The sequence below is a fragment of the Symsagittifera roscoffensis genome, chromosome 10 (genome assembly GCF_963678635.1).
Source record: "Symsagittifera roscoffensis chromosome 10, txSymRosc1.1, whole genome shotgun sequence".
Lineage (NCBI taxonomy): Eukaryota > Metazoa > Xenacoelomorpha > Acoela > Convolutidae > Symsagittifera > Symsagittifera roscoffensis.
Window position 1 is genome coordinate 22,461,444 of NC_087071.1, and position 72,089 is coordinate 22,533,532.

The window sequence follows — 72,089 nt, forward strand, 5'->3', positions numbered from 1 at the left end:
AAAAATTACTTGTAAGTTTTTTTTGTAAAATTATGAGGCTTGAAAATATCTTGTTTGGCCACATTGGGTTGATAACGCGCAAAATATTGCGTCCTATGAGACGTGTGAGCGCCGGCGGATTAATGCGCTCGAAATTGATTAAACGCATTCAAAGCATTTTTAGTTCACCTTAGAGTGCAGTCGCCTTTATATACGAGTAGTCTTTTTATCACTATCCTGAACCCATGAAAAAACCCGTTGATAAATGTTGACATATCTACGTATGTTTATATATTCATTTTTGAACATTTGGAGGGAAAATAATTTTAATTTTGAGAAATGATTTTTGTGTGTGAGTTTCAAAGAAATGCGGCTTCCTAATGCTTGGGAAGGTTTTTTATTCAGTCAAACTTCGTTGATCAAAAATAATCATTTTTCACAAAAATTTTTGATACACCATCAAAAATATTGTTTTTCTGAGTTCAAACATAAAAGAATAATGTACCTTAGCTAACTTTTTGTAAGGCTCTAGAGGCTTGAAAATAGCCGATTCGGCCTTGCTCTGGACCACTCTATGCGCGCTGTAAAGATCTTACTTATGATGCTAAACAATGCAAAACATTCAGTCATGGAGAAATATTCCACACCATAAAACTGATCCAAACTGAACTGAGGCAAGCTTGTTGGTTGTTTTATTTCGTATTATTTTATCGATAGGCTACTTTATCATCAGTCAAATTTTCACACTTTCTTTTGATGTTTTCCAGGATTTGAGATTTTAAAATATTTTTTACGGACAACTATTCGATTTCGAGTATGGGTCACTGTGTTCTCTCTGTAGTAGCATAAAAAAGTTAGATCCGTCGTCATTATTATTTTATGTAAGCATAACTTTTAGTTTAACTCTCCTTATCAAGAAAAAAGTGGCTAACATCTTCTCGATTCAGAGTTTTGTATAGCTAAATCATAGACGAGAAAAAATCTCACAGTTAAGTATACCTATCAAGTTTTTGTTTTTTGGCTGTTTTTTTTTGCTTATGGAAGCTTATCAATTTTTCCCTCGACAGGAAACAAAACTTGCAGCTAAAGTTGTAACAAAAATGTTGCTTTCGAGCATTTGTAATTTTTGACGAAGTTATGATCATGAATTTAACCTTCTGAAAGATAGATTGGATCACTTGTAGGTTTCAGGCGATGAAGAGACAACAATAGCAACAGCGACATACATCTACAAAACAACAACAAACAAAGATATCACGACTATAGAGCCAGCTTCTACTGAAAACATTACCCTAATGATCAACTCGACTTCCCAAAATGCTTCAGAAATTTCCACGCCAAGTTTGGGAGACACTGATGATATTCTATCAACTGACATTTTATCAACTGAAAAATCGCAGAGTTCGATGAAAAAATTCGAAACGTCTACAAAAAATTCTGAAAAGTCAAAAGATATTACTAAAACTTTTAGAAGTACGAAATCGCCAACTACCACGAAGACTGAAATCTCGTCCCAATCCCCACCAGGAAGCAAAACGTCTTCAGAAACAAGAAAAATAACATCATCGTCAACAACATTAACAGCTAAATTGATGATAACCACAATTTCCCCGTTAGAAATCTCCAATAAAAAACCAACCGTTAGAGCAACATCGCAACCGGATAAGACAAAAGCTTCAAATGCTGTTGAAAAAACTACAGTTTTGCCATTAGATCAACAATCATCTCACGCAACTGAAAGTAATGGTGAAACAAGCGACAAAAATAGTCAGACAAAAAGCAAGTCCAGCAGTAGTTTCGAACCGACAACAAGTTTGCAAACAACAACAACTGTTGCAACACCAAATAATGATATAACACATCTAGAAAAACCTGACAATTTTGACCAAATGCCTTCATCGGATAGTAGTTCTCAACTCACAACGGAAATAAGTTCAACTTCGAGTGTAATTATAACTGAAAATCAATTGACGACAGATATTTTGGAATCATCTAGTTCCGCCCAATCAAACTTAGAAAACCCGACTACAAAAAGCATTACAATGAATTTTGAATCTACGACTGAAACTGGTACAAATAATATGTCAAATTCTAATTCGACGACGGAAAATGACACTTTGTCGAATAACTCGTCAAACTCATTCGAAGACTTAACTGATCAAAACACAACCTCGTTTGCTCAAAATGACGCTGAAAATTCTTCAAGTAGTGTTAGTTCGACACAACCGTCACAAATCAGCGGACCAACTAGTTTGACAGCCGATTCTCAGAACAGTGATGACGAATCTGCTAAAAGTTGGTTTTGAAGTATTTAACCGGCTAACCAGTTAACCCAATAAGATTTTCGCAACCGAGCAACTGATTCTCAAAATATAGCATAATGGAATGATCTATGACGTGTAACACATCTCGAGATGTGTAAAAAGCGGGACACATTATTTCTTTTTGATTGTTTTCGGCAATTTGCAAAAAAAAACAAATTGAGTTGGCAGTAAAATAAAAATTGTTCGTTCAAGAAAATCAAATCGACTCTATTTTTCGTCCATCTCAATGCGGAGGTCCCCCCCCCCCCCCGCCACGCTGTTGAGAAAGGGGGAGGGCGTAAATAGTAGATTAAGTTAATTGAAATTTTTACCAATCGGAATACATTAAATATCGGATTATAAATGGAACGCTCTAATACTTTTACTTATAGGGGCGGCAATTCTTTAGTATAGAGACATAGCGGGGGGATTGTTAAGTAGATCCCAAAGTTTGAATGACGTTGCTCATAATTGTGTCCAGCATTAAGAAAGCTGTTCTGACATTCTTCGTTTCTGACAATCAATAAATATATATGGTAATCAGGGGCGGATTTAGGGGGGGTGGGGGGTGGCGGACGTTTCTTTTTCTCAGATATTCGACCCCCTGCCGACACAAAGGTACTTTTAAGAAATCCAGTTTTGCCCGACCAACCTTAATTTTTTTCCAAAGGCGCCTTCGGCGCCAATATATACTAATTTTGAGGGGGAGCGCGAGGGGGGGAGCGCGAGGGGGGAGCGCGAGGGGGGGGGGGGGGGGAGCGCGAGGGGGGGAGCGCGCCAATATATACTAATTTTTCGTTCAAAATTTTCCAAAAAATGCCTAAAAACGCCTTTTTGGCCTATTTTTTCAAAATTTTGCCTGCGGTGCAGAAAATTTGGCCAAAATAGGGACAAAACAGTGCTTTGTCGAAACATCAGTTTGGTCGACTACCAAATAAAAAAAAGGTCGACAAAATTTTCGAAAATTTTTTGAAAATCCGACCCTCCTCGAGAAAATCCTAAATCCGCCCCTGATGGTAATACTGTTTGTTTTTCCATATTCTATTTTTTACAGCGTACCTTCGGTTAACTGGTTATTTTTACCGCTTCCACTTTTAGCTAAGGTTGAATCGACCGATACTTTGCTAACGACTATGAAATCTTCAACAGTATCAACTCAAACTGAGACCCAAAACGATCAGAAGATTTTGGATGTAAATGGAACCGCACAACCTGTAGCAACAGATAGTTCACCAACAAAGACATCGGAAACCAAAGCAAAAGCAACAACAGCAGCAGCGACACCGAATTTTCCAAAATCAACCACCTTGCTTTCAAAATTGACTCCGAAAACAAAAATAACAGCAAAAACAACATCAACCACAGCTAAACCGATAGTTGCTACAACCGTTACCACAACAAAAATGACACCAACTATAACAACGACATTAGTGCCATGCACAACTGCGGCCAAAAAAGCAAGAAAGGGCTGGGGCGGAATTTTCGTTGACACAATTGTCGAGTTGCATGACGGAACTCCTGAAAACACTTGCTAATAAAAACAAGAACCGAGGATAGAAAACTAAGATAAGTCCTGAACAAAAGAAAATTTCACGAGCGGAAGTTGAAAAATCACACCAAAATAAATGAGAGAAAGAATCAAAATATGAGAATCACTGAGTTTGATTGTTTTCACATCTGAACTTAACAAAAATTCCAAAACGGTCCATAAAATTTTCAAAATTAAGTTCAAATGTAATGAATTCCAATGCTCAAAGTGTCCTGCCGCTCAGCTACATTGAAGAATTTTTGGTCTTAATACTGAAAGAACCTCATGTAATATCAAAAATTATACAAACATCCGGTTGAAGCGTCCAAAAAAAGTAAATCTGATTATTATCAACAGCTGCGAAATCAATCAAAGAAAGTCGAATACAATGTACTAAGACCGATATTTTTGATTCCACTAGCCTCAATTTCAGTCACAAGATACTGACATCTTTTTTTCAATTAATGGTGCAATATAAAACAATTTAATTTGTGTCATGTGGAAATTTAATTCTTAAGAAAATTATTAGATGGATTTTAATGTTACTTAAGGTCGGTGAATAGAATATTTTGATAAACTATCATTTAAAAACATACCAAAATCAACTATTGCGAGATTTTGATACCCCGAGTAAAATGCTTAGAGTTAGACATCGCTGAAGTTGTTTTCATTGCACGGAGAACTCCTTTTAGCGGAACATCACTTAACAAGACTGTTCGTATCGGGGTGAAGCTCAAAATACTCCAACAGTTTTTAGAGTGTCCAAATTGAACTTAAATTGATCCATCTACACTTAATAAAAAGCAAAAAATCAAATATTCCGCGTGTATCCTCAAATTACTGGAATCAAATAGTTAGCCTCAATTTACTTTGAAAACAATTCTGAGCCAAAAATATTTTGCCGCATTTGCTACACACTTATAGAAAAATGGAATTTGTTCATATAAAAAATCCCCATTTTTTCAAACACAATTAACTTCCCGAAAAATTGTCACAGATGAAATATCTTTTTAAATTTGATCGCAGTTTTGATTTTTTAGCTAGTAATCAGAAGTTTTGTCAGATCGGTTGATTAGAAACTCAAAAATACTCGGAAAAACTAAACCACACCAAGTTTAAAAAGTTCGCCACAATGCTGTAACGAAAAATCTTTAAAGGTAACCGAGCAAGTATTTGATGTTTTCCGTTTTTTTGGCGAATCAGTCGGATATCATGTAAAAAACATAACACATGACTTTCAAATCTTCAAACAGCGTTTTTATTGCTAATAATTTTTTTAATGATTAGCAACATCTGCCCTTTCAATTAAAAGTCTGATTCTGGTGGATTGTTTCTAATTCTAGCTCATTAAAAAGTCAAGACCAAAAAAAATTGATTGCCAAAAAAAATTACAAACTCAGGGACGGGGGTTTGCTCTTGTTCTTGTTTGTAATGACAATTCCTATAGCGTTGTTCAAATCATGAGTAAATTAGTAGTGCCAAAATTTTGATATAATACAATTCAATCGTCAATCCTGAACACAATCATTTAACTTCAAATTGCCCATTTTGTCCTAAATATAGTTTTTTTTCACTTCAACAAAAAAACAGTTAGATCATCATTTGCATTAAAGGACGACACACAAAAACCAAGTTTTCTGGCAACAAAAACTTAAAAATGGAAAACAATATTGAAAAAAAAATCAGAAATCAAAGCAGACAAAAAAACTCGTTTTTTTTTGTTTTTTTTCTGCAACTTTTCAACGTTATTTATATTAGTACTCGTAATTTGAATTTTTTGCTGATATTTCATTTTTACAGAGTACAAACTGAAAACATGATTTGAAAATGTTTCAAATTATCATCTAACTAAAGGGGTCTTTAGGAGCTGATAGTTCGGACTTCTAACCTACAGTTTTGTTTTGAGCTTTAGAAAAATTTAAACAGAAAACTCATTTTTCCATGCCTAGAGAACTGCAAATCAGATTGTTTTGTCGCACGGTTCCACATATAATAAAAAGCATTACCGTTGCAGAAAAAGTGCACTAACAACTTCCATCGATTGTGTTTTGTTTTCTAATTTTGTTTGAAAATTACAATGGGACAAAGTTCTGCAATAACGAACATAAAAGCTCGTACCAGCGCGGCTTGCTTAGTTTTCTGACTGCTTTTTAAAGATTATATTGTAGAGTTCGACTTAAAAAAAGAAAGATTTCAAAAACCAAGTTTGGAAAACCAGCTGAATTAAATAGCCGCTTACGCGTTAAAAGCACAAAACTTATCGTCCGTTAATTATCACAACTTCTAAAATCCTATAAGCCTCATAGTGATGTAAAATTGATCACAAGAGAAATGTTCCATAATTTCAGCTTAGAATTTTAATAGTTTCCAGATGATATCAGTATCCTCTCAAAAGAGTTTGGTTAAAAAGTCGAAATTTGTCTGTAAAAAACCACCCGAGCACAATAACTACGCCACTCTCTTCAAAATTCGGAGCAAGATGAAGAAGTATCAATAATATTTGTACAAATGAATCCAGAAAATTTTTTGCCGAATGTCTATAAAGACTGCGAACACCAATCTTGGGTGTCCACTTTTTTATTATATAAATATTGCAAATATTTTCTTTAAGTAGAATCAATTTTTTTCCAAAATAATAATCCAAAGGTTTTTGATATATAATTTTTTTCATAATTAAGGATTAGATATTCGTATATGCGTTTTAAAAGTCTGAGTTTTTATATGTTATTCTGTACTTTACACGTTTTAAGTTTTCGATCATCTAATTTTTCACATCAACGAAGGCTGTCGTGCTCCATTTCAATTGTTTTGACGCTCAATTTTCGCGTCGTCGCTGAAAAGAGAAAAACCACATCTCTAAGTCAAAATCTGGATTCTTTTTGTTCAAGTCGTCATTCTCGAACTGATCAAATCCGACTCCAGTCTCGTGCCGTCCTTCGCACCCTTTGTCCACTACTTTGACTGGAATCGAAACTGGATCACCCACGGATTTGTTAGTGGCCTTTTCCAGAATCGAGATTACTTTATCAGCTTCGAAGTTGTTCCAGTTATCGATGTAGGGTTGAAAATGTTTCTCCACCTCATGTGCAATAAAACCGCAGTAAGAGCCAATTTTAAGACCGAGAAACATTATATTGCATCGTGACACTGAAACTTCATCTAAAAACAAAAGACCGTATATATTGGAACAAAAACATATGAATGGGAAAGCGTAAACTAACAAAAATTGCTGGCAAAAATTTCAACTCAACCATCCCCCTCCATCGAAACACCCCCTCAAAATATCCCCCTTAAATGCCGCAAAAGAAAAAAAAATGTGAAGAAAGCATAGCTAAGTTTTTGAAAAAGGGAAAAGTGCTTTTATATTCTGAAGATTGGGGTAATTACTAATTTTATGGCAAGTCGAAGGGGGGGGGGGGAGGTTGTGGTGATTGAAATGATAAGCAGTTATTGTCTGAAGAATTCATGACAACGTTGATTTCACACTGAAAGCTAAAAATTGAATGCGACTCCCTGTGCTTAATCTGGAAACTTTGACAGTTGAACTTACCGATGACCCAGTTTTCTGGTTTAACAGACAGCGTGATGTTGAAGCCAAAATTCAGTTGGTTTTGACCATTAGGATTATCGATTTTGGGGTTGATGCCTCTAAAAAACAAAAGCATGTATAATGAAGAAATTATATGTTTTCTTATATATTCATGAATATGATTAGAAAAATCAAACCTTACAGAAAAGCAATCAAATTAGAGTGACATGGCATCCACGCGGAACGACATAGCAATGAAATGAAACTTTTTAATTAGATTGTTACAACTTTAACCTTTCTTTTGAAATTTTTGAATTTTCAAATCATACTTAGCTCGAACGAGTTTACAATTTATTACAGTTTACAAAGAGTTTGCAATTTATTACTTTAAAAAACAATTTTTAGCTGATAGGCCAAAATGAGCAAATTCACTAAAAGTTGAAAACAATTTTTTTCTCAAATTTGGTTAGTTCAGACAAAAAAAGATTGAGCAAGTTTTTTTTTCTGTTTTTTGTCCAAGGTGAAAATTATTATGAGAAAAACATGTTGACATGAATATCTGAAATCATGAGACTTTTTGTTATACTCAATTTTTATGGTTATTCTAAATCAGCACGTTAAGGCAAAGCAATTACCCGATTCGTGCTTCGACTATCATATATCCGCTCGCAATCAAATTGTCAAGTCGAATAGTCTTCATCCCATAATCCAGACATTTATCACTCCAGAAGAGCTTCAGTGCCAGCTGTAACCAGACATCAGACTGAAATGAGGCTTTGCTTTTGATGCACACTTTGAGGAAGTCGTTTGCATCTGGATCGCAGTTAACTGTACCTAAAACGAGTTAGGCAGTCCTTGAAGCATGTGCAATTAAATTACTCAAGTTTAATTTCTTCGACTTTAATTTTCTATGAATTCATGGGCAAATTAGTTTAACAGCCTACAAAACAGCCATTTTAAATGCAACGATTGGAAAACATTATCCAAATGGAGCAAAGGAAGGTTTTTTGCGCAACTTAACATAAATTTCTGACTAAATTTCTGAGAAAAAAGATCAGCAAAAAATAAATAATATAGAGAATAATGGATTAAAGTTTTATTCATCTTGCTGATTACAAGGCAACTGAAAGAGGAAAAAGGTGAAAAAAGGATGAGAAGAGACCGAATTTTGTTAACAAAGTCAGAGATCTCGACAATTTTTCTCAAAATCTTGAATGATGAATTAAGACCGTTTCAAGCGTTTTTACTGTAAGCACTTTTGGTACGACATCAAAAGGCAGTGAGACTGCCAAGGACGCTTCAAGAATAAAGTATTTTATTAATATGTATTTGTATATTAATATATTAGCATATTTTCTGTGCAACGCATGTGTTTACTGGAAAATAGAAACAAAGTAGGTTCAAAAACTTGTTTCAGTGGGTTAATCTTTGAATCCACCTGTTTTCAAATTTCCCCCAAAAAATTAACTTAAGATTCTTGTCGAGTAGTGTGTATGGTTCTCGAAACTGATTTTTTTTTCTTTTTTTTTCGTTGCTATGCTTCAACTGTTCGTTTTCTCTTCTAATATTTTCTGCAAAGCGTGACTCAATTTAGAGCAGCTGACAAAATCGGGGGTAAAATATTTGTATCGTCAGCAAAAACTGTCATACAACTGCTTGAACAAACATTAGGCAGATCATTTATATACAAAACAGCGAATGGTCTGAAACAAGTTCCTGTGAAACCCTCGAAAGTAATTTCTACTGTTTTGATTGGTTATTATGAAATGCCCAATATGTTTGATTTGCGAGGAAAGACTTTGAAGTTTTATGGATCGGATATTTTGAGCCATATGCATGACAGTTTTTGAAAAAAAAATGGATGATCTACCGTATCAAATGCTTTTGAAAGATCTACGAACGTACATGCAACCATCAAGTTGTTTGTGAGTCTATAACTCACATTTTCTGCATCCTCTAATATCGCACTTACTGTTGACCTCTTACTTCAGTAACCAATTGGCGGGGTGTTATTATAACTTCTTTTTTTTTGACAAACTCAGTTATTCTGATACAATTTTTTTCGAAGTCTTCGCTTAGAAGAATTAGCGACGAAATTGGCCTGTAGTTACTACAAACATTTTCGAATACCGCTTTATGTTTTGGGTTCTGTGCATCGGGAAAAAAACCAAAAAATTGTCGATCTAAATCAAATGACTTAGTTTTTGCATACTGCTAGGGTATAATTTAAAAAATATATATTTTCAAAGTGTTGTCGAACGAATTTTGTTTTGCTAAAAACTATTGATCACAAGTTTGTTGTAGGACAAAAAAATGGTGTAGTTTTGATAGATTTCTTATCTAAAGAAGTTTTCATATTTCTTGAGGTTTTTTTTATATCGCATCGAAAATTGAAGGATTGCCCTTTTCGTAATAATTATGGGATTAACTGTAAAACCAGATCAATTTTCTCGGAGTAGGACTGTTCTGGATTCTGAATGCTGCGCCGAACTTCCGCAAGATGTGTCCGTTGTCAAGAGTTACCGTGTGCTTCATTGAGTTGAAAACTTTGCCTTTTAATGGTCTAAAGTGGGACTGTCCATTTCCGATTAACAGTTTTTCTAAATCAATTACCTCCTTTTGAGAACGGACCCGATAGAGTGTTCCTAGTTTAGATGTTTCTCGCCTTGTACGTTGGGTTATTTTGATAGCTTTTCTCTTCGGTGGGATTTCGAAGTCATAACCGCCTTCAATTGCGTCATTTTCCGCACATTGAAGTGCTCTATTGCTTGATATGATCGACTGTTCTTTTTCTAAGTTAAACAAGTATGAGACTAAGATTTTTCAAAAATGTTAGGAAGTCTAAGTTTTCAAATGAACATATCGATTGCTGAGTTTAAGGACAATTTCGGTTTGCTGACTATCATTGCAAGAAGTTTAGCCTTTAAATGCTCGACTACTCCCTTGAATCTATCATTTCGACTATTCGTTCAGTTAAGTTATTGTTTCAACTTACGATACGAAAGTAACGGAATATTTGTGCTCGGGGTGGGTTTTTTTTTCTTCAGACAAATTTTGATTTTTTAACTAGCGGTTTTTGACGGAATTTTTTTATATCATTCGAAAGGTATTGTATTCTTGAGCTCGAATTTGAAAAGATATTTTACCTGTAACCATTTTCTTAAAGTTACGGGGGTTTAAAGATTGCCATTTTGGCCAATTTGGGACAATTAACGCGCGATATATATCGTAATATTAACGCGTAAGCGGAGAGTTAATCTCTCTTAGAACTCGTTCCAAATTGGTTGAAAGAAACTTATACGCCATAAGTGATTTGTTACAAGGAGCAAATTCTATCTTTGTGTACTTAAAATGGCGTGTGGGGGGATGATTTTCAAAGAAATTTTCAAATTTTAGAACAAAAATTTTTTCATTTCATTCTATTTGATTCAATTTTTTTGAAATATTTTTACTGCTCCATAAACCTTGAAAGGCAGTCGGAACCTTCAGGGCTTCGCAGTGATGCGAGCAGTCTTGTTGTTATTCTTCTCGCTAATTTTTTATTTCTTTTTTTTTCAGTTGCTATGTTTCAATTGTTCGTTTTCTCTTCTAATACTTTCTGCAAAGGGTGACTCAATTTTGAGCAGCTGAAAAAATCGGGGGTAAAATATTTGTATTGTCAGCAAAAACTGTCATACAACTGCTTGAACAAACACTAGGCAGATCATTTACATACAAAACAGCGAATGGTCTAAAACAAGTTCCTGTGAAACCCTCGAAAGTAATTTCTACTGTTTTGATTGGTTATTATGAAATGCCCAATATGTTTGATATATGTTTGCGAGGAAAGACTTTAAAGTTTTTAGGATCGGATATTTTGAGCCATCTGCATGACAATTTTTGAAAAAAATGGATGATCTACCGTATCAAATGCTTTTGAAAGATCTACGAACGTACATGCAACAATCAAGTTGTTTGTGAGTCTATAACTCACGTTTTCTGCATCCCCTTATATCACTCCTACGGTTGACCTCTTACTTCAGTAACCAATTGTCGGGGTGTTATTATAACTTTTTTTTTTCGACAAACTCAGTTATTCTGGTACAATTTTTTTTCGAAGTTTTCGCTTAGAAGAATTAGCAACGAAATTGGCCTGTAGTTACTACAAACAGTTTCTAATACCCCTTTATGTTTTGGGTTCTGTGCATCGTGGAAAAAACCAAAATATTGTCGATCTAAAACAAATGGCTTAGTTTTTGCATACTGCTAGGGTATAATTTAAAAAATATATATTTTCAAAGTGTTGTCGAACGAATTTTGTTTTGCTAAAAACTATTGATCACAAGTTTGTTGTAGGACAAAAAAAATGGTGTAGTTTTGATAGATTTCTTATCTAAAGAAGTTTTCATATTTCTTGAGGTTTTTTTATATGGCATCAAAAATTGAAGGATTGCCCTTTTTGTAATACTTATGGGATGAACTGTAAAACCAGATCAATTTTCTCGGAGTAGGACTGTTCTGGATTCTGAATGCTGCGCCGATCTTCCGCAAGATGTGTCCGTTGTCAAGAGTTACCGTGTGCTTCATTGAGTTGAAAACTTTGCCTTTTAATGGTCTAAAGTGGGACTGTCCATTTCCGATTAACAGTTTTTCTAAATCAATTACCTCCTTTTGAGAACGGACCCGATAGAGTGTTCCTAGTTTAGATGTTTCTCGCCTTGTACGTTGGGTTATTTTGATAGCTTTTCTCTTCGGTGGGATTTCGAAGTCATAACCGCCTTCAATTGCGTCATTTTCCGCACATTGAAGTGCTCTATTGCTTGATATGATCGACTGTTCTTTTTCTAAGTTAAACAAGTATGAGACTACGATTTTTCAAAAATGTTAGGAAGTCTAAGTTTTCAAATGAACATATCGATTGCTGAGTTTAAGGACAATTTCGGTTTGCTGATTATCATTGCAAGAAGTTTAGCCTTTAAATGCTCGACTACTCCCTTGAATCTATCATTTCGACTATTCGTTCAGTTAAGTTATTGTTTCAACTTACGATACGAAAGTAACGGAATATTTGTGCTCGGGGTGGGTTTTTTTTTCTTCAGACAAATTTTGATTTTTTAACTAGCGGTTTTTGACGGAATTTTTTTTATCATTCGAAAGGTATTGTTGTCCTGAGCTCGAATTTGAAAAGATATTTTACCTGTGACCATTTTTCATAAAGTTACAGGGGTTTAAAGATTGCCATTTTTGGCCAATTTGGGATAATTAACGCGCGATATATATCGTACTATTAACGCGTAAGCGGAGAGTTAATCTCTCTTAGAACTCATTCCAAATTGGTTGAAAGAAGCTTATTTGCCATAATTGATTTGTTGCTGGTTTTAATAATCGAAGCAGCTTTGTTATGTTTTTGAGATTTATGTATTCGACTTTTTTTATGTATTCGAGTTTTGCAGTATTTTCTTTTTTTTTTGGTACTAATTCGGGAAGTAGCTGGAAATTCAAAAGCTGTCAGTACTGTTCAGGCAGTTCAACAATTTCCGAGAATCCCGACTCATCCGACGTCTTATAGCACTGGGGGTAGCTTCAAAAAGGTCTAAGTAATAGTAAAATTAATTTAAGAGTCCTGGGTTTTCTTTATGTCTGTAAAAGGTAAAGAGTGAGAACAACTTTTTTGTAAAAAATTCAGATACCTATGGCTCATTGATTTAACATTTGAAGCAATGACGGAAAATTTCAGCCGCGTTATAACTTGATCATCAGATAATAGGAGCAATTGATCGGATAGTTCGAAATAAGCCAAATAACCGGCTATGACCCTGATTATACTATTACAAACTCTCTTAGTTGCTTCAGTTTTTTTCCTGGAAAGTTTTTTTCGGCAATATTTTAGCGTTGATTTTTTGATGTTTCAGCGCTGAAAAGTACATTTTCAAATGTGAAGCATCAGAAAAGAACAACGAGAAAAAGGTATGGAATTTGACACAAGCAATGAGCTATTATGGTTTTCTATTATGGTTCGTGTTCAGTTGTATATAATAGTTTTTCGTACGAAATTGAGCGAGAGTAGTGCAGGGAATGTGTGACTAGAGATTTCTACATTGTCGAGTTATATCCCAGTTGAAAGTTTTATATCACTGCCGTCATTTTTAAAACCATCCGACATATATTGATGACTTCAGCTCAGCATTCAATAATTATTTCTCGTGGGACCCTTTTTTGTAATACTATTGAGTTTTGAAAATTGAAAGTTGATAGGTCGTATATTCTGAGATAATAGTTAATGCAATATTCACCTGTTATAATTTGTCGTGTAGCGTATTCGACGAGCAAAATCAGTCCAAACTGAGTTGTTCCGAATTACTTGCTATTACATGAGAAATATGACGTTTTGAACTTGAAATTGCATGTGATGGGAGGACCTGACAACAAAAATTAAAAAACTGAAAAAGATCATTTTTTTATTTTATTAGATTAAAAAAACTTCTGCAGATATTTTAAAGGGAAGTTGGAAGAATTTCAATGACGGCCAGCTAAATTGGATGCAAAGTATACCAAAGAAGGAGCGGTTGGGTGATTTCAAAACGAAAAAAGAACTAACCTTTATAACTTCAAATGAAAAAAAACTAACCTGTTGAAAAAATAGCTGGTTCGAAAGATCCCTGCACCACGCCATCCTCAACAATCACTTCTCTCACTAAGCAATGGCCAGTGTCGATTGCAAAGTCAGGAATGTTAGTCTGCAGGTCGAAATCGCCAGCAGTCACCTGATAATGTTGACTGTGAATATACCGTTTAAACTACATTTTTTTTACCAGCCTCTATGAAATGTCTATGTACCTAATTTTTGGAGTTATTCAAAAAATGTAGAAAAAAGGGATCTTGTTAACTATTCCCACCTTGTTAACTATTGCAATAGGGGAGGGGGACACTTAACAAGGTACAAAACTCGTATACGCTTAACTGTTCAATTCTTTCTTTATAGAGGGGGGGGGGGTTTCGTTACAAGGTGCCATGGGGAGGGGGGATATTTAACAAGATACAAAAAATGTGCGACCATACAAAGCGTCATTCTTTTGAATTGTGTAAATTTAACATACTGAAGGTTCTTATCGACCTTTATAAAACAACGGCAAGTACCTATTTCCAAGTTCCCCGTAACTGAGGAGCTCGCCCCATAAGTTGGGCAATTTATGGAAAATGAGTAGTTTTAATATGAAAACACATTCTGGTAAACTCAGAACAGGAGAAATATGAAAAAAACCGAACACAATCTGAGTTTAAAACCGTAGCTGAAAGTTATGTATTTTTAGTAAAAACTCAGAGAACAATCATCAGAAATTCTTACACAAATTGAAATTTTAATATGGCCACCACTTTGTACTTCGGATTGCTTCAGTACCAACGAAACAACTGAAAACATATTTTACAAAAATTTGTTCAAATATAGTTGGTTCAATTGTTAATATATAATTGTAAAGTTTTTTAAAATTAATTAGATATCGATTTTCGACAAAAAGTAATAAAAATTGGAAGCACCATTTTCAATATCGTTCTGAGTTAACAACCACTCAATGAAATCGGAAAACTGCAAGAATGCAACTGTTAAATTAAACCAAGCTTTACCAGGTTGACTTCAATGCATATAAATACTTATCATGAGTCCATGCAAAAAATTGCTTGTCATACAATTCCCTCCATGAGTTCTTTGACGAAACTGGTAAGCATACGAATTTAATTTATGAAATATGTATGATAATCATTTCACCATAAATTGGGCTTTATAATATGAATTTTTAGACAACAGGGTTTTAAAACAAAACGCAAAAATTATTTACCTAAATCAAACAGTTTTTTTTCACAATTGTTGACTCACTTAACAAACAAGCTTAAGCTTATTATAGCTTAAATTCTTTAAGAGTTTGAGAATAGGATTAGAGTAAAAAAAAAACAGTCATCAAGATAAGAGTCATCATTATGTCATTACTACTTTGTGGAACCTGATCTAAACTACATTTTATGATTGGATAAATTAAATGTTTTACCAATGTAAAGTATTTAATATTAACCAATCATGATCCATCTAACTAACAACCCACTTATTTGTAAGTGCTGAAGTTACTTGTAATTTCAGCACCAGAGAGATTTGAATTTAACTTAGAAATTAGTTGGACTCTCCCGAGCACTTCAGCAGCCGCAATAAACCAGTATACCCTAGATCTATTGAGCCTAGCAGAGACTAGTTAAACAACCTGAGACTAGATAGTATAAGAGTAAGATTAGGATCGGTATTAGACTAAGAAGTTGCACGAATCTATCCGGCCGAAAATAAGATAGCGTGACGAGCAGACGGTGTACCCTATCCGAAATTACTCTATGAGTTACACTTCGGTCCTAACTCATCTGGTGCGACCATAAGTCTCGAACAAGACCTTAATAGCTTAGAATTAACCAAAAATAGATTAGAAATTAGACAAAAACATTTACAAAATGTTATACGACAATAATTTAATTGAAATGTCTCTCCGACTCAATAGATCAGAGCCAATATTCCGAACCATAATAGAACTACCCGGAATTGGAAGAAGACATCGAACCAAAGACGACATACGACAAAGTAGAAACTTGCCGTATAGTTATATGATAGTTCGGCAAAAGCCAGAACAAACTTTTATATTTCGAATACTACTTGCAATGAATTTAGATTTCCATTTGCAAACATAAAACCTTGAAGTTAATCTTCAAAATCATTTCAGGCGCTAAACAAAATTAATATTATACAATAACGATTGATAAAAAGATCTAAGATCGTTTTCCTAAAACTCTGCAGTATTATACAAAACATGTTTGAAAAATATTTATTGGAAAATAAAAATAAAAATTAGTAGCATGACAATAAATGGTTAGTAATCATAAATCATCTTGTTGTTCCAGCTTCATCACCTAAAACATAACAGCAATCATCAACTCACTAATATCATCAAAACACTAAATCTTTCCTTTACACACATCTAAAATTTTATTAAAACTTAAAGTCACTTAATTTTAAAACCAGATCATCAAGGCTTATCCTTGGATCTTAAATCATTTTCTACTTAATTAAATTTCAAATTTGATCATCAAGGCTTATCCTTGGATCAAACAGAACAACTTTGTTCTCCCCCACCCACTTAATTAGTGTCTAACGACCTCAAACGTCGATTCACTACCCAACCCTTCCTAAAGACCCAAGACTAATAGAAATTTTTAAACAAAACTAATCATTCAAATTAGGATAAACAGTGAAGAACTTCGGTTAATCATCCTTCACTTGACCCCCCCTCTTACCAGACCCAGGATAAATCTTAGACTTAGTAAGTTTAAAATAGTATCTAACGAACTACTCGCGTTCTAATTATACCTGAACCTTGTGGATCGATTTACTATTCTCCAACCCTTGAACACAATCACTACCCCTAAGTAAGATTAAGTAAGTTAACACCTTAGCTTATACTAGTCACGAGAAAGTAAAAATCATTCTTCGGAATCGATATACTTTTCTCTCCAACCCTGAACAAATAGACCCAGGTTAAGCTAACCAAAAAATCGTAAGAACTAACAGTTTAGGAAAATAGAAATCATTTAACAACCTTTTGCATCCGTCATCCTAAACCTTATGTCATTTAAAAACCTAGGAAATAAACAAACAATCATTTTACACAATTGTGAAATAGATAATAAAAAATACGACCTTGTAATCACACCTCATACACAAACAGTTGGATACATTCGAACAAAACGACAAACACTAAAGAGAAAAATAATAACTAAACAAAGACAAATAACACGAAAAAGATTTTCAAAAAATCGCAACGCATTTTCAGAATCAGAAACCAACAGTTTAGACGAACTTTACAAACTAAAAGAATCAATAGATAAAAATTACCCACTTCACGATCAATTATATTTCTCTGACTCAGAAACAACTTCAAATTCATCACAAAGAGGAAAAAGAAGAATAAAAAAGCAGTACAAACACAAACCAGTACATTTATACAATTGGAATCAACCAATTCGACACATTAATAATTACATATTAACAGTCATCGAACGGAAAAATGAGTTCAACGCACACCCCAGGTGACGAAACTCCAGATGATGATGAAATCTTTCCTTTTATAGTAGACGCAGATACTGATAGAGGACAACACATATTTTGTCAAAATTTACTCGTAAATTTATTTGAACCCGGAATCAGTCCATGTAAAACAGAGTTCCCCGATGTAAAAATCAAAAGACAAATCATAGATCACTATCTAAAAGATATATGCAACATAACACAACAGTATGGAATCTACTCCATAGAATTCACCTCACCAAACCATAATAATAGAAAATATACAATTCAAACAGACGATCTTGATTTAGAATTTTCAAAAGTTTTTTCAGAATATATAAAAAGCATCCAATACCATAACTCACAAAGAGCAAACTCCATATTCACCAATGAAGTTTTCGCAATAATATATAGTTATATTTCGATATTAGAAAACGAAATCCCATTAACAAATGTCTCACCGACAGAAACATCTAAACATTTAAGAGTACGACATGAAATCACACTACTCTCTAGTTATTTAAACATCATTAAAGAAAATTTCACGAAAGACGACGTTTCACAACATACCAAACACGATTTACAAAAAATTTTGGCATGGTTCATAATAGATTATTTCACACACAATATTGATTTAATTGCACAAGCAAGAAAAAATTTTAGACCCCAAAATTCGAACGATGATACCGCTATCACAGAACAATCAGATTATGTTTGGGACCCCGAATGGTCTCATCCCGCATTTATAAGCTTTCCACAATCAATCTCAAGTCAAGCAATAGGTACAATATCTTACATAAGAGATTACGTAAGAGTAATACCATTAACAATTGATGCAACACCATTAAACTATAATACATTTTTACCCGATACACAAAATAATAGTTTAAACTCTACAGTCATACACAACGAAAACCTCAATGGAACTAGGAATCTTACTCAACAAGATATCCAGACACCATCACACTTCATAAATGAAGAAATTGTACACACAACAACTACACAACAAAGTATTTCACCAATACGCCCAAATTTAACAACACCAAGAAATACAAATCCTTCACAAACACAGGTAACCTTACAATCAACCGTTAAACCTTCGGTTGCTCCAAAATATTCACATATGGATTACCAAACATATAGACCCATGACAATACCATCAAAAACACGCAAAATATTCACTAGAAACAACTTTGCAGACCATAATTATAATTATACACATCCATCAAAAACATATAATCAACCACAAAGAAATTTTAACCAATATACAAGATCTCGAAATTGGGATAACCCAATGACCCAATCTAATTCAATAAATTTCAAAACAAATCCTCCACAGGATCACAGTGAAAATTACCCATTTTTTCAACAAAATAAAAATAAAAAACAGACATCTTATCAAATGGATTATTTATCCTCAGATGATGACTTCTTACAACCAGATATATTTACACAAAATACTCAAGAATATCGTAGACAAGGAATACAGAAAACACGTACAAATCATAGAAATTTTTCTCCACAACCGATAGATGCACAACATCAACAACCAATTCAACAACAAAATCCAATTAATACACAATCTTTTCAACCAATTCAACAACAAAATCCAATGACTGCACACTCGTATCAACCATCACAAATGCAAAATGAAATACCACTCCCATATTATCTTCAACAACATGAAATAACAAGAAACCAACTTTCAAATTTTTCTCAAATGCCAAATGCAGCAGAATCATTACAAATGACAATGAATCCATACCTTATGGGTGGATCATCGATAACATCAAATAAACCTTTAATGGTCTTCACAGGAACAGACCCTGAATACTCTGTAGAAGATTACTTAAATGCAGTAACAGCAAATTTGATTTTAAACATAGGACCTGAACCAATTAACACGCCACTACATCAAAACTGGATACATCGACGCACAGCGTTGATACAAACAACCTTAGATGGCGCAGCCCAAAAATGGTTTTCAGTACTACCTCTAGAAATAAAATCAAACTGGAAAAGATTTACACAAGAATTTTCAAAAATGTTTGACTCCGAAAGAAACAAACAACAACAAAGAGTTTTATGTAATGAAATTCGCAGATTACCAAACGAAACCATCAAGCAAATAGCAGTACGAATCGAAACACTAGTTCGAAAAGCATATTCATTAAATACACATGACTATAAAAACACAAAGATGACAGAAATCTTAATGATGACCTTAACACCAAAAGGAAAATAGCAATAAAAAAGAGAGCATCACATCCTTCTTCAATTCGAGAACCCGATTTAGATTTTCGAAAACTAGTAGACAAATTAGAACAAGCAGAAATCACGATGAAACTAGAAGAAACGGAAAATCTAAAATTACAATACGTTAACAGAATTGAAACGACTCCCACTAATATTAATAATATACAGGAATCAGAGACAGACCTCGTTGAAAAAATCACTGAAATACTCAATATCTACGAAAAGAACCCAAACTTTAAAGGCAAACCATCTTTCAAAAAATGGTGTAATTATTGCCGACGATACGGACATAGTATTTCCGAATGTAGACAAAAACAGCAAGATAATCAAAATAAACCTCAAAAGTATAAAGAACCAAATAAATCATTCTATCAATACATGAAAAAAGATCAAAATCTACCGAACAAAACAGTCCACAGCAACAACAGTTCAGGAAAACCACTCCCGAACAATACAAATTATACAAGAAATCAATCACCATATAACTCAAGTTATAGAGGAAGATCACCAGAACGAAGAAACACGTATACTTCATCACAAAATCACTACAATAGACCAAATAGTCGAAATAACTACTCCAGATCAAATTCAAATACACAACGATTTGTTTCTAGATCTAATTCCCAATCAAGAAATAACTACTATCCAAACAACCAATCACGAAATTCATCATACAATAGGAATAGAAACTACTCCTATAATTGAAATAGAAGTTATTCAAACAACCGAAACCAGAATTACCCGAATAATCGATCAAGGAATAACTCATATAATAGATCGAACTATAACAGACCAAACAATAATTACCAAAACAGATCACGAAATAATTCACAAAATCGACACTCAAGTTATAATAATCGTTATAGAAATTATTCCCAATCACCACATAGGAATAATAATAACTATAATAATTCTAATAATCGTCACAGAAGCAGTACACCTAAACATCAAAGACAAATCAATCAAGTACAAGCTAACCCAGAAACAACATCAGACCCTCCAGGTATTGATGACACAGTAACTGATACGTTACAACTCAATCAAATAAACTGTACATCATCAGATTCAGAAAGTGATACTGAAAACACTCTTGCTATCAATATGATAAAAGTCGAAAATGACTATGAATCTGTCATATATGAACAACCCTTTCCATCACATATATATGAAAATCAATCAGAATTTCTTCAAAATAATTACACTACACCCATAAATTCCACACCAACGACGCAAGAAAAAAACACTACAAATCAAACCAATAAAAATACCAAAACAAAATGCTTGAATACAAACCACATTTATCAAAATATACAAAAAGAACAACCCAAAGAAAAAATTTGGACAATACCATTTCTCTTAGAAAGCCCAAGAAATAAAGAATTTCAACCACCAGACCTTGAAATAGATTTTTTAATTGATTCAGGAGCAGAATCAAACATAATAAACATCCCCACATGGAATGAAATAAAAACTTTACACCCAAAACTAACACCTCTTGAAACCTCCAGTAAGTTAGCAACAGCACAAGGATCAACATTGATAAACTACGGAAAAATCCAATTATTTCTCCTCCCTACCAGAACAATGGAGCAAAGCAAAATTTTAAATAAGCCATTTAAACAAATATTTCATATCACTGATATTAAATATAATATCATTGGAATACCATTTATTTCGAAGTATATACCAACAATTAACATACTAAATAGTAAAATATTAATCAAAGATAAATATACAAAAACAAAAGAAACATCCTTAACATTTTTTCAAAGATTAAATAAACAACCACCATTCTTTTCAAAATTTTATCCGATATTTAACCAACAAAGAAAACACCTGAAACCACTATCAGGAAACATCTATAATTTTTCAATCAAACAAGTTCACCAATATGATAAAGAACAAAACAAACAAAAATTTTATATGTCAGATTTTGAATTCAAACCTATTCATAAATTTTTCAAAATCACAATCTCTTCAATAAAATATTTGAAAAATTCGAATTCCGATATCATTTCCTTACATGTCTATAATAATACACCTTACCAAGTAACATTACCTTTAGGACTTTTAGGATATTGTGAAACCAACGCTACAATATCACCAATACACGAAAAAGCCTATCGCGTAAATAATATACTCCAATTACTAGATATTTGCCAATCTACAATTCTTAATGAAGAATTATCTATAAATAATATAATAAGTAACGAAAACAGAAATACGGATTATTTCACAAAAACTCCATATTTCAAACCTACATTCAACATAAGTAACTACACAGCAGACCAACAGAAATTTTTAACAATGTTTAATTTCCAACATTCACAAATAACACAAGACGAATTCGAAAAATTAGCCAAACAGCTAATTAAATATTCATCAGTCTATGCAACATCAAAATTCGATGTTGGAAAAATCAGTTCATCACTACATCTCCCGTTAAAACCAGACGCAGTTTTCAAAAAACAGAGAGCAAGTAAAGTACCAATTCACTTACATGATAAAGTAAACAGATTACTCGATATTTTAGAACAGTACAATATTATATCACCAGTTAATAAAGAAGAACAACCAAAAGGCAACACATTCATCAACCCCGTTATCATTCTAGCTAAAGGAGAATCATTAAAAATCGTTCTCGACGCTAGATACCTCAATTCACTTATAGATGAATCAAAATGTAATTGGCCCATTGAACCAATACAAGTTATTTTAACAAAAATAAACGGCAAATACTTTACAACCGCCGATATGAATAGTGCATACAATCAAATGCCACTAGATGAACAATCACGACGTTTAACACAATTTGTTATCGGAAACCAACAATATGAATTCAACCGCTTATTCTATGGAATATCCATAGGACCAGCAGCATTTTCAGCTTTTATGAGCAAAATTTTTAGACCACTAATACTCAAGAAAAACGCAATCACCTATCTAGACGATGTTTTTATGCAATCACAAACAAAAGACGAAATGTTCAGTGTTTTAGAAAAATATCACCAAATACTTCAGAACGAAAATCTGAAGGCCGCCCCCGATAAATCACACTTCTTTTTGACAAGAGTTAAATTCTTAGGACATAACATAGAAAGAAAAACAATCACTCCACTGAAATCACGCATTGACGCTATTCAAAAACTTCAACCACCAACAAATAAAAAGAAAATCCAAGAATTCCTTGGAATGTTAAACTTTTTAAGTAAATATGTTTATAAAATGCAATTATATCTACGACCATTTTATAACATCCTTAGACAACAAAATAACTTTGAATGGAATACAGAACATCAAGCACGATTCGAAGAAATAAAGAAACTTTTAACTGAACAAATTTCAAATACAATTCCAGACCCTGATCAACCATTTTATGCAATGTGCGATGCTTCGAACTTTGGCATCGGCGCAGCATTATTACAATCACATAATGGTACAAACAAAATGAACCTTATATCAGCAAACTCCCGATTATTCACTCAAGCAGAGCTACGACTCTCAACCCTAATGAGAGAATGTACAGCCATAATCTATACACTTACAGAATATGAATTTCTGATACTTGGATCAAAACATCCCACAGTTTTATTCACAGACCACAAACCAATCATTTTTCTTTTCACACAAAAATCTAACCCAAACCACCGAGTTTACAGATTTCAATTAATTCTAATGAAGTTTCCAAACTTACATATAGTTTGGACTGCAGGAAAAAATCTTGCATTACCAGACACCTTAAGTCGAAATACACCACCTGAATTACTTACACGAAAAACAACAGTTGAAATACCCAAAAACATAAAATTCTACCTTGCAGAAAACGAAACATCACCTCGATTAGAATGCAAATATGCAGTAAAAACTGATATTGAACAATCACAAATAAATAATTTACAACATTTCCCACTTTATTTAGATTGTCAAAATAATCATTATGAAGTTGATCTACTTGGAACATCAACTTTCAAACCAATCCCATATTCTCAATGGATAAAAAGTAACACCCAACAAAAACGAACAAAACAACACCTACCTAAGAAAGACCATTTTCCACTAATCGAAAAAGAAGATTTAACTGATAAAATAAATTTATCAGGACCACAAACAAATGATTCAAAATACACAATAAATCAAGTTTTTGACCTTCACGACCCACTTGATACAATACCCTTATCTAAATTAGAAATCGAAAACATTTTTCTCCCCCCAACAGATACGATTACAATTTCAACACTGAAACAATATCAAAATCTTGACCCAATAATTCGACAACTGAAATCATGGCACAAATATAAAACTAAACCTATCAAAGCAGATTCAACCATTCTAGGAAACAAAACACTCCTCCGATACTTTCGCAAATTTAACAACACAACAATTAACGAAAAAACAGACCTTTTAGAGTATAACCTAAATGAATCTACAGTTCCCTGTCTCCCTATAAGTATGATTCTTATAGCTTTTAATATTTCACATACACAAAATATTAAAGGACACTCTGGATCAGAAAAAACATATTCAAATTTTATACAAAATTTTTACTTCCCAAATGCACCGATTTGGATAAAAGTACTATGCAATGATTGTATAGTATGTCAACTGAATAAACCTTACCCAAATCAAAAACAAATAGCACAAAAACAAGATTTTAAAGGACAAAGTTTGTACTTTAATCACCGTATCTCATTTGATACTAAAGGCCCAATTTCACCCTCATCAGAAGGAAACTCCTACATTATGGTAATTGTTGACGCATTTACACATTATGTAGCACTTAACCCAGTACCACATTGTAACGCTTATTACGCTTACACAACACTCTATGAACACTGGATAGCAAAATTCGGACTACCAGAAATTTTAGTTACAGACAACGGTACAGAATTCATAAATAATGAAATTATCACACTATGTCATTTATATAACATTAAACACAAACCACGTACATCTCATGCACCTTGGACAAACGGTTTAGTCGAAGGTATGAACCGCTCACTGCAAGAATATCTTAGATGTATCATCAACGGAAATGATACAAAATATACCGAATGGTCAGCAGATGTAAAATTATTTCCCTTAGCATATAATTCACAAATCACGACAACTTTAGGAATGTCACCATATGAAATGGTTTTCAACCAAAAGCCACGCAAACCAATAATGTTTACAGCAAATTCCCATAAAAACGCACAAGGTTATTGTCAACCAACTAAAGACTCAATTTGTTATAACCTACCTTTACATACACACGATGAAGATCATTTTCATCACCCACAAATTCTTAAATTAGCCTCCGGTACACACACCGAATGGATTTTAAATAGAGATAAGAAACACAATGAAATTTACCAAAAAATAACGAAAAAGTTATTACAAAGACAAAACATAAATGAAAAAATCAATTCACGTTTTACACCAGCTTCCGATTTAAAAATTGGAACATTTGTTTTAATACCTAATTTTAATACTCAAAAAGGAATTTCTAAAAAATTACAACCCCTTCGAAAAGGACCATACCAAATAATTGCAAAACCCACTGATGTCACATATAAAATTACCGACTCAAACAAAAAAGAAATCGTTCAACATCGAAACAACCTATTACCTTATTACCCAAAAGAATACGCACTCCGCGAATTAACTCAATTATATTCTTTCACAGGATTAAAAATCATTCAAAATGAACCACATCTGAAAAACACAGAACAAAATGATAACCCCACCGAAAATCAAAACACAAAACCAACCGCCACCAAAAACAATACACAAAACCATAAAGAATCTCCAAAACAAAGAAAAAATAGAAAAATGACAGAACAAATAATACCCCAAGAAGAAATAGACAAATTTGAACATAGAAAAACAACAAGACTCCGAAATCAACCACGTAAAAACTACAAAATGTTCATCCCCCAATCCAAAATATTAAAGAAAGTAGAATTTAAAAAGTAATTTTAAGATTTCATACTTCACAATCTTGAAACCCCCGTAACATTTTTCATTTCAATTTTTCAAAATAACATGCTCACAAGTACGCAATAATTCTAGTTCAAAATAGACCAATAGGATTCATCCAATCCGCCACTTTCTCTAACTCAAACTAAGATCAATTAGACGAATAATCTAGAACTCCAGGCACATCTCTAACTATAACTTTACAACCTCCAGGTCAAAAATAAGCAAATCACTCCAACTTGACAGCTAAAATAAATATCACCATAATACCGTACCCCTCCCTTATCTAATAACCCAAAGATCAACAATATTTCCCCAACTCAGACCACGAATACCCCCAAAACAAATTTGATAACTTCGCCTAAAGTAACAAAATGAAGATTTTAATTAGCCTAAAGTATAAAAATCTCACCATACCCCGGATCATTTGACAAACAAAAATAAAGAAAAAGACGACCTCCCAGTCACCATGAAAATTGCCCCCAACAGTTTTTTACGAAACTCAACCCACTTGTCAAAAAAACTAATAAATAATTCGACCACACTAGAAAATCGCCTCAAACAGCAAAAAATATTCGACCAAGAGATCATTTCTTAAATGCTTTTCTCTCAAACAGTCGCTCAAATACTTATAAATTTTAAACATTTTTTTTCAATACTTGAAGCTTTTATAATATTTCTTTTTGATCTACTTGAATCTTTTCTAATAATCTTAATCATTTTTTGTAACATTTTTTTAATTTTCTACACAATACTCGAACTATTCCTCCAACTTTCCAAAACCCTTGAATATATCCACAGGTACGATTTTAACAACTTGTCTAAATGATACGAACAATTTTCAGTAGAACTGATATTTTTTTATTGTTTGTAATTTTCATAACATTTCTATCATCCCTCATTTTGACCATATGTAAATGCATAAAGAAAGCAATCATCACATTTGCCCTAGCAACAATTTTTTTAATTATTTTTTTGGAAGAATATTATAATAAACATAAACCTTCCCACTAAAGTAACAATTCAAAAATCCATCAAAAATTGCTACCCAACAGTCACAGAATCAGTCTTCACCGACATCATCCCAAGATAACCAAACACCACCTTCAACTACTCAAAATCCTCAAACATCTACACGAATTTCTTTTCAAGACAATCCATACACTTTTGAAGAACGGCACGCTCGTTTATCTGAACCACTAGAACCAGTTCAACGACAAGCATCCCTAAGTGAACCAACATATAATCTTTACCCAACACTACCACAAGAACTAAGTAGAATACGAAACCTTAGTCAAAACCAAAACACAACAGAAATAGATAGACAAATTATACATCCTCGACGAAACAGAAATTTTCAAACTCCCCGAGTTCATTTTGATATACCTCAATCCCCATCACAAACCACTCCAGAAAACACCACTGGTATCACACCAGAAACTCCTACACTTTTTTCACAACGAAGCACTTCAAGTCTCCCCTCAGACTACTTAGGTTCAACACCAACATCTGAACAAGCACGAGAAAATCCTTTTAACCCCCCAAACCTAACATCACGACTACCATATTGGACTACACATTCATTTACACAAGGTGAACCAAATTTAGTCAATGACCCCATAGATATTTCTACGGATACAACAACATCCTCATAACTACCAGAAACATTATCACTACCATCAACACCATCAATAAGCCAATTTTCACCACCACCTTTTAACTTAAATTTTCCAAATAATCTCGACGCCAGATATCGAGAACAATCATCAATAAATATTCCTTTAAGATTAGATTGGAATACATTCACAGCACCTCCACCATTATTTGGACAACATCAAGAAAGTAACCGCCTTCATAACTGGGCACTTAATAGATTACAATATCGCCAAGATATTCACAACGATATCCGTGATCACAATATTCAAATACTCCAACAAAACAGTTTACAATTAAAATTTGAAATCACAGTTAAGTTAAATAACATTACCCAACATCCCTACCCATTAAATCCACCTAACATAACAGCTCAATCACTACCACCACCGTTTATAACTACTGAAGTAATATATAAATACGACAGATACACCAAAAACACAATTGGTTACATTACATTTTATAACCCATACTCAGGATTATCATACACATGTATATTCTAAAATTATTAATTTTTCTCCAACTCCTTTTTCTAGTAACCTCAAATCAAAACATAAACCCTTCCCCTCGTACAGGACCACAAGATTTATTAGTAACACATTACGATTGCGAAGAAAATGAACAAAAAACACTACACAAATATGCAATAAATCAAGTATCACAATGTGAAACAGAACCACAAGCTATAGAAACCACAGATATAATAGCAACACTCTATTCAAAAGCCCGAGCAACAACAGTTACAGGTTATAAATTCACAGCAACATTTTCCGAAAAGAAAGTACATTGTTCACAAGTCTCGAACGGAAACAAAAACCGACTTGACCATGAATCATTCTATCAAAGTAATATAGAACGTCTTTTACATCTCAATCCCGACGATTGTAAAAATGAATTACTTAGACTAAACATCACACAAAATAAAAACTCCCAAAGAAAGTTAGTAAATTTTCAAGTTTTTCCAGACTCTGTACATCAATCACAACTTGAAAGACACCAAGGACATATAAAACTAGACAAAAAATACCCGTATAACGGCGCACACGGACGATTAACCTATGACCTACATGATAAACATTGGATACCACACATTGGTATAAATAACCCATCAAACTGCAAAGCAGACACGAAAAATAAAGGATACCAAGAAATAATGTTTTTCGATTGGAAAATACAACTCGAAAAAATACAACTCACACGAGATTTATCTGATAATACAATGATCTATCAAGGAATCCGACTACCTTGTAAAAATGATCAAGGATATTGCGACCCTACAACGAGAACACAAGCAACAATTGTTTGGTTCCCCGAAGATACATGTACAACATTTCAAGTAGCAAAAATACACGCTCGTATGATAAAATTTCACGAAAAATATTTTATACAATCAATTCCATATGAACAAGTCCATCCATCACGCAAACTAAGTTCCGATTTTAGAAACATAGATAATATAGAAAATAAATTGACACGTTTTCAAATATATCAAGAAACAGAACTTGCATGTAAATACAGGAATCCACTTCACAGAACACAATACTCTGAAATATTAGTTGAATACGAAAAAGGATTCGACATGACCACTGGAAAAGTGAAAATCGACCCATATGCCACAGGTCATCCTCTAAACGAAGGAACATCCTATATACCAGTTAATTTTGAAAAAAGCAACGGACAACCTGGTGGACATCTAAAACCTTATGACACCAGAAGCACACGCTTACAAGAATTATCACTAATGAATACTACATATTTCGGTAATATCCACTATGATATTCATTTGGATATGAAACTAGACTATACAATTAGCCGCATTTTTCAAGAAATGTCACTCTCCGAATTAGAAACACTACACCAACTATGCGAATTAGAACGAACACAAATATTACAATCACTTGCACTAGCAGTATTAAAAATACCCTACGCAGGATACTTATTATCTGGAAATAGATCAAATTTTTTAGACTACGAAGGAAACATCTTATGGTTTTATACTTGTACTAAAAAAGTATCACCACTATACGTTTTTGAAGATAAACGATGTTATAAAAGAATCCCTATCTTTTATAAGAATAAAGTACATTTCGTGGATACACTTTCACGAAGAACCTATTTCTGGGATACCGCAGTCCCATGTGGATCAGAAAACAGCCACAATGTAGTACAACTAAACCCTGATGAAAATAAATATTATCTTCTCACTCCATATCCCACATTAATGCAATCACTCAAAAAATTTTCACCAGAAAGCATTCGCGCTATTGCTCGAAACCCAAATATAGACTTACAATCAATAGGAATCTATTCAAAATCAGATATTCAACATCACATTAGAACACAACAATTCCAAGAATTATTAACACAAATGGACACTATACAAAGACAATCAATAGACCAAAATTTACGCAAACTTGCAGAAACCGCAGGATTTGCCGATATCTACACGCAAGACTATAGCGGATATTTTAAAGACATTAAAGATTATATATATCTAAACGGCGAAAAATACCGTCCCCAAGATATATCACCAATTAACATTTTTAGCTTTGTTACACTCAAAAATGAGATCCTCGATTTTCTAGGATGGCCCTACTACATCTTAGAAAAATTGACTATTTTATACGCAATGTTTAACTTTATTGGATTTCTTTTCTCACTTTTAAAAGGAATCTACAACACATGTGCTATACACACACAAGTAAACAGACAAGCAAGTGTAGCACGCATACTATTTGCAGGATTTTTTGGAATCTTTTCTACATCTATAAACAAAATTCTTTTAGACGCACAAATAAAAGAATATAACACAAAAATAACAACACGACAAAATACATACGACGAAGAACATAACAATGTCGACACACAGCCAACGGCACCACAATTACCACCCCTACCAAATAACCATCCACTATCCCTAGTCCCACGAAATTTTCGAAATTTAGCCATCACACATAATCCAAATTTTAGACTCACCACATCGCAAAGTCCCGTCCAACATATAATAACACATCAATCACAAGATGATAATACTTATGAACAAATTATTGAACAACCCCATACCACCGCTTTTCAATCTCAAAATAATAATTTTTTTAGCCCACGATGAGCCGCCAACTTGGATCACTCCATCGATCAAATTCCCATCCAACCAACCTTCCTTCTTCAATCCCAATAATACCACTTTTTGCTTTTCCGCCACCCGATTTTCCACCTAGCAATGTAACATCAGGCATGAATTCCGACACTAACTCACAAATTTCAGTTTTATACTCCATTTCACAGCTAAATAATCCGAATATTGAAACCCCCGATGAATTTGCCGACTCAGAACCATCTCCATCCAATAATTTTCATAACCCTTCTCATTTTTCTCAACCTCCTTTTCAACCCATATTGTCAAATAACCCTGACCCAATCACTCCCACACCCTCTTATGCTTCCCAAGTTACCCCAACCTATTCCTCATACCATTCTGACCAATCATCTCCAGACACCCCCCGAATCTCCCCAGAGCTAGACAATTTTATTACCCTCCAACAACAACCCTACCACCTTAACACCCCGACCATAAACCAAATCTCCTCCACTACAAATTCATCCAATCCCCCTACACCCTCTTCAAATTATACTGAATCATTAGCACCATCATCCACATCAACTGAATCCTCACTCAACACTAATAGAGCTTACCGCACTTTTAAAAGAAAGTTCCCCAACCATCCTTTCCCAGCAAAACCAGGAACAGCCCGTGAATACATCAACCACCCCCAGCATACTAACACCAAAGAATTTTTAGCCATCACCTTACCCTCATTCCCACAATACACCTTAAACACCCCCCACGACACTAACGAAACACGCAACTTCGTAGATGAATACGTTTTAATGCCCACTCTCTCTTGGACCTCATATTATCATTTCACTAACCCTCTTTGCTTACCTTTATCTAACACTCACATCGATATAGAACGAAATACGGACATGCTATATCGACTCACTACACCACTAACACCAAGACAATTTACTTACGTAGGATATAAAAAATCACTAAAAATACACACTGCACCTAGAGCTAATGAATATACACTAGAATACTACGATCACAACATCATCAGAGCTAACCAAGATCAATTCTTAGACGACGATCGCTTCGCTAATCCACAAATCACCGAGAAATTTTTCATCAAGACACCATATGTATTTACACTAAACATTTTCGACCGAAAGTTTGATCACATTATTTCAGAAGCACTAACAAACACACAAGCATACGAAAGTTTTAAAGAACGCTTCCAAATCTTTTCACTAACCTTTCATTTCCTTGCACCACACGAAAGAGATTTACACTGCTCACACGATATTATGTTGCGCACTAAACAAACACATACATACAGTTACTATCGTTTCATCCAAAATCACTTTGACCTCCACACACCCTCTAGACAACCACACCATCGTTTCCAATTCATCAATTCAAAATACACTTCACCGTATTTCCTAAATTTCACATATTGTATTAAAGACACTAACCTCCATGGTATTCTTCGTAATTATGACCCCATAACCCAAATGTATATTTTCTGCCCCATCACCAAGACCTTCAACGCCGAAGAATCCCGACCCTTCCTTATCCCGCACGAGTTTGTACAGCCTATAGAGATCCCAATTTTAGAATTCATCCACAACACTAAATTTAACCACAAATTATATAACTTAATCCAAAACACACCTTATGAGTTTGCAGTAGGCACTGAAGAACTAACCACTATTAAGGCACTTCAATTGCTTTGGCCACTGCTTCAAACTAAAAATATCATCCGCATCTTAGCTAAACTACTAACAACTTCAGAACTAATTCACGATATCTTCCCCCACGGTTTTTTCCCCGACGACTAACAGGTAAGTATGAATTCAATGAATATTACTAACTAATTAAAATATTAAAAAACTCACCATACTTTATTCATGTTTTCTTTAGATTTTTAGCCTTCATCCGACGATCACCTACAAAAACCACAAAAGACAAATAAAAATCGCAAATTTCATCAAACAGATTTCAAAAATTCTATTAATCTCTTACACTTATAAATTTATAAATTTAATACCAATGCAGTAAATTCATTTCTAAAATTTTCCCCCACAAGCAGTAAATCTAATTATGATGAAAATTTGTATCTTAATATTCCCCCATGACTAGCAGTAAATTTCTAAATTCTATGTAGTAAATTAAATAAATGCAAATGCAGTACTAACCTTTTGATATTTTCATTCATTCGCACAGAAATTCTATCCACACTCGCACAGCTCGCCCACGAAGAATTGTTTAAAATAATGAATTTCAGTTTCAAGTTTTCACACTCAACAACTCTAACATATAATAACATGTTTCAAACTTTCCTTTAACCCGGTTGGAAAGGAATCATATACTAAACAAAACTAACCAACGCAGCTTACTAAATACCACAAATCATAGAATAACAGCATGACTAAGAAAAGGAAACCAACGGTACCCAAACCGGATTAACCCAGTTTAAAACTGGATAATTTATTCTTTTGAAGACTATTACAAAGTCTTAGAAAGAAATAATAAAACACAAAAAAGTCGAAAGACAAACCCATACCACAAACAATTTGCTTTTTAGAAAAAGTACATAACCAACAAGACATAAGTAAAACCACAACAAACCCAACATAAAACGTTGTCACATAACAGGACCCCTCACAAACATCGCATGAAATTATACTCCCACACCTGGCCTAACCCACCAGGAAAGGACGTCCTGAGCATGCTCTATAGCCGGCCTAACCCACCGCGCTACATCCACGCTTTGTGACCACACCTTTATTTTTAATAAGAGCTACTCAAGGGTGAGTAACTCTTCAAAATAACCGAACTAAAACAAAAAGCTTTTGTGAAAACAACTAACTAAAATCATAATTAAAAAATACTAAACTAATAAAAGTTTTATAAAATGTAAAATCACATGATGCAATATATAGATCAGAATACAACACCAAAGACGAACATCAAAAGACAAGACGACCCCACTACACTCGAGAGAGAATGACCAACTACAATCGATATGCCGCTCACAATCACAACTCAAAGGATTTAGAGTACGACTTGACTTCGCAGAAAAGGACTTCATTGAACTAGACCAATGACCACCTCGATGTTCAAGTATACGTACAGATCCGAGTAACCAGGCATCCCCTCCACGCACAATCTCCACGCCATTCCCAAGCTAGATCAAACACAAAAGAAGTTCTCTCCGAAGAACAGAAAAACCTGACATAGCCAACCATTCTGAAATCAGAATTGATGCTGTTGCAGAGACTCAGTCGTTGTCACAAGAAGAAGCGGAAGAAAATTATGATGTTCGCCAAATACCAACGTCCATCATCCATCCTTGAACTACAGAAGAACTGTTCTAAAAAACTCTGTAAAACCCGGATGGGTGGAACCTGATCTAAACTACATTTTATGATTGGATAAATTAAATGTTTTACCAATGTAAAGTATTTAATATTAACCAATCATGATCCATCTAACTAACAACCCACTTATTTGTAAGTGCTGAAGTTACTTGTAATTTCAGCACCAGAGAGATTTGAATTTAACTTAGAAATTAGTTGGACTCTCCCGAGCACTTCAGCAGCCGCAATAAACCAGTATACCCTAGATCTATTGAGCCTAGCAGAGACTAGTTAAACAACCTGAGACTAGATAGTATAAGAGTAAGATTAGGATCGGTATTAGACTAAGAAGTTGCACGAATCTATCCGGCCGAAAATAAGATAGCGTGACGAGCAGACGGTGTACCCTATCCGAAATTACTCTATGAGTTACACTTCGGTCCTAACTCATTTGGTCCCCAAACTTGAACTAATACAGATGAGTGGACAGCTATCCAGTAAGTTTAGGCTTCAAAATTCATGACTTTTAATTTTTAGAAAAATTGAAACTTAATTATCAACTGTACTAAACCAAGGAGTTTCCAAACAATCAGCACAACACAGTCTGGAATTTTTGAAGTTTCTCTATTACAACATACATTTTAAACCAATAATTGATTCCGTGCGATGCCAATCTTTCTTAATTGAGAGTAAGTTTCCCATTTTAGGTTGGGTTTTGTCCCATTGCAGGCTTTTAATATTTCCTTTCAATATGTCCCCTGAAGTTTTTTCTGAGTTGGAACCAAAGAAGACATTGCTTCAATTGACATTTCACTATTATATTATTTTGACCACCTCGCAGAAAAAAGTTTTAATGCTGTCAAACTCTTCACTAATCTTCACTAATGCTTTGGATCAACAAGCTGAAATTTAGGACAATTTAGATCCGAGTTAACAATAGCGCTACGGTTTAAAAACAGATGCAACTGGTTGCAATGTTATAGGAATACCCGGATCGAGGTGCTCACTTTAAGTTTCGATTTTCAAAGTCGAGCAAATGTCAGTGCTCGACCGAAAAAGAATAGTCGAGACAGGGGTTTGGGTACAAATTACCCCGAAACATACATCGACCACAGTCAAGGACAGACGAAACATACCTCGGACATGGTCGAAAAACACCGATTGTCCCACGGTAGTTCGGAATCAACATGAAAATTTTCGTTCAATCATCAACACAGTTTTTTTAACAATTTCGATTCAAATTGCAAACCAGTGTTCCAAAAGATGAAAAGAATAGCTCAAAAAATAGTTCATCTCTACAAAACGTTTAATTTTCAAATAACTCTAATAACTTCATTCCGATTTAAAAAAGCCTCATAAGATGTTACACGAAAAGCATATATTATAAGGTTTAAATTTGAATAACTGATATTGTTTGGCAGTCAAAATATACATATATGCAGTCGAGCTTGGTGGAAACATGTTTTGCTTGTGTCGAGCACTGTCGAGCTTTTTTTTTGTGGTCAAACACGGTCGAAACAAACCGAAATTTGACTGATTCGATCGAAACATTCCAGTTTCTAGTTGCGACGGTCGAAACAAAAAGTGAGCACTTAGACTCGGGTAGATGCGCGGATATAAAAGAAACTGTTAATCATACAATTTTCTTGTAATTCCACATGTACAGAAAATTGCAAGAAAAGTCTATGATTAGTTTTTTTTTCAAATATGGTAAATGAAAGACAACCATTTTATAATTAACCAAAAAAAGTGATTTTTTTAAAAAAAAATTATAATATCAAAATTTTTGGCATGTGTTCGTAACTGAACACAAAAACCAAGGTTTACTCAAATTTAGAGCCACCAAAGGTTTGACATCCTGAATTTAAAATGCATTGGAAGTGACCTGAATTGCATAAGAGCTATCTTACACAAATTATATAATGCAAAAGTTTTCAAAAATGATGATTTTTTTATTTGAATTTTTAAATTATCAGACATTGATAAAGGCATACAAAGGCATGCCATACAAAAAGAAGTAGGTGTTTGTAGCGTTTTTGAAAAAGTTATCCTGAGAAACGAAAAAATATAATCCAGGACTACGCTATGCACACAAAAAATATAAATTTTGAATGTATTTTTTTTTGGAAACTGTAGAAAAATTGGTTTGCGGTTAGAAAAATATTGTTGCCATTAAAAAAATTCATCTATTTTCCATGTATAGGAATTGTATGCCTGGCTTTTTTCCGACAAAAAAGTTTTTATTTTTTATTTAGTACGATACACTGACTTTTATGCGAAAACAGGAAAAAATTCTTTGAAAACTTTATGACCCATTTTTGCAAAATGTATGAAAGTTGTAAGATTAGTATTTTCTCATAGACTTAGTTTATGGAATTTGATTTTTAGCATCTTAGGCTGAAAAAAAACGAAAATGACATTGAGTGTTGTGTAAACAATCAGAAGTAAACTTTTTGTTTTCATATGATAATATCTGTGACAATTTCTGATATGCCATCAGTACTGGTTAAAAGCAATCCTTTTAGTTTAATCCATTTGGGCATCAAAGCAACATTACTTCTAGTGCGCTTCAGGGGATGTGGTTGCTGATGTAAACTTGATGGTTCCAACCGGGATGTTAAATGGAATTTTCCAATCGGAGTCTTATCATGCAGCTCTAAGCATTTGATACTCAATTTAAACAGTCAAGTGGAGGATGTTATAATGGTCCCCATTTCCGTTACTTTTTGTTTACGTAATCACCTGTAGATTAGATTTCCTCATTGTCTGGTTCAGCTGACTCTGGAACATCAAGTTCACTTGATTCATCACTAGATTTCTGGCATCGAGATCTCCAGAATTGAATTTATCAATTTCTTCCTGGGACAGTTGGAGTTCCTGTGTGAACTCACCACTGCACTGAGAAAGGGCTGGTAGAAGTATGAAAATAATCGTTTCTGTTGGAGTCATTTTCACAAACAATATATTTCTTCAACCGAGATGACACAAGAAAATGGAGCACAGCAATAACAAGCTGGACTTTGAGAATCTTGAAAATTCGGTAAACGCCTTGAAAGTTGAAAAAAAATTGAAAAAGGAATTATACGCGAAGTCGGAAACTTAATTGGTCGGATGTATACTATTTTTCAGAAAAGTCAAATCTTATTAAAGGCTTAATTCTAGATTTAATCTATTTAGTTATTTTTATATTTTGTCTGCAGTATACTATATCTTTTCAGCTGACTACTTGCATTAAACAAAAAACTTAGAAGTAAAAAAACATGGTTAGAATATCGATTGTATGATAAAAGAAACTTCACGTTAATTTTCGCTGGTTTTCATGTAAACTTAGAGTGATGTATCACAAACACAACTGTAAGAAACGATTCTAAGTGAGTCATGGTTTCGATTATATTTTGCAACATAATTGCAAAATGTATTTTTCAACCATCAGAAGACAATGAAACGATTGCTGATATTTGATAATACGCTGCTTTCTAGTATATTTTGTTTTTACCAACATAACTTGCTAGCGTTCTTTTCAGTTTCAAATGGAATGACCGTATCACCTATCTCGAATGCTCCGGTCGATAATCAGTCCTCAATAATCGTGCAGATTTCACTCGTTCTCAGAACTACTCGAAATTGCATGGACCAAGCCAATTTGATTCAAAATCGCTAAGTGATAAAAAGATAAAACTCATCTTTGAACACCCAGAGTTACTTAGAAAAAATAATTTTCATTTTTGATCACAAATCAAAAGCTTCTAATCAAAACCTTTACAATAAAGATTTTCTTAGAGCTGTTAAAAAATCACATTATCTCAAATTATCTGTCCAGTTGGTCTAGATATATTTTTTTCGTATTTCAGACTATTTTCAAGAAAATTGTTGTCAATTGCATAGACGAATTTTTAAAATTCAGCTTGCAAAACTGTTTTTTATAAATTTAGTCTACTAATTATCATAGTTTTGAATTTTCAATAAAAAAATTGACTTCAGCTACAATTTCTAATAAAAATAAATAAAAACAAATCGAATCCCACTAAAATCACAAGCTTCATAACAAATTCACCATCAAAATATTTATGAACAAATTGTTTCAAGTGAAGCTAGCAACTCTGCCTAGAATCAGCCACAGGCATCGCCCTCACGACTCGTGACCCTACTGAATGTGTTTTACAAACACGTTTTTTCCGAAGAAAAATCAAATCAGATGGCCAATGAAATTTAAACAATTTTAATATTTTTAAAGGTTTTAAACTCTTTTTTTCTTCTTTAATGTTTCAACTCGATGATTTTTGGTACCGTATCTGGTAGCAATATCGATCTGTTACCATGACATTGGTCAAGTTCGTTTGCAAAGCGAACAAATGATTATAGTTCTGCACTAGCAAAAATGTTTCAGGTCTGAAACTCGCTAGCTAGTCATAGGTTTTGTTTAGGTTTTTCGAAATTGTTGAACTTATGGTTAGTGCTTCTACTAACTGCAACTTGTGCCTAGAGTCTCCATAACACCTGTAGAGCACGATGGAGACTTTTGAACAGGGCACATCCCACTGAACACATGCATCAGCAATCAAATTCAAGAGGGTTTTCAATTTACTTAACGCAAACTGAAACCCAACACCAAGAAAATTGTACGATTAGTTGTAAAGCAAGCTCCACAAAAAAAACTTGGTTAAAGAGTATCGAAACCTTTATCGAACTGCTCTCTCAACACTCAATTAGTTTGTGTAACTTGCATTATTTTTAGTTGTTAAACTTAGTGTCGTGTAAATTGTTGTTATCAATGTTATAGCTTTCTGAAAAGCTGTGAACATAGCAATTGAAACAATGTCCACTATCATTTTCAATTATTTTTCAAACTCATTCAAAGCATTATAATAGGTTTTTTTTGCTCTTCCTAATTTGAGGCAATAATTTGACACTTGTGCTCTTATAATGAAGAAAACCAGCAAAACCTGAGGATCGTTTCAAATTCCAGCTGGGTTGATAAAATTCGTACTGCTTCAATTGCTATTTTTCAAAAGATGTTTGAATACTTCTTTGAACAGCTAAGTACATAAAAATGCATTTCAAAAACACTGGTTATTTTGATTTTAATCATCAGGTTCAGAACGTGTTTTCGTTTTTGCAAATTGTTTTGCGTTTTGAATACCTGATTCAGACAAATTTCGTTTCAGCAACTTTTTATTCAAACACCTCACTGAATGATTTATTTTATGAAACTAATATTGTAATTAAACAGATTAAACACGTATCTGATTCTATAAAACAGACAACAATTTTTTCAATTAAGGTGAGGATAAAATTTCAGCTTTTCATCAATTCATATTCCTAATCAATTATTAAACAAAACTTTTTCCCGTTTTTCGTTGTCTGAAAATTAAATCTGCTGCTGTAGTTTTTGACTTAAAAACTCTCATATTTTTTGCTCGTTATTGAAGATGATATGATTTGAATTCATCTCATCCAGTCGCTGACTTGAGAAACACCCAGAAAAAAAAATCATTTTTTTCTTCAATCACAGTATCATCTTCAAAAAGAAAAATTATTGAGTTTTACAGAGAGAATGAAAATCATCTGCCCTTAAATAGCTCTTCATTAAACTAAGAGATAGTCCACAAACTGCCTATGTTCCAATTTTAAAAATAAGTACTGGTGGTTGACTGTGATTCAATAAAATAAGCAGATTGATTTTTTCTTCAACAAATAAGACTTGATCTTCATTTAGCAAAAGAGCTATCGTATCAGTTGTATAATAACATGTATGAAAGCCAACTGACACTCAGTGAAGCGACAGCGCTCTTCAAAAAATTGCACTAGCCTATGATATAGCAGCTTCTCCAAATTTTACCAAGTGAAATGATCAAAAAAATGGACCTAGAGTTATTAAAGTTGTTAAATTCGCCACCTTTATAAAGTACCACTTATACAGTTTTTTAAAACAGGTAGAGTTTTTGACTCAATTCGATGAACCTGTCAAAAGGGCGCTTCAAATTAGTCAAAATATTAGATTCAATAATTTTTTAAAGTTCAATTGATAAGCATCCGGGCCTGCTGAAGATTTCTTAGCCAATTGTAAGATACCTTTAAAAGTTTTAGAAAGGTTAACGGTTCTAATCAAAAAGATTTTTGATTGAAAGCAGGAAAGTTTGTACTGGTTTGATTCTCAAACTGTGCTGCTTTGTTTTCAACAATTGTAGCAAAATTTGTTTCAATATAAGAGCATTCGAAACAGATTCTTGCAATTGTTGTTCGATCGTTATTTCTTTTAAAGAAAAAGTTTTTGAAGAGAATGAACAGCTTTTTTCCATTTTTGATGCGTGCAAACTCTTAGCATAAAAACTGTGCTTGGCAGTGCGAATAAAAGTTTTTTGTTTTTCTTTGACAAGGGTATTTGTTCATTAAACAATGATTTGATTGGTTTTTTCTTAGCTGCTTATAAATAATTACACGCTTTGTAATTTCGCTTTTGATGCTCTTGGTGATACATAGGTTATTTCGCTTTGTTAAATCTAAATATTTTTTTTCTGGTGCATTCTTTTCCAGATTATATCAAGTTTCATTGATGAGTTTTACTCAGTGCTTGTCAACATTCTCATTTTCATTTACATTTAAGCCTTTCAAACCCTTTTGCAGATTGAGACGCAAGCTATACAAGATGGATCACTCAAATAATTCAAGGCTCGAGTTTTTGATAAATTAATTTTAGAAGCAGTCGCATAACTAACATCAAATGTTAGTGGAAACTGATCTGAGATATCCCAATCTTCAATTGAAACAGAAACAGGGGATTGCTTATAACTGGATGTAATGATGTTGCAGTATTGACTGTTTGACTTGTTATCATTGATTGTTGTGCTATTTCTAGATGTTTGAAGAAACGAGAATCTTATAATTTGAAATATGTTGGTTGTCGTTGCGTATGTGTGTATTTGTTGAATTATAAACTAGAACGGTTCGACTAATTGGCAACAACTTTTCAAAGCTTGTTGAAAAAGCTCCTTTTTCCGGCGCGCTCAAGAAGTAAATCAAGTTCATGAATTCGTTTTTATTCAGTTTAATTTGATGCCTACTGCCTTCATATCAGTTTTAAATTGAAAAGCATAGAAACTCGTTATATTGAGATGAATATGTCGCAACTCTGCCGCTTCTAGACTCTGTACTTAACAACCAGAGGCCAGGGGTTATCAAAAAAATTATACGTTTTTTTTTTTTCGTTTTCGCAGCCAAGTCTCACTTAATGCTTTTGCGGACGGCAAAGTACTTATATAAACGTGCAGTGCTAGGTAGTGGCACCTTTAAAATCAGTTATTTAACTATAGCAGCATGCATGTGTCTCTTTCATTCATTGATACTACTCTTTCACTCATTTAGAGCATATGTTAGCAAGAACTAGATTTCGTGTCTTATGTTTGTTTTCCTGAATTCTAGATAACTCAGTCTCTAGGAGCTGGGCCATTTTTCGTCATTTCTTTCACTCAGACCTTTGATAAATCTCAATTGCCAGCTTTCAAAACTTCTCGTCCATTATTACCAAATTTTTTTTACGACACAGGCTGTTTATTTCTCGTAATTGCTGCTCTGGTTTTTAGATCATCGAGAATTCTTCGATTGCGCACGAGAATCGCAGTTCGAGTCCCTTCTCAATTAAATAGAACACTTTTAGTTGACATTTGTGAGTTGTTGTACGTATCTTCTATCTTAGGCAACTTTTAGTAGTTCAGCGTCACGTTTGGGAGACGTTCCCTGAGAAAAATGGGCTTCCCATAATTTGATTTTAATTCTTGCCTAGCATCACTTGACGATGATTATCTATCCTTGGTTCCTAAAATCTTTCATCTATGCCAATAATAGTCTGTTAAAACAGAGAGACCTAAAGACAGTTCAATACGAGGGCAAGCTGTACGCGGGACGGGCGCACACTTTTGTGTCTGTATATTCTTGGATTTAAAAGACAAATCTATAAGCAAGTTAAAAGTATGTTAATTAAACTTAATGTGGATGAAAATATTTACGCGTACAAACATCTGTTACTCAAACTTTGTCCGTAACTCAATGAGCAAATATAGCTAATTATTGGAAACAAAAAATTACTAGCTAGGCCTTTTCAAGGTTTTTCAAGATCGAATCAAAAGGGTGTTCAAAAATATCGAGAAAAAACTGTTGTTTGAAAAATTTAATCACCGTTTCACTTCTTTCAGGCTTGAAAATTTAGCGTTGCAATTTTTTATGAAACTGACTGTCCAATTTTTCATTTTTTCTTCTAAAATTCAATTTTTAAACGAGCTACTTCAGGTTAATTTATTTTAAGCTTAAATCTTAGGAAAAATAACTGCATCTGAGATTTTCAAGGAACTCAAGTTTTTTGGTTTTTTTCTTTCAAATTAAAAAGCACTCTTGGCACCGAGTGCTGTTTGGACTTAATTGTAGTATGCTTTTTGCAGATACTTTTTAAAATGTCGAGGTACTTGAGGAGCTGTTTGGAGAAATTTTTTCGAAACTATATTTTTTATTGTACCATTTTTAACCAAATTTTTGTCATTAAATTTGTGGTTTGAACAAACGAAAAATTTTTCATCATTTAAAGTTTTCACGTAAATGCCTAAACTGAAAATAAACTACTTTTAATAAGAATCTTTGTTTTTGTTGGCATATACAAATTGTCAACTAATCATTTCAAAAACAAAAAAAGATCAATGCAAAACCCTACTAAACCATACCAGAGCAAAACCATACAAATTCACAACAATTAATTTTAGATACTATTTTTTGTGTATAAGATTTTTGGTTGCCGATGCAATGTTTTTTTCATTTGTTTCCAATATTTTTGCTAGACATAAATAAATCAAAACAGTTCATGCGCAGTAAATTATCCCTGTCATGTTTTAAGATCTATCTAAGAGAATTTCATTGGTTCTTTTGACACAACAAAGAACAAACTACCTGCATCAAGTAATTTGGCGGTTGAATGAAAAAAATTTTGGTAGCAAAAATTTTGTATAAAAGTCAGTTTAGTCGGACCATCAAAACTTTTTTTTAGTTCTCTGTTCATAATTTTAACTGCAAAAAACTCTATACAACTTAAAAAATGCTCATTGAAACAATAAAATAAGGTCTGCTTTTTTGTCATTATTCCACTTCCACTTTAGTGTACTTAGAGCGCAAGCCGTTCAAAAAATGTTCTTAATGTTGATTTTCAAGCGAGGAACAATCTAGAAAAACTGATAATTTTGTTTTTAAAAACTTTTTTCTAATCCCTCCATCAAAATTATGTCAGCTTTAATAAGAATTCTTTTAACTTTTCCAGAGCTGAAAATTTTATTTCTAGCCCAAAAAAAAACAATCATTTTTTGAACAGCAACTACTTGGTTTTTCGTTGCTGTAACTTTATTTAGAGATGAACAATATATATACTTTTTTTCGAAGAAAAATTTAGGGAACTTAAAGAGTGATCAAATTACAACTGAAAGGGCTTCAAATTTAAAAAGTTTGGACAAAAAAAATGAAAAGTTTCGACAATTTTTCTTCAGTCAGAGCTATAATTTTAGTTTCAAAAGAGTTTTTCAAAGTCAATCTTTGAGAAGTACTGATTTGTTTTGCTTTTGATTTCAGTTTTTTGTCAAATATTTGAGTATTTCTCAAAAATTTCACGTTAATATTTCATGGTATCAAAGCAGAAATAACATGCTACGAAAATTTTGAAAAATAACCAAACACAACAGAATCCAAGAAGATCACTTTATTCAAGTCTTTGGCGAAATTATGTTTTTTGACACTGAGAACAAGTCACTGAAATTTTAAAATACTGATACTCGAATGAATATGGGGAAAAATGAAACTTATTTGACCTTTCTTGTCCTCCAGAGCTATAATTTCATTAAGCCTTGGTGTTTAGCAAAATCATATTGATTTTGGTTTTGATTGTTTTTCAATCCTATGTTTGGGCAACGAATGTTCGTTGAACTCTACAGAAAATTTAGGAAAACCTATATAAATTCTTTCTGCGAGCGTGTTAGAAGATGATTCAGAAGAGCCATTGCCAATTCAATGGTGTGAACATCTGATTTTTTTTTAATTTCATTTTTTTAAAATTATTTAACTATTGTTTCGAAAAATTTTACATTATTTTTTCACGGTATCAAATGCTATATTTTAACTTGCGGTAAAACCTAGATTTGTTCCTTCTACCCGTTTTGTTTGTAGTTTTGTTCCTTGAATCAATTACTTCCTGCTTTTGTAATTGGGAAAAACTATGTTTAAAATTTTGAAGTGTTGTCAAACAGTTTTGAAAACTAACAAAAGCAACGAAACTCGAAATGTTACTTTTTCAAATCTTTGACGAAACTGATCTTTTTTGACAATGAAAACAAGATACTGAATTTTGCGAATATAAATCAAATCACGACTGGTAGGGTCTCAGTATGACATTACTTGAGACGTCTGTTTTTTTGTTGTACCTGGCTGATCGTGAGGAAACATTTAAAAAAAGACAGCTAAACTCATTATGAGTGATAGTTTTTTTGGCAAGTCAGTACTTTTTGAGGGTACTTTCAAAATAGGTAGATTTAGATAAAAGCTTTATTCAAAAATTATTTTGCTTAAGAAATCAGTGTTTTTAAACATGAATGAAAACAGGAAAAAATATCATAAGCTGCATGTCGCGATGTGTGCTCAATCCAAATATAACCATCATGACCAAAACTGCAGATGCATACAGGTCTCCGTCAGCTCAATTGTTTAGGTCTTGCGGAGAAAATGAGATAATTTTCTAGGATTTTTTAGCTGGCTTTTTTGCTTTTTGCTTTCCTGGTCAGAAGTTATGCATTATTTGCATTCTAAACATACTGCGCGAGTTTTTGAAGCTGATTCTTTACTTTTGTTTAGTAAAAAAAAATGTTCAATAAAATATGTTTTAAGGAGGTTACAACGTAGGTTACAGACATGATTTAGATTATATTTTAGCAACTTTTCAGTTATATATATATTTTCGAAACGTAAGTTTTTGCGCTCAATTCTTTACCCTGCGCAGAAATGAGAAGAAACGCATTTCTTGTTCGTCTTCGGGATTACTTTTTTTCAAGTCGTCGTTATCGAACTGATAAAACCCGACTTTCATCTCGTGTTCTGCTTCACTTACTTTGTTCACGACTCTGACAGGAATAGTTACTGGATCACCAACCGATTTGTTCATCGGTTTTCCCAGAATCGAGATGATTTTATCAGCTTCAAAGTTATTCCAGTTGTTGATGTAGGGTTGAAAACTTTTTTCAACTTTATTTGCAATCCAACCACAGTAAGAACCAATTTTAAGACCGAGAAACATGATATTGCATCGCGACACGGATACTTTATCTAAGACACAAACAAGGCAATAATTTTAAATTGTGACGTAAAAATTGAATGGACAGGGAAATATTGGGTTTCATAAACAGCCGATGCAGATATCAGGAGCATCCAAATAACAACCAACTCAACCCCTTCCGCATAATGCAACAGAGCATAGGTTGCAGTTACACTTTAAGTACTTACCAAAAGCCGTATTTTAAGTTAAAAAAATGTAGATTTCTGCGACAAAAAGGTAGATTTGCTCATTGAGCCAAAAACTTCCCGACGTTCGTGATTGAGAAAAAAATAAACTAAGAATTGAATTAAAGTCTTGCCAAACTGTTTCGAAAACTAAATAAATACAACAAAATGCAAAAATGTCACGTTTTTCAAATCTGTGGCGAAATTTAAAAAAGTTGTGTTTTCAAAAAAAAACTAGCTCAACTAACCAATCTGCCAATACTCTGGTTTGAAAGCGAGCGTGATGTTGAATCCAAAACGCAGTTGTTGTTGGTTGCCGACAAGTGTAATTTGAGGGCTGATGGCACTGAACAAAAAATGTAATATAGTTTAACCACCCGGGTTGACCTGCATACACCGAAAATGCTTATCATACCATTCCATACAACAAAAATCATTATCATGCAATTCCATACATTAAGTGTATGAGAAAATTCTTCCAATACAATTTTCATACATTTTCTAAAAACAATAGAAATTAAAAATTAAACAATTTTTGCGGCTTTTTGAAAACATTTCAACAGACTGGTAACGGAAAAAACTGACTTTATTTTTTTAACAAAAATGCTTACCATACAATTTTCATATATGATAATTGTATGACAAGCATTTTCGCCATAAATGATAATTTTTTGAAATTTTTTTGCAAACTTGTTAATAAAAACTTCAAATGAGTTGTGAAAACTTCTTAATCATTTTTCTGAATGATGAGAACGAATTGCGAAAACAAATCCGTTCAAATTCAAGCAAAGGAGAAGCAACAAAAAACGAAAAAAAAAAAAAGAAATTTTGTATAATTTTTTTCTCTCGAAAATGGTTTGATGTAAGTTACCTTTTCTGGAATCTGTTACCATTTAGCATTATTAAGATTTCCAATTAGATACTAATGTCCTATAATTATGTAAATTACTCGTTTTCCAAAGAAAAAAAAATCAAATATGAAAAAAAATTGGGAAATTTTATTTTTCTTTCAAGCAAGCAAAATTTTTTTTTTTACAAATTCATACCGGGCTGAAGTGCTCGACTCATGATTCGACCGAAATGGTCGAACGATGTCCGTTATTGACTTTTTCAGTCGAACGATGTCCGATTTCGACTTTTTGAGTCAAACGATGACCGTTTTCGACTTTGTTCGACTTTACCGGACATTGTTCGACTTTGTTCGACTTTGCTCGACTCTGTTCGACTATACTGGACTTTGTTTGACTTTGTTCGACTTTACCGGACATTGTTCGACTTTGTTCGACTTTGTTCGACTCTATCGGGAATTAACAGAAGAGTCCTGACTTATAACGACACTCGGACATTATTGGACTCTTTCTGTCATATCACCTTTCAAAAACCTTAACCTGGGCAGCGACCAAATATAAGAGAAAAAGCCATAAAAATTGAGCATCGTAGATTCGTGTAGCCCGAGTTCAGTTGTTGCAACTGAGGTTGAAACTGAGGTTGAAACTGAAGTTGCAACTTCTTTAAAAAAAAATTTCTCAGGTTTTCTTCTCTGTTCGCAGATTGCACGGCTTATTAGATGGGTTTTAATGTAATTTGTGCCGCATTTGAAAAAAATTTTTCCAAGAACTGTTTGTCATACAATTTTCACAAATGACAAATTTTAGTCATACAAATTCCATTTATGGCAAAAATTTTTGTCATACAATTTCCATTTATGGGAAAATGTTTATCATAGAGTTTTCATACAATTTTCTGTACGTATGGAATTGTATGGAATTATATGAAAAGAAATTTTCATTCAAATGATTGTTATCAAAATTCTAGTCTAAAAAAAATCGCCAAAATAATTAATCATCAAAATAGATATCAATTTTACTGTACTAGCCAACCTGATTCTTGCTTCCAGCTCAATTAGGCCGCTGGCTTTCAAACTAAGTGGAAACGTTTTTTCCCAAACGAACACACAATTGTGATTCCAAAAGAGTCGTTGACCAAACACCCCTTGAACTGAAGCATGAAGCGTGGCGCTGCTGTTCAGGCAAACTTTGAAGAAATTGTTTCCATTATTATCACAATTCACACTTCCTAAAACAAAACATTTCTGAATGAGGTTTTTTTTATTAAATAGATATGTAGTTGCAAAACATTTTACGCTGCTAACAGCATGCAAATATCATAGCCTACATCGTGTTTCGAAATTTGAAGAAGTAAAAAAATTTTACATGAGAAGCAACGCTGCTCCATTTAACGAATTAAAAAATTGTTCATAAAAGTCACGGTTGATTTTTTTTTTGAGTTTTTGGCCAATTGTGTGTATTGATTTTTTCATATCAATTCATATAAAAATATATTGAATTTTTATTAAAAAGTGAACGCCATTTTAGAGTACAGACCTGTAGTAAAACTCGATGGCTGGAAATATCCGTCCACCTGTGCTTGCTTGACATTGATTTTCATCGGGCTTTTGACAGAACAATTTCCCGTAGGGATAGTGAAGCCGGGAACACTCACTTGAAGTGTGTTGAAGTCACTTGTAGCCACCTTCAAAGTTCAGTTACAATTTTAATTTCTTTTAAACTATTTCACCCCCCCCCCCCCCCCCCCCTGTTCTTATTAAAGAATTGCCAACCCCATAATGAAATAATTCAACGGATAAGCACATGAGAATTTTGTACCTAGTAACGAAAATCAACCCCCTTCTTTGCGGAAGGAGGACGGGGAAATAGTTGAAGCGCTTCCAATTTTAGAATAAAAAACTAAAGTAATCATAAGCTACTCAATTCTTCTAAGTGAGTGGTCCCTTTTTGATTCTGTTTTTAACGCAAGTTGTTGTTTTCTGGAACAAATTTTTTCTTGTCAGCATCCAAAGAGAAGTTTTTAGTTGCACGGACTGTGATATGATTTCAAACCTTAGATCTACTTAACAAGCCCACCCTCTTCCCTCCCTATGGTATCTACTAAACAATTGCCACCCATATAAATAAAAGCAGCAAATTAGCACTAAGAAACAAAAAAGCTTGATGTATTTTTTTCACTTTTCGATCATTCTTAATCTTTTTTGATCACTCTTTTAACATGATTTACTTGCTGGATCTTCTCTGTTGTACGGCTCGAAACTGATATTGCTGTATTTATGAAAAAATGAGCATGCTGCCTGACTCTGATTGTTAAATTTAAACCCAGCGAAGGAAGATCTGGATTCACAACAGGGGCGGATTGAGGATTTTCTCAATGGGGTGCGGATTTTCAAAAAATTTCGAAAATTTTGTCGACCTTTTTTTAGGTCCACCAAATTGATTTTTCTGAGCTCTCCCAAATCACTGGAAAGACTCCTTATGGACAAAACTTTCAACAGCAGGCAAATTAAAAAAAAAACAGGCTAAAAGTGTTTTTTTTTGGCGCGCGCTCCTCTCTCAAACTTAGTATGATTTGGCGCCAAAGGCGCGTTTAGAAAACTTTAGGGTCAGTCAGCCAAGAATGGATATCTCGAGTTAGTTCAAAGGGGGACCCTTTGGGTCGGCAGGAGGTCGAATCCCAGAGGGAAAAGTGTCCAAACCGCCAGTCCCCCCTAAATCCGCTGGTGATTCACAATGAAAACAACAGTTCAATAAATAACTTGACAATTTTGATCCGTATAACAGTAAGGAGCCTACGTGCTGACGCGGCTGTCGATAACTTACCGGAATGTTTGATACCCCTGTCTGATTAACCTGGCTCTGGAAAAATAAGTTCACTTGTGTCATCACTAAATCCCGGGTGTACTCATCTCCGGAATTGAACTTGTCGATTTGGTCCTGAGAGAGAACAATTTCGCCAGTGGTTGCTTCAGTGCCAAGACTTGCATAGCAATGAGTTATTTGCAGAAGAACAAAAGCGAAGCTCAGATTGGAAATCAGTTTGAACATCATGAATCAGCAAAATCTGAATTTTTCAGTATTTACAAAAATTTTCAGAATTGTTTTTTGTCAATATTGACAAGACTGCAACAACTGAGTTTTTCACTGTTTATAGCAGAGGTCAGAACTAGTAGCTTATTTATCAAAGCGGACAAAAATCAGAGCTGAAAACGGAACTGAAAATATGAATGAGTAACTTTAGTGAATCAAGAAAGTGGGGCGAATGTTTGATATATTGAGTCTTAGTTTCTCTAGGCAAAGAGAGTATAGAGCGCTTTTATGCTTTTATTGATGGGTTGGAGCAAGTTCATAACAAGTAAAATACGAAATTACTGAAATCTCGAGTTGCGATCAATTTTATAAATAACAGTAGTTTTTGAATAACATAATAATGTATCTGAGATCAGTAATAAAACTGACAATTCTGCTCGCACAAAAATTCATGTTTTAAGCTTGTACTCTTGATTAAGGGCTGTTTTTAATAAGCAAAAGGTTTCAAGAGTTTTTAATGCCTAGAACTTGGTAATAAAACTACACACTCGAGGAAGGTCCAGAAAAGAAAACTTTTAAGTATAAACTGAAACTAACATCAACAAGTTGAAACAGCTTAAAAGAATCGATAAAAGTTGAAGAGTTTAAGTACCCGCTAAGATGATTCATGTTCATTGACTTTTGTGTGATTTCGAAAGTACCTTCTGATACTATTTTATAAATGAAAACAGACCTGTTTGAACGAATTTATTCGGAAAAAATATCTGAGTTTGTTACGGGTTTTGATCGCTAACGTTAAAAGTGGCTCTCGGTTTCTGTCAAAATGTTTTTTTTTGTTTTTGGTTTGCAAACAAAATCATAACTAACTGAAAAAGAGAAAGATATTGATACAACAGGACCCAGACCAAGGAATACCAGGAAGGATAAAGGAATACCAGGAAGCTATACCAGGAAGGATATAGCTATCTATGTAGGATCGGTGATCCTGAAACTGTTTTGCCCAACTGAGATTTACCCATTAACTTTCACTACGCTGCATGCATTTTTCAAAGTGAACTCCCAATCGAAATCTCAGTTGGGCAAAACAGTTTCAGGATCACCGATCCTACATAGATAGCTATATCCTTCCTGTGATGTCGAGAAATTTCCATCACAAGTGGCCAGTTAAAAAGTCGAATTTTATCTACAGAAAAAATCACTCTGAGATTTTGTATTCCGTCACTTTTTCCAAAATGTAACGAACATAATTCTTTATGATCCATTATTATCTGATGTGCTGTCAAATCACTAAACTTGTTGATTATTATAATAATGTTTCAAAAATTTGTCTGAAATTTTCAAAAACAGTTCATACTTTTCACAAATTGACAAGTACTTTCGGCTAAAAATATGTTTTCAAGAAAACTTAAAAGTCTTGGCTACACAAGTTGTTTTTTGGCTACACATGTTGTTATTCTGTTCACAATTTTTTTTGCGCCACAAATGTTTTTTTTGTTTTTATTTTTTTACCTTCTCAAAGTAAGTTTTTTTCTAAACCCCCCCTTATCCAATTTACGTCCTTCCTTCTCTCCTTGTCACCTCCCACTTTTTCACCACCCTCTCAATTAAGCACAACTCTACATGTCCTTCCAAGGGCCACACAACACTACATGTCCTTCCGAGGGCCACACAACACTACATGTCCTTCCGAGGGCCACACAACACTACATGTCCTTCCGAGGGCCACACAACACTACATGTCCTTCCGAGGGCCACACAACACTACATGTCCTTCCGAGGGCCACACAACACTACATGTCCTTCCGAGGGCCACACAACACTACATGTCCTTCCGAGGGCCACACAACACTACATGTCCTTCCGAGGGCCACACAACACTACATGTCCTTCCGAGGGCCACACAACACTACATGTCCTTCCGAGGGCCACACAACACTACATGTCCTTCCGAGGGCCACACAACACTACATGTCCTTCCGAGGGCCACACAACACTACATGTCCTTCCGAGGGCCACACAACACTACATGTCCTTCCGAGGGCCACACAACACTACATGTCCTTCCGGTGTTTCGAGGGCCTTTTATTGAAACCAATTTTGTCCCCTCTGCCTCATGTGTAAAGTTTAAAAGGGTGTGACAATCTGAAGTAGGGACGGATCTTGAAAGTTCAGGAGCGGGGGGGGGGGGGGGGTAAAAGATTCACATTTACGCAAAAAAAATCAACTTTGATGGATTCTATGAACACAACACAAAAAATGAACACAAAAACAATGGACTAAATTGAAGCGAAAAAAACTAATTATAATTGACTGTAATGGATTATTGAAAATATAAAGTAATCGTTTAAAATTTCCTAAAAGTCTACTCTCATGGTTAAATGGCTCTTAAAAGTTGACAAAATATGTAGCAAAAATTTAAAAATAATAATTTGAGCTAATTTTAAAATCAATTTAATTTGATACAAAAAAGTTTTTAAGCAAAATAAAATTCATTCGATTCTATATCGAATTAAATTAAAATTTTGCCAAATGTTTCTAATTCAGTTTCATCCAAAATATACTAAATTTTGGAACATAAAACATTTCAAAAGCGACAATTGATGTTTGGATTCTTGTTACCCCATATTAATTTCGCTTTAATTTGCTTTAAGCTCGATGTATTAATAATGCCTGGTTTCTGCCCGTACTGACAAGAACGGGATTGCAACCGATTCTATACAAAATTTCGCTTTAATTTGAAAATATGGATTATTGAATTAAAGCAATCAAGTGTTGCCTCTTCTGCAATCAAGTGTTGCCTCTCTAAAAATCCACAATTTTTAGAGAGGCAACAAAATCGATTTTTTTTCGACAGTAAAAATCAATTTAATCCATTCTAAATTTTTTACAGGAAATTGTTAATCGATTTCTCTCATAATTATCTATGTAAAAATCAATTTCAATCTCAAGTTTGTCTCAAAGCTGCATGAAATCAATAACTCCCCATGAAACTGCGCTTTTGTGCTCTATTTGCGTAAGCTGCATGGGAACAATGGCCCATCCAGCAGCCTGACAACAATCAGTTTACAGGAAATAACTGAGACACTTAATTATGAGAATCTTAGGAGCTATCTCGGTACATAAAATAATAACCCGAGTAGAGTTTAAATAGCATATATGTCAAAAGAAATAGTTTGATATATTGAAAAAAAAAATAAAAAACGTCAGATTACAGCAACATTTGTTTATGCACTAAAAAAGCTTCTCGAATGTGTGAATGAATTTTGTTTTTTTAAATGCAATTTGTGTTTAGAGTTCCAGAAAGTCCAATCGGAGCTACAGTTTTTGGGTAAATAACCTTTTTGCACAGTTGATTAATTGTCATAAGAAAAAGTGAAACACCAATTCAAATATGAAGGAAAAGTACGTTATATACAATTTCAAGACAAACATCATGCCCCAACAGAACCAGAAAAAATAAAGATAAAAAATGAAAAGAATTATGAGATGAGTACAAAAGTTATTGCATCTAATATTATTGCTATTTTTTGGACGCAGAAAAATTTTACCTACAAATTTTTCAACTTTAAATTGCTCAGACATGTGATTCGAAAAAGCGATCTTTATCAAATAGAAGAATATCAGATCTTTCAAGCATAAAATGTTCACCAGCTATTTATCTACATTACATTGAAGGAAATAATGAATTTTTCAATATCCTTAGCCTAATTTTGCATCTGGAAATCTCTATAAATTATTCAAAAACATACTCAAAATCATAAAAACTAAAAAATAAAAACATGAAATTGGCAGATTCTGTTTGTCAGGACAAAAAGTCATCTGGCGCTTGAAAAATGCATTTGGTTATCTAGTTTTTGTATGAAATAAATCAAACTATCAGAAATTCAATATCAAAGATGAACACAAAAATTTGCTCAGCCTTTGTTTTTGCATTTTTCTGCAATCAAGTTTTCGCAATTGACACCAAAAATCTCTCAACTTTGGCCAAAAAGCACTCCGAGAAGTGTGATTGCCTAATGAAAACGGGACAACCTTTCCAATTATCTCTTGAAATTTTCCGGGCTGACTGCTGGGCTAAATGCTTCAAAACCAGCGCTTGTTTTGCATTTGAGTACTATGACCAATCAAAATTGTGCAAACTCTACAATGACATGAGTATCGGTTACAACGCGCTTTCAGTTGAAAAGAACTCTTGCGAAAGACATCCAAACTATGGGTATTTTGAATTCTACATTATAAAACGAGTGGAGAATGGAGAAACTTTTGACTGTGAGAGTATCAAGTTGAAAAACTCATTGGCGGACGATGATTATTTTGACATAAAAATAAGAGGCGTAGTCGTTCGCGTCTTTTGCGTGATGACTGCTACTCCCGCGAAAACGTACGTGGATGTTGCTGGAAAATCGGTGTGGGGAGGATCTTTGTTTCCTCATAACGCACCTGCCTATGCGGTAAATCGAACATGGTCCAGGGTCCAGATTCAAACAAGCTCTTGTTTGACTTCGATTATCTGCGATGATATGACTTTCAGGTAGTTTATCAAAACAACTGACATGTGATAAACCCACACACAAAATAAAATCATTTTTTCCTTCTTTTTTTAACGTAAGAAATATATTTGATATGCGCTATTTTTTGAAAAGTTGATGCTGTTCAGCGTATACTTGATTCCTGTCAACTGTCCTGGTTATATACAAAAGGAAAAAATATACATGTTTTTGGTAATTCTTCAGACAATTTTTTTTTTCAAATTTAACGGGTTGACCAAAAATGCTAATCATACAATTTTCATATATGGAAAAATGCTAGTCATACACTTTTCATGAAAGTCCATACGTACAGAAAATTGCATGAAGGGTCTATAATTAGTGATTTTTCATATATGGCAGTTGTATGACTAGCATTTTTCCATTAACCAAAAAAATAGATTTTTAGAAAATTTGTTTTTTCAACTTTTTTCGACTGTGTTCTTAACCGAACATAAATGACAAAAACCATATTTTACTCAACACAGAGTCACCAAAGGTTTGATCGTCTTGCTTTTTGCAATGCATTAGAAACGACCTCAATTGTATAACAGTCTTCTTTTAAATTTATATAGCATCAAGTTTTTAAATTTTGGTGAAAGTTTTCCAAGACGATTATCTTCAAAGTTAAAATTTTTAAGTTATCAGGCACTGATCAAGGTATACATAGGCATGTCATACAAAATTAAGTATGGGTTTGTAGCGTTTTTGAAAAAGTTATCCAGTGAAACGAAAAAATCCAATTTTTTTTTGCATCCAGGACTACGTTATGCACACAAAAATTTAATTTTGCATGCCAAAATTTATTTTTGAAATGATTTTTTGGGTACCAAATTCGATTTGCGGTTGAAAAAAAAATTTAAAAAAACTTAGGTAGTTTCAAAATTACTTGGAAAAATTTTTGTTGTCGCCATTAAAAAATTGCTAGTCATCCAATTTCCATAGATGGAAATTGTACGCGTAGCATTTTTTTGACGAAAAAATTTTTCCTTTGTTGTACGATACACCGACTTTTACACCAAAACAAAAAAAGTTTTTTGAAATTTCGATAACACCATTTTATCAAAATCTTTGAAATCTTATGATTAGTGTTTTTTCATAGAATTAGTTTATGGAATTGATTGATAAGCGTTTTTGGTCTATGGAGGTCAGCCCAGGTGATCAGTTCTGACCAATCTTTTTTTCAGTGAAGCTCAACCGAACGACCCCTTCTCATTGGCCCTCCCTCTTTACTTTGGACACGGCTCAAACTGCGGTTCGGGAACAGCTGAGTCCGAAATTGACCTGACCTCTACCCCATTTTTCATTCCAAGCGGGATTCGTTCTAGAATAGGAGGTTGGATGGGCGAGACATACTCTCGATTTGTTGACACCGCGAGGCAAACTGCTCGCGTGACTGGAACGGGATTGTGTGGGAGAACTATCATATACCATAGCAAAGGGAGAGTTGTAATTCGAAACAAAATTCCCCTACTGCTTACACAAAGATGAATATCAACGAAAAAGAAGCTATTTCTAAGAAGACAATGATTTGTATGGCTCAAATTAGGTGGCTTGCACTTATTTTTTTTTTCACATGGAGCAGGATTTGAAAGAAAACAATGATATTTTAGATTAACCTCATTAAGAATCTCTCGCAAAACTTTATGCAAACTGCTGTCTAAAAATGTCCCGGTAAGAGCCGAGTGTGACTAAGGGGTCCCAAATTACGCTATTTTAAATCAAATATATGAATTAAGTTAATCAAATGAATCCGCTCCGTCGTTTTTGAACTTAACCAAACGTAATTAAACTGCCTCATTTGCGATAACTTATTTCATGCTTTAATTATGAAATCACCGAGGAAAAATGATTTGATTAATTTTGAAGCCCTGTATTTGCATTGAGGGACCCTGTTAATTTCTCGGTACCCCTGCATCACATTTGCACCAAAATGTTTTGTCACGTGATTTACGCAATGTAATTTAGAAATAATGTAATTTTTGCCTGCAAAAGATATTACTATAAGCTACAGTGTGTGTGTGTGTGTGTGTGTGTGTGTGTGTGTGTGTGTGTGTGTGTGTGTGTGTGTGTGTGTGTGTGTGTTGTTGGTTGATTATTAGCTGGCCAAAAGTAAAATTATTGTTTGATTGCATCGTTAGTTAGCCCGGGAGATAATTCAATGGGGGTTCCTACCGTATTTCCCTGTGTTTGAGTAATTTTTCCGTAATTCAATTTGATTTAAATTGTTGTTTTTCATCACCAACTAGTCAAAAACGTAATAATTTTGTTTTGACATTTCTAAACTTTTTTGAGTATCAGACTTTATAATTTGATTTTTCAATTATCTGAAACACTTTATTATTAAATCTTTTTTTTTATAAAAACATCGCTTTTTGGACTTTTTGTCATCTTTTGCCTATTTGTGGAGTTTGACTATGTTCCGAGACTGTAACCGACCATGTTTAACAACGATTTTTTGTCGAATGTGTCTCGACCAGGCGCTGTAATGACTTTATGTTCGATTATGTTTCGACAATATTTCGTTTTCGACTTTGTACTCGACCATATTTTGACCATACTTTGTGTTCGACTATGATTCGACCATTCTTTATGTTGACTTTGAGTTCGACTATGACTCGAAATATTGTTCGAATATGTCTGGACCAAGTTTTCGACTTGGTTTCAAAGTTGTGTTCGATCGAAAGAGATGTTTTTGAATACGGATTATGGTTCAAACAACATTCGTGTGTTCGACAGTGTTCAGTCATAACATCAATCGAACGCCTCAAAACAGGTTAAACTTTTGAAAGCTAAATTCAAGCAAGGCACTTACTGAGCTGCTAGAATTCAATCATTCTTCGGGAACGTAACTTTAAAGTTCCCAGGGTGTTGATAAAGCCCAAAACGCCAATGAAAGACCAAAACGCCAATAATGAATCAGAGCAAAATTTGCAAGTTCTTTCTTGTTTTAAATGCTCCATTGTACTACTTATACCCAAACAAAGCTTCCTAGTTGGATAGAAAGTTAATATAGATAATTATATCCAATCGTTTGTGTTTTAAGCACGCCATTCTTTTTTTTAACTTAACAAATAAATATTTTCTTGATAATTTTCATTGATTGGCAATTGGCTAAAGCCTTAAAGATAACAAGTGTGGAGAGAGCAAGAGGTTAGAAAGGGTTTAAAATAAGACCTATGTATTACAAAAAAAATGAAACTGCAGAGAAAAAAATTTATTACAGTTTTCTATTACTGAAGAGAAAAAAAATCTATTACATTTTGAAAAATTGTTGCAAAATGAGAAAAATTTCAAAAAATTAGTAAAAGTTGATTTGAATTGAATTATCAAATGTTGATCAAAGTCAGAACAAGGAGTTTCTCGTTATATGAATTATTGGCTGCAAGGATCTCAAGAAGCGATTTTCATTGCATCAACCAAAAAATTTTCATTCAATTTTAAAATTTAACAGCTGGAACCTGATCTAAACTACATTTTATGATTGGATAAATTAGATATTTTACCACTGTAAAGTATTTAATATTAACCAATCATGATCCATCAAACTAACAACCCACTTATTTGTAAGTGCTGAAATTACTTGTAATTTCAGCACCAGAGAGATTTGAATTGAACTTAGAAATTAGTTGCCTCTCCAAGAGAACTTCAGCAGCCGCAATAAACCAGTATACCCTAGATCTATTGAGCCTAGCAGAGACTAGTTAAACAACCTGAGACTAGATAGTATAAGAGTAAGATTAGGATCGGTATTAGACTAAGAAGTTGCACGAATCTATCCGGCCGAAAATAAGATAGCGTGACGAGCAGACGGTGTACCCTATCCGAAATTACTCTATGAGTTAACCACCTCGGTCCTAACTCATCTGGTGCGACCATAAGTCTCGAACAAGACCTTAATAGCTTAGAATTAACCAAAAATAGATTAGAATTTAGACAAAACATTTTAAAAAGGTTATACGACGATAATTTAATCGAAATGTCTCTACGACTCAATAGATCAGAGCCAATATTCCAAACGATAACAGAACTACCCGGAATTGCAAGAAGACCTCGAACCAGAGACGACATACGACAAAATAGAAACTTACCAAATAGTTATATGATAGTACGGCAAAAGCCAACACAAACTTTTATATTTAGAATTTTATTAGCAATGAATTTAGATTTTCATTTGCAAACATAAAATTTTGAAGTCAATCTTCATAATCATTTCAGGCGCTAAAACAAAACTATTAATATACAATAACGATTGATAAAAAGATCTCAGATCGTTTTCCTAAAATTCTGCAGTATTATATAAAACATGTTTGGAAAATATTTATTGAAAATCAAAACAAAAATTAGTAGCATGACAATAAACTGTTAATAATCATAAATCATCCCATTGTCCCAGCTTCATCACCTAAAACATAACAGCAATCATAAGCTCACTAATATCATTAAAACACTAAATCTTTTCCTTAAACAAATTTAAACCATTTTAAACTTAAATTCACTTAATTTTAAAATCAGATCATCAAGGCTTATCCTTGGATCTTAATTCATTTTCTATTTAATTAAATTTTAAAACTTGATCATCAAGGCCTATCCTTGGATCAAAAAGAACAATTTTGTTCTCCCCCACCCACTTAGCTAGTGTCTAACGACCTCAAACGTCGATTCACTATCCAACCCTTTCAAAAAACCCAAGACTAATAGAAATTTTTGAACAAAACTAATCATTCAAATTAGGATAAACAGTGAAGAACTTCGGTTAATCATCCTTCACTTGAACCCTCCTCTTATCAAGACCCAGGATAAATCTTAGACTTAGTAAGTTTAAAATAGTATCTAACGAACTACTCGCGTTCTAATTATACCTGAACCTTGTGGATCGATTTACTATTCTCCAACCCTTGAACACAATCACTATTCCTAAGTAAGATTAAGTAAGTTAACACCTTAGCTTATACTAGCCACGAGAAAGTAAAAAATCATTCTTCGGAATCGATATACTTTTCTCTCCAACCCTGAAAAAATAGACCCAGGTTAAGCTAACCAAAAAATCGTAAGGACTAACAGGTTAAGAAAATAGAAATCATCTAACAACTTTTTGCATCCGTCATCCTAAACCTTATGTCATTTAAAAATCTAGGAAACAAACAAACAATCGTTTTGCACAACTGTGAAATAGATAACAAGAAATACGACCTTGTAATCACGCCTCATACACAAACAGTTGGATATATTAGAACAAAACGACAAACACTAAAAAGGAAAATAATAACAACAGAAACAACTTCAAATTCATCAAAAAGAGGAAAAAGAAGAATAAAAAAGCAATACAAACACAAACCAGTACACTTATATAACTGGAATCAACCAATTAGACACATCGATAATTACCTATTAACAGTCATTAAACGAAAAAATGAGCCAAACACACACTCCAAGTGAATATAGTCCAGATGACGACGATATTTACCCCTTCCTCGTAGATGCACCCGATAATAGAGGACAGCATGACTTTTGCAAAAATTTACTCCTAAATTTGTTTGAACCCGGAATCAGCCCATGCAAAACAGAATTCCCAGATGTAAAAATTAAAAGACAAGTTATTGATCACTATCTGAAAGATATATGTAATTTGACACAACACTACGGAATCTACACCATAGAATTCACCTCACCAAACCCGAATCACCGCAAATATGTAATTCAAACAGACGACCTTGATTTAGAATTTTCAAAAGTATTCTCAGAATATATAAAAAGCATACAATATCATAACTCACAAAGAGCAAACTCCATATTTACTAATGAAGTTTTTGCAATAATATATAGTTATATCTCAATATTAGAAAATGAAATCCCAATCCCAAATGTCTCACCGACAGAGACATCTAAACATATAAGGGTACGACATGAAATTACACTATTTTCAACTTTCCTACATATAATTAAAGAAAATTTCACTAAAGATGAAGTTTCACAACATACAAAACATGACTTACAAACAATTTTGGCATGGTTTATAATAGATTATTTCACACATAATATAGATTTAATTTCACAAGCAAGAAAAAATTTTAGACCTCAAAATTCAAACGATGATACCGCCATCACAGAACAGTCAGACTACATTTGGGACCCCGAATGGTCTCATTATGCATTCATAGATTTCCCACAATCAATCTCAAGTCAAGCAATAAGTACAATATCTTATACAAGAGATTATGTAAGAGTAGTACCATTAACGATTGACGCAACACCATTAAACTACAATACATTTTTACCTGATACTCGAAATAACCGTTTAAACTCGACCGTCATACACAATGAAAACCTTAATGGAACTAGGAATCTCACTCAACAAGATATTCAGACACCCTCACACTTCATAAATGAAGAAATCGTCCAAACAACAACAACTACACAACAAAGTATTTCACCGATACGTCCAAATTTAACAACACCAAAAAATACACACACTTCACTAGCACAGGTAACCTTACAATCAACCGTTAAACCTTCGGTTGCTCCAAAATATTCACACATGGATTATCAAACATATAGACCCATGACAATACCGTCAAAAACACGCAGAATGTTCACAAGAAACAATTTTGCGGAACACAATTATAATTACTAACATTCATCAAAAACAAACTATCCCCCACGAAAAAAAAATAATAATCAGATAAGATCTCGATATTGGGATAATCCAATGGCAACAACCAACTCAGTAAATTTTCAAACTAATTCACATCCTCCACAGGATCGTAGTGAAAATTACCCATTCTTTCAACAGAATAAAAATAAAAAACAAGCACCTCATCAAACGGATTATCTATCCTCTGATGATGATTATTTACAACCAGATATATTTGCACCATATACCCAAGAATATCGCGGACAAGGAGTGCAGAAACCATATACATATCATAGAATTTTTTCTCCACACCAGATAGATACACAAAATCAACAACCAATACAAATGCAAAACCCAATTAATACACAATCCTTTCAACCAATTCAGCCACAAAACCCAATGATTACACACTCATATCAACCAACACAAATGCAAAATGAAATACCACTTCCATATTATCTTCAACAACACGAAATAACAAAAAATCAACTTTCAAATTTTTCACAAATGCCAAATGCAGCAGAATCATTAAAAATGACAATGAATCCATACCTTATGGGTGGATCATCAATAACATCAAACAAACCATTAATGGTATTCACAGGAACAGACCCTGAATATTCTGTAGAAGATTATTTAAATGCAGTAACAGCAAATTTAATTTTAAATATAGGACCTGAACCAATTAATACGCCATTACATCAAAACTGGATACATCGACGCACAGCGTTGATACAGACAACCTTAGACGGCGCAGCCCAAAAATGGTTTTCAGTATTGCCTATAGAAATAAAATCAAATTGGAAGAGATTTACACGAGAATTTTCAAAAATGTTTGACTCCGAAAGAAACAAACAACAACAAAGAGTTTTATGTAATGAAATTCGCAGATTACCAAATGAAACCATCAAACAATTAGCAGTACGTATCGAAACACTAGTTCGAAAAGCATATTCATTAAATACACACGATTATAAAAACACAAAAATGACAGAAATCTTAATGATGACCTTAACACCTCAATTAAGGAAAATAGCAATAAAAAAGAGAGCATCCCATCCCTCCTCAATTCGAGAGCCCGATTTAGATTTTCGAAAACTAGTAGACAAGCTAGAGCAAGCGGAAATCGCAATGAAACTTGAAGAAACAGAAAATCAGAAGTTACAATATGTTAACCGAATCGAAACAAATACCACAAGTATCAACAATATACAGGAATCAGATACAGACCTTAATGAAAAAATCACTGAAATACTCAATATTTATGAAAAACACCCAAACTTTAAAGGCAAACCATCTTTCAACAAATGGTGTAATTATTGCCGACGATACGGACATAGTATTTCTGAATGTAGACAAAAACAACAAGATAATCAAAACAAACCTCAAAAATATAAAGAACCAAATAAATCATTCTATCAGTACATGAAGAAAGATCAAAATCTACCGAACAAAAATGTATACAGCAACAACAGTTCAGGAAAACCACTTCCGAACAATACCAATTACACGAGAAATCAATCACCATATAACCCAAGTTATAGAGGAAGATCACCAGAACGAAGAAATACACAAAATTCGTCACAAAATCATTACAATAGACCAAATAGTCGAAATAACTATTCCAGATCAAATTCAAATACAACACAATTTGTTTCTAGATCTAATTCCCAATCAAGGAATAGATACTATCCAAACAATCAGTCACGAAACTCATCATATAATAGGAATAGAAACTACTCCAATAATCGAAATAGAAGTTATTCAAACAACCGAAATCAGAATTACCCGAACAATCGATCAAGGAATAACTCATATAACAGATCAAACTATCACAGATCAAACAATAATTATCAAAATAGATCACGAAACAATTCACAAAATCGACATTCAAGTTATAATAATCGTTATAGAAATTATTCCCAATCACCACACAGAAATAATAATCATTATAACAATTCCAACAATCGCCACAGAAGTAGTACACCTAAACATCAAAGACATATAAATCAAGTACAATCAAATCCGGAAACAACATCAGACCCCCCAGGTATTGATGACACAGTAAATGACGAAATACAACTAAATCAAATAAACTGTGGATCATCAGATTCAGAAAGTGAAACAGAAAACACTATCTCCATCAATATGATAACAGTCGAAAATGACTACGAACCTATTATATATGAACAACCTTTTTCATCACATATATATGAAAACCGATTAGAACTCCTTCACAATTATTATATTGAACCCATCCATTCCACACAAACAACACAAGAAACTAACGAAATCAACACTACAAATAAGTCCAATGAAAATGACAAAACAAAATGCTTGAATACAAATCACATCTATCAAAATATACAAAAAGAACAACCTAAAGAAAAAATTTGGACAATACCATTTCTTTTAGAAAGTCCAAGAAACAAAGAATTTCAACCACCAGATCTTGAAATTGATTTTCTAATTGATTCAGGAGCAGAATCAAATATAATAAACATTCCCACATGGAATGAGATAAAAACATTACACCCAAAACTAACGCCTCTTGAAACCTCCAGTAAACTAGCAACAGCACAAGGATCAACATTGGTAAACTATGGAAAAATTCAATTATTTCTTCTCCCCACAAGAACAACAGAGCAGAATAAAATTTTAAATAAACCATTTAAACAAATATTTCATATCACTGATATTAAACACAATATCATTGGAATACCATTTATCTCTAAATATATACCAACAATCAACATCTTAAATAGTAAAATACTAATCAAAGATAAATACACAAAAACAAAAGACACATCACTAACATTTTTTCAAAGATTAAATAAACAACCACCATTCTTTTCAAAATTTTATCCAATATATAACCAACAAAGAAAACACCTGAAACCACTATCAGGAAACATATATAATTTTTCAATAAAACAAGTACATCAATATGATAAAAAACAAAATAAACAACAACTCTATATGTCAGATTTTGAATTCAAACCTATCCATAAGTTTTTCAAAATCACAATCTCATCCATAAAATATTTGAAAAACTCGAAATCAGATATTATATCTCTACATGTATACAACAATACACCCTATCAAGTAACATTACCTTTAGGACTTTTAGGCTATTGCGAAACCAACGCTACGATATCACCAATACACGAAAAAGCATACCGCGTAAATAATATACTCCAATTATTAGATATTTGTCAATCCACAATTCTTAATGAAGAATTATCCATAAATAATATAATAAGTAATGAAAAAAAAATACAGATTATTTCACAAAAACCCCATATTTCAAACCAAGATTCAACATAAATAACTATACAGAGAATCAACAGAAATTTTTAACAATGTTTAACTTCCAACATTCACAAATAACACCAGACGAATTTGATAAATTAGCCAAACAGCTAATAAAATATTCATCAGTCTATGCAACATCCAAATTTGATGTTGGCAAAATCAGCTCATCACTACATCTCCCATTAAAACCTGACGCAGTTCTCAAAAAACAAAGAGCAAAGTAAAGTACCAATTCATTTACACGATAAAGTGAACAGATTACTCGACATTTTAGAACAATACAAAATTATATCACCGGTAAACAAAGAAGAACAACCAAAAGGTAACACATTTATCAACCCTGTTATCATCCTAGCAAAAAGAGAATCATTAAAAATAGTTCTAGACGCTAGATATCTTAATTCACTAATAGACGAATCAAAATGCAATTGGCCTATTGAACCAATACAAGTTATTTAAACAAAAATAAATGGAAAATACTTTACAACCGCAGATATGAATAGTGCATATAATCAAATGCCACTAGATGAACAATCGCGACGCTTAACACAAATTGTTATTGGAAATCAGCAATATGAATTCAACCGCCTATTCTATGGAATATCCATAGGACCAGCAGCATTTTCAGCTTTTATGAGCAAAATTTTTAGACCACTAATACTCAAGAAAAACGCAATCACTTATTTAGACGATGTTTTTATGCAATCACAGACAAAAGAAGAAATGTTCACATAGAACATTATCACAAAATACTTCAGAACGAAAATCTGAAGGCCACCCCCGATAAATCACACTTCTTTTTAACACGAGTTAAATTCTTAGGACATAATATAGAAAGAAAAACAATCACTCCATTAAAATCACGCATTGATGCTATTCAGAAGCTCCAACCACCAACAAACAAAAAGAAAATCCAAGAATTCCTTGGAATGTTAAACTTTTTAAGCAAATATGTCTATAAAATGCAATTATACCTAAGACCTTTCTATAATATACTTAGACAACAAAAAAATTTTGAATGGAACACAGAACATCAAGCACGATTTGAAGAAATTAAATAACTCTTAACTGAACAAATTTCGAATACAATTCCAGATCCAAATCAACCATTCTATGCAATGTGCGACGCTTCCAATTTTAGCATAGGCGCAGCATTTTTACAATCACATAATGGAACAAACAAAATGAACCTTATATCAGCAAATTCTCGATTATTCACTCAAGCAGAGCTACGACTTTCAACTCTAATGAGAGAATGTACAGCCATAAAATATACACTAACAGAATATGAATTTCTGATACTTGGATCAAAACAGAATGGGTCAAAAACAGAATGGGTCCAAGAATGATACTTGGATAAAAAAACATCCAACAGTTCTATTTACAGATCACAAACCAATCATTTTTCTCTTTACACAAAAATCCAATCCAAATCACCGAGTTTTTAGATTTCAATTAATCCTAATGAAATTCCCAAACTTACATATAGTTTGGACAGCAGGAAAAAATCTTGCATTACCAGACACATTAAGTCGAAATACACCACCTGAATTACTTACACGTAAAACTACAGTTGAAATACCCAAAAATATAAAATTCTACCTTGCAGAAACTTGGAACATCAACTTTTAAACCAATTCCATATTCACAATGGATAAAAAATAACACCCAACAAAAAAGAGTAAAACAATACCCACATAAAAAAGACCTTTTTCCATTAATTGAAAAAGAAAATCTAACTGATCAAATAAATTTATCAGGACCACAAACAAACGATTCCAAATACACAATAAATCAAGTTTTTGACCTCCATGACCCACTTGATACAATTCCTTTATCTAAATTAGAAATTGAAAACATTTTTCTCCCCCCAACAGATAAAATTACAATTAATACTTTGAAACAATATCAAAATCTTGACCCAGTAATTAGACAACTAAAATCATGGCACAAATATAAAACTAAACCCGTCAAGGCAGATACAACTATTTTAGGAAATAAAACACTCCTCCGATATTTTCGAAAATTTAATAATACAACAATTAATGAAAACACAGACCTTCTAGAATACCAATTAAATGAATCTACAGTCCCCTGTCTCCCTCTAAGTATGATTCTTATAGCTTTTAATATTTCACATACACAAAACATTAAAGGACACTCTGGATCAGAGAAAACATATTCAAATTTCATACAAAACTTTTATTTTCCAAATGCACCAATTTGGATAAAAGTACTATGCAATGATTGTATAGTATGTCAGCTAAATAAACCTTATCCAAATCAAAAACAAATAGCACAAAAACAAGATTTTAAAGGACAAAGTTTGTACTTTAACCACCGTATTTCATTTGATACAAAAGGACCAATTTCACCCTCATCCGAAGGAAACGCCTACATTATGGTAATTGTTGACGCATTTACACATTATGTAGCATTTAACCCAGTACCACATTGTAACGCTTATTATGCTTACACAACACTTTATGAACACTGGATAGCTAATTTCGGACTACCAGAAATTTTAGTTACAGACAGCGGTACAGAATTCATAAATAATGAAATCATCACACTATGTCATTTATATAACATCAAACACAAACCACGTACATCTCACGCACCTGGGACAAACGGCTTAGTCGAAGGTATGAACCGTTCACTACAAGAATATCTTAGATGTATCATCAATGGAAATGATACAAGATACACCGAATGGTCAGCAGATGTAAAACTATTTCCCTTAGCATATAATTCACAAATCACGACAACTTTAGGAATGTCACCATATGAAATGGTTTTTAATCAAAAGCCACGCAAACCGATTATGTTTACAGCAAACTCTCATAAAAATGCACAAAGTTATTGTCAACCGAATAAAGACTCAATTTGTTATAACCTACCTTTACACACACACGATGAAGATCATTTTCATCACCCACAAATTCTTAAATTAGCCTCCGGTACACACACCGAATGGATTTAAACAGAGATAAAAAACACAATGAAATTTACCAAAAAGTAACAAAAAGTTGTTACAAAGGAAAAACATTAATGAACTAATAAATTCACGCTTTACACCAGCCTCCGATTTAAAAATTGGAACATTTGTTTTAATACCCAATTTTAACACTCAAAAAGGAATCTCAAAAAAATTACAACCCCTTCGTAAAGGACCATACCAAATAATTGCCAAACCCACTGATGTCACATATAAAATCACCGACTCAGAACAAAAAGAAATTGTTCAACATCGAAACAACCTATTACCTTATTACCCAAAAGAATACGCACTACGCTAACTAACTCAATTATTTTCTTTCACAGGTTTAAAAGTTATTGAAAATAACCCACATATGGAAAATAAAACAAAGGAACAACATAACATTCACCCCGAAAACCAAAATAAAAAATCAACTACAATACAAAACAATACAAAAAAGCTCGATCAAACTACAACTAACAAAGAAAGAAAAAATAGAAAAATGACAGAAAAAATAATACCCCAAGAACAAATCGACAAATCAGAACATAGAGAGTCATCACGACTTAGAAATCAACCACGAAAAAACTATAAAACATTCATTCCACAATCTAAAATATTAAAGAAAGTCGATTTTCAAAAACAGTTTTAACCTTATATTTAATAATTTTTCCACCTCTGAAATATTTTGAACTTTCATTTTTCAAAATAACATGCTGATAAACACGCAGCGATTCTAGTTCAAAGTTAGCCAATAGGATTCATCCAATCCGTCACCTTCTCTAAGATAACACAGATCAGCTAGACGAACGATATAAAACTCCAGGAATATCTATAACTATAACTTTGCGACCTCCAGGTCAAAAATAAGCAAACCACTCCAACTTGACAACTAAAATAAATATACCCATAATATCATAACCCTCCCTTATCTAATAACCCAAAGATCAACAATATTTCCCCAACTCAGACCTCAAATATCCCCCAAAACAAATATGTTAAATTAGCCTAAAGTAAAAGAACGACCATTTTAATTAGCCTAAAGTATAAAAATCTCACAAATACCCCAGATCAATTGACAAATAAAAATAAAGAAAAAGAAGACCTCCCGATCACCATAAAAATTGCCCCCAACAATTTTTCACAAAACTCGACCCACTTGTCAAAAAACCAATAAATAATTCGACCACACTTGAAAATTGCCTCAAACAACAAAAAATATTCGATCGAGAAGCCAGTTCTTAAATGCTCTTCTCTCGACCAGTCAACATAATTCTTAACATTCTCATAAACTTTTTAACGATATTTAAACTTTTAATCATATTTCTTTTTGATACCTTTGAATCTTTTGTAATAATCTTAATCATTTTTTGCAATATTGTTTTAATTTTCTTTTCCATATTTGAACTATACCTCCAGCTTTCAAAAGCTATTGACTATATCCACAGGTACGATTCACAAAACTTATCTAAATGATACGAACCATTTTTAGTAGAACAGATATTTTTTTTACTATTTGTAATCTTTATAACATTTCTATCATCCCTCATTTTGACAATATGCAAATGTATAAAGGAAGCAATCATCACATTCGCCCTAGCAACAATCCTCCTAATTCTTTTTCTAGAAGAATATTATAATAAACATAAATTTTTTCACTAAAAGAATTGATCAAAAACTATCAAAAATTGGTAACCAACAGTCACACAGTCAGTCTTCACCGACATCATCCCAAAATAACCCAACAACACCTTCAACTACCCAAAACCCCCAAACATCTACACGAATTTCCTTTCAAGATAACCCATATACCTTTGAAGAACGACACGCTCGCTTATCAGAACCACTAGAGCCAGTTCAACGACAAGCACCTCTAAGTGAACCAACATATAACTTATACCCAACATTACCACAAGAATTAAGTAGAATACGAAATCCTAGTCAAAACCAAAACACAGTCGAAAGAAATAGACAAATTATACATCCTCGACGAAACAGAAATTTTCAAACTCCCCGAGTTCATTTTGATATACCCCAATCCCCATCACAAAGTACTCCAGAAAACCCCATCGGTATATTACCAGAAACCCCTACGCTTCTTTCACAACGTAGCACCTCAAGCCTACCATCAGATTACTTAGGTTCAACACCAACATCTGAACAAATACGTGAAAATCCCTTTAACCCTACAAACCAAACATCACGACTACCATATTGGGCAACACATTCATTCACACAAGGTGAACCAAATTTAATCAATGATCCAATAGATATTTCTACGGATACAACAACATCCTCATCACTACCAGAAACATTATCATTACCATCAACACCATCAATCAGCCAGATTTCACCAACACCTTTTAACTTCAATTTCCCAAATAACCTCGACGCTAGATACCGAGAACAATCATCAACAAATATTCCTTTAAGACTAGACTGGAATACATTCACAGCACCTCCACCATTATTTGGACAACACCCAGAAAGTAACCGACTCCACAACTGGGCACTAAATAGATTACAATATAGACAAGACATCCACGAAGACATTCGTGATCACAACATCCAAATACTCCAACAGAATAGTCTACAATTAAAATTCGAAATCACAGTTAAATTAAACAACATTACTCAACATCCCTACCCATTAAACCCACCAAATATAACAGCTCAATCCCTACCACCACCATTTATAACAACTGAGGTAATATACAAATACGACAGATATACCAAAAAGACAATTGGTTACATCACATTTTATAACCCATACTCAGGATTGTCATACACATGTATATTCTAAAAACATTAATTTTTCTCCAACTCTTTTTTCTAGTAGCACCCAATCAAAACACAAACTCTTCCCCCCGCACAGGACCCCAAGATTTACTAGTAACACATTACGATTGTGAAGAAAACGAACAAAAAACACTACACAAATATGCAATAAATCAAGTATCACAATGCGAAACAGAACCACAAGCCATAGAAACAACAAAAGTAATAGCGACACTCTATTCAAAAGCCCGAGCAACAACAGTTATAGGATACAAATTCACAGCAACATTTTCTGAAAAGAAAATAACTTGTTCACAAGTCTCAAATGGAAATAAAAACCGACTTGACCACGAATCATTCTACCAGAGTAATATAAAACGACTTTTACATCTCAATCCCGAAGATTGTAAAAACGAGTTACTCAGACTAAATATCACAAGAAATAAAAATACAGATAGAAAGATAGTATATTTCCAAGTTTTTTCAGATCCTGTACATCAAGCAGAACTTGAAAGATATCAAGGACATATAAAATTAGATGAAAAATATCCATACAACGGCGCACACGGAAGATTAACTTATGACATACACGATAAACACTGGATACCACATATTGGTATAAATAACCCATCAAACTGCAAAGCAGACACAAAAAATAAAGGATATCAAGAAATAATGTTTTTCGATTGGAAAATACAACTCGAAAAAATACAACTCACACGCGATTTATCAGACAACACAATGATCTGTCAAGGAATTAGATTACCTTGTAAAAATGACCAAGGCTATTGTGACCCTACAACACGAACACAAGCAACAATTGTTTGGTTCCCCGAAGACACATGTACAACATTTCAAGTAGCAAAAATACACGCTCGTATGATAAAATTTCACGAAAAATACTTTATACAGTCCATTCCATATGAACAAGTAATCCCATCACGAAAACGAAGTTCTAATTTTAGGAACATACACAATATAGAAAATAAATTGACACGTTTTCAAATATACCAAGAAACAGAACTTGCATGTAAATACAGAAACCCACTTCACAAAACACAATACTCCGAAATATTAGTTGAATACGAAAAAGGATTTGACATGACCACTGGAAAAATAAAAATCGACCCATATGCCACAAATCATCCTATAAACGAAGGAACATCATATATACCAGTTAATTTTCAAAAAAGTAAAGGTCAACCTGGTGGACATCTCAAGCCCCATGACACTAGAAGCACACGTTTACAAGAACTATCACTAATGAATACTACATATTTCGGTAATATCCACTATGATATTCACCTAGATATGAAATTAGACTACACAATTAGCCGCATTTTTTAAGAAATGTCACTCTCCGAATTAGAAACACTTCACCAACTATGCGAATTCTACAATCACTTGCACTAGCAGTATTAAAAATACCCTACGCAGGATATTTACTATCAGGAAATAGATCAAATTTTTTAGACTATGAAGGAAACATTTTATGGTTTTATACCTGTACCAAAAAGGTATCACCACTATATGTTTTTGAAGATAAACGATGCTATAAAAGAATCCCTATCTTTTATAAGAATAAAGTACATTTCGTTGACACACTTTCAAGACGAACCTATTTCTGGGATACCGCAGTTCCATGTGGATCAGAAAATAGCCACAATGTAGTACAACTGAACCCTGATGAAGATAAATATTACCTTCTTACCCCATACCCCACATTAATGCAATCACTCAAAAAATTTTCACCTGAAAGCATTAGAGCTATTGTTCGAAATCCAAATATTGACCTACAATCAATTGGAATATATTCAAAATCCGATATACAACATCACATTCGAACACAGCAATTCCAAGAATTATTAACACAAATACACTATACAAAGACAATCAATTGACCAAAACTTACGCAAACTTGCCGAAACCGCAGGATTTGCAGATATTTATACACAAGATTATAGCGAATATTTTAAAGACATTAAAGACTATATATATCTCAACGGTGAAAAATACCGACCACAAGATATCTCACCTATAAATATTTTTAGCTTTGTTACACTCAAAAATGAAATTCTTGATTTTCTAGGATGGCCCTATTACATCTTAGAAAAATTAACTATTCTATACGCAATGTTTAACTTTATAGGATTTCTTTTCTCACTCTTAAAAGGAATCTATAATACATGCGCTATACACACACAAGTAAATAGACAAGCAAGTGTAGCACGCATCCTATTTGCAGGATTTTTTGGAATTTTTTCATCATCAATAAACAAAATTCTTTTAGACGCACAAATAAAGGAATACAACACAAAAATAGAAACAAGACAGAACACATATGACGAAGAACATAACAATGTCGACATAACGCCTACAGCACCACAGTTACCACCTCTACCACATAACCATCCATTATCACTAGTCCCACGAAATTTTCGAAATTTAGCAATATCACATAATCAAAATTTCAGACCAACCATATCACAAAGCCCCATTCAATATATAGTAACACACAATTCACTAGATGAAAACACATATGAACAAATTATAGAACAACCACATATCACCGCTTTTCAGTCTCAAGATAATAATTTTTTCAGCCCACGATGAGCCAACAACTTGGATCCCTACACCGCTCAAATTCCCACCCAACCAACCTCAACACTCCAATTACAATAATTCCACTTTTTGCTTTCCCGCAACCCGATTTCCCAACCAATAATATAACATCCGGCATGAATTCAGACACTAATTTCCATATCT

The 72,089-nt window shown here is 33.4% G+C and overlaps 2 protein-coding genes across 2 annotated transcripts; both read right to left on the reverse strand.

The window, feature by feature from the left end:
- Positions 1-6,505: 6,505 nt before the first annotated feature.
- Positions 6,506-36,921, reverse strand: LOC134855494 (uncharacterized). Its single transcript, XM_063872031.1, has 5 exons — positions 36,441-36,921; positions 13,947-14,082; positions 7,975-8,173; positions 7,361-7,458; positions 6,506-6,969 (listed from the first exon to the last, which is right to left on the reverse strand). The coding sequence occupies exons 1-5, from the start codon at positions 36,645-36,647 to the stop codon at positions 6,626-6,628; spliced, it is 984 nt and encodes a 327-aa protein (XP_063728101.1). The 5' UTR covers positions 36,648-36,921; the 3' UTR covers positions 6,506-6,625.
- Positions 36,922-44,608: 7,687 nt separating this feature from the next.
- LOC134855501 (uncharacterized) lies at positions 44,609-49,501 on the reverse strand. Its single transcript, XM_063872039.1, has 5 exons — positions 48,884-49,501; positions 47,597-47,744; positions 47,093-47,288; positions 45,461-45,558; positions 44,609-45,038 (listed from the first exon to the last, which is right to left on the reverse strand). Exons 1-5 carry the CDS (start codon positions 49,109-49,111, stop codon positions 44,695-44,697), a joined length of 1,014 nt encoding a protein of 337 aa, XP_063728109.1. The 5' UTR covers positions 49,112-49,501; the 3' UTR covers positions 44,609-44,694.
- Positions 49,502-72,089: the final 22,588 nt, after the last annotated feature.

Bases quoted from the DNA above. Each gene is read 5' to 3' on its own strand.
- LOC134855494 (XM_063872031.1), bottom strand. From the start codon at position 36,647: ATGACTCCAACAGAAACGATTATTTTCATACTTCTACCAGCCCTTTCT. The intron at 7,459-7,974 runs GTAATTGCTTTG...TTTGTTTTTTAG, and splicing joins ATAGTCGAAGCACGAATCGG to AGGCATCAACCCCAAAATCG. The intron at 6,970-7,360 runs GTAAGTTCAACT...TTTTGTTTTTAG, and splicing joins ACCAGAAAACTGGGTCATCG to ATGAAGTTTCAGTGTCACGA.
- LOC134855501 (XM_063872039.1), bottom strand. From the start codon at position 49,111: ATGATGTTCAAACTGATTTCCAATCTGAGCTTCGCTTTTGTTCTTCTG. The intron at 47,745-48,883 runs GTAAGTTATCGA...TGAACTTTGAAG, and splicing joins CAGGGGTATCAAACATTCCG to GTGGCTACAAGTGACTTCAA. The intron at 45,559-47,092 runs GTTGGCTAGTAC...TTTTTTGTTCAG, and splicing joins GAGCTGGAAGCAAGAATCAG to TGCCATCAGCCCTCAAATTA.